Consider the following 62599-nt stretch of genomic DNA (forward strand, 5'->3'; position numbering starts at 1 on the left):
TTATTAGAATAGGGAATATACTAGTTTATAACCCGTAGGAGCCACGGTTACGAAACTAATTAAATTTTTATAGTAAAAACTTAAAATTATTAATTAATTATTTTAAATAAATTATTAATTAAGAGTTTTTTTAGTTATATAAATTTTAATCATTGATTTAAATAAATATGTGAAATTATATCATTTGTATTATTTTTATTTTAATTTTTATTCAAATGTTATTAATTTAATGTAATTAAAGTGGAAATTTTAAAATTTGAAATTTGAAATGAAGTTTGACAAGTGGCATCCATTAATTAGGAGAGATAATAAGGTGACACATGACAAAAGGAGAATAAAATATGAATTAATTAGGAGGCCTAATAATATGACACATATCAAAAGGAGAATAAAATTATTCTTTTATTAGAATAGGGATATATAATAATAATACTACTACTACTACTAATAATAATAATAATAATAATAATAATAATAATAATAATAATAATAATAATAATAAAAAAGTACCTATTTATAATTTGATGGTTAATAAAATTAAACATCCCATGAGCGCGCAAATGATTGAATCATGTGAAATCATTTTGTAAAACAATTCAAGAATAAGTTATATCACTGCCACATTAAATTTACAGAAAAAATATATTATTAAGATATTGAGCATCAAGATCTACGAAAACAGATCTGAAAATCATCATATAAACAAATTGTCTAGTTTAATCAATGTTAATGTAAACAACGATGATTGACTTTCAATCAATTTGACCTAAAAATCTAAAATATGTAATTATAAATTTAATATTTAAATATTTATTGTATAGATTTATAATTATATAAAAGGCTTACCAAACAAATAAAATAATAACACCAGGTCAAAAACAATTTAATCCTATCCCTATGACGGTCTTTTTCTATCATCGTCAAACTTGATACAATATCCCTTTTCTTCAAAACCCCACTTACGGATCCTATGTTCTTCATCGGTGATATTTGGTCTGTTATTCCTGTTTTTGTAATAAATTTTCATGTCTTAAATTCTAACTAGGTATCACATTGATTTTTGAAAAAAGATAACCGGAGAATATTGATGTAATAGTGCTAGAAATAGGGACTAAAATTGTGAAAATTGCAACCACAAAGACCGTCTAGGTAAAAAAATTGAAAGTTGAACTGAAACCTCAAAATTTACCAAAAACTACAGGGATCATTTCTTTATAACTTCATCTACATTTTATACTTGGTTACGTGGATCAATTAAATCGTTTCATGATTTATTTAATACATGAACTTTATTATTATGCGTTTGAATGATAAATTAAAGATGTGATAGTGACTTTTCAACTTCTTTCAAGATTTAACGGGCGGTTTCTTACTAATCTGGCCTAATTATGTTGAACGCGTATTAGTCACGTATTTTCAGCTAATTTTAATCTAGAAAACTAAATTCTAAATTCGAATAAGGATATATGCTATAATTGCTAAAAATGCCCCTTACAAAACTTGTAACATAGAGTGTTCAATTTGTTTTTGAAAGTATGTTTACCAAAATGAAATTTAACTAAAATATATTTTTTATTTTCATTTGCAAATTATCATATTGTAATTCAAATAATTGCTCTTAAGTTGTAAAGATTGACTATTAGTTGTAAATTGTAATGTAATTTAAACGTACCGTTATGTCTTTTTAGTACCCCCTTCGACAAAAAAACGAATATAACGAGAAAAGAAAAAGATCATACAGGTTACAAATCAACAGTTTGTAAATGACAAATATTAAATGAACATGCCCGATTGACGACGAAAGTAAAGCTTGAAACATGATGCCAATGCTTAAGACAAAAATATATACCAAACTCCCACAGAAGGCTAAGTAAACATCATCTAGATCTAACAACTTTTTATACTTGAAAAAAACATATTGAACCGAAAACGACCAATGATATTTAACAAATGTAGTGCTTCAATAATTAAAAGCAAAATACAAATGTTTTTGGTAGTCTAGTGGAGCTGTACGACCATCGAATATCGAGTTATTCTTTTTTATGATTATAAAGGTTTTTAATTACTTTCTATCGAGAAAATGAGAAGTGGTACTAAAGTTTTGTCTACCACGTATACATTATGAATGCACATAAATCGTAATGATTAATGAAAAAAAAAAGTATTTTGCTAAGGGATGGTTTGATTGATATGAAATGAAATCTATTTGATAGATCGTTTAGTTCATGAAATTTGTTATGTGTTTGGTTGACATGAAATGAAATGAAACACATTTTATATATGTTTGCAAATTTATGAAATGAATTTGGAAGTAACTTATGGAATATGATCGAAATATTCTTTTATTGATTATTGTAACTAATTAAATTTATCAAACCTATGTGGGCATAGTGGTGTTAGGTGTTAGCGTCGACATGAACATGAATGTGTATGTGTTCATGTGTGTATGGATGTTGGTGTGGACGTGGACATGGTGGTGTGGTGTGTGTGGGATTGTTGGTTGGTGTGAGGTGATATGGGTGAGTCCTAGTGGCGGGCCTATATGGAGAATTGAAGGTCTCGGATCATTGCTTAATTTTTGGCTCGTAGTTTAAATTTTTTTTTTTTTTAAATTTTTTCTATTAGGTGCACCCGCTTGAAGTATGAGGGACACCCCTACTAAAATAGTGTGCGTCCGTCACTGCCTGTGTAAGGGATGGAGTGTAGGAGATGTGATGATATGTTTTAATTCTAACAAATCATGACTAAAATAAAAAATATGAGATGCCATTTTTGTTTTTATAATAAAAAATAAAGATGGAATCTAAAATCTTTGGTTTTTAAATTTAATGAAATTTAAAGAATTTCAAATTCATTGATTTTGTCGACAATTTAATGAAACATCTCAATTTCTTTAGAATGCGTCGATATCATTTTTCTTATTAAACATTGGAATAATACAATTCGTCTAAATGACACTCGATAAAGAGATATATCCCTTGCTAGGGAAGTGCATGGATCGGTTTGGTTCAGTTATTGGTCAAAACCGAATCATAACCATTACAACTGGTTAATGTATTTTGATTACCATTGGATAGCGGTTAATATTGGTTTTGGTTAACGGTTTTAGTCAGTTAATTGTTAATATCGGTTAACCAAAATGGTCAAAGATGATATAAAAATAGAAATAAATTTTCTATAAAAAGTAAAATAAATATAAAGTCTATCGTTATAAAAAATGTATAATTGTGTATATATAATTGTATTGATAGAAGATTACTTATCATATCTAACTCCAAACAATTACCTTTTAAATTCTAAGTTCCTAACATAATTACATACCATATACTTAATATTATATTATATTAAAAATATTTATTAATATTATTGATTCGGTTCAGTTTATAATGGTTCGGTCATAGATGAAAGTCATAACTGAACCATATGTATTCCTTTAAGGTTGTCTTTCTAATATCATACAACTTTTATGTGGTATTAATATTAATCTGAATCATACAAATGGTTCATCTTATTTGAACACTCTTACATTTATTTTGAAGCAATTTTTATTTTTCTAACTTATGTTCATCATACACATTCATGGTGTTATACCAAGGACCTAATCAAATGGTGGTGGAGAATTAAAACATAACCTACATCTCTATGGGCAAAAGTAATAACAGGCATTCACAATTTAAAGAACAAACCTGCAGACTATCTTGCCAAAAAGAACATAAATAACGTTTGGAAGAACATATCTGGAGTGAAAAACAACATTGAAAGAATGAAAATTCGATTCAATGATATTTTTAAACAGATTGTAAAAAACGGGTAATAAAACTCAATTATGGTAAAACATATGGGTTGGAGCGGAGAAATTAAAAGTCACATATCCAAGGTTGTACGAGTTAGACAGAAAGAAGTCATGTAAAGTGGCTGAGAGGCTCAATTCAAATGGAACAATTGGCAATGGTCATCCAACCCAACTGACGTCGATCTCACCACTGACCTTAATAATCTATTGACGGTCACAACATCCACTTGCTTCCTTCCAAGTGACGATCACACTTCATGTATTATTGCTCCTGATGGCACATACAAAGTTGACATCATGAGAAAGAAAATTGAGGCGGATACTAAGGTGATCAACAACCCCACCATAATCAACTGGTGCAAACGGATTCCTATCAAAGTGACCACTTTTACCTGGAGATCCTTATTGAATCGAATTCCATCAGCTATCGCCCTCACAAACAGGGGTATAAACATTGACACATTTGATTGTAGTTCTTGTATTGATGGAATTGAGGATGCAAATCATATTTTGGTATCGTGTCCTTTTGCTAAAACTGTCACAAACTATGCTCTTCGGTGGTGCGGTATTACCAATCTGCAGGTTCAAAATATAGATGAGTTACTAAATTTTACTATGAATTGGAGTTCTAATCAAAAGAAAAATGACAGATTGACAGTAATCTGCTATGGATTACCATGGAGTTTATGAAGAGCTCACAACGACCGTTTATTCAAGGCCAGATTCACAAATCCAACTAAAGTGGTGGAGTCCATCAAGTCATTAGTATTAGTATTCATGTGGTTGAAATATAGGGCAAAGATGTTATATGTTCTTGGGAAAGTTTTTGTTCTTCCTCCTTTTCTCTTTAAAACAATCTATTTTGTAACTCCTACTTCCCTATTAGCTTCTTGCTTTTTGGGCTAGCTTTTTATATTATATTGACGGTTAAAAAAAAACTAATGCTTATTTATTTATATGAGCTTTTATTGTCCAAAACTCTCATTTGTGCCTTATACAACATCAAATTTCATCTTAGAAAATTCTAACATTATTTTCTTGTTTACATATTTTCCTTAACGAACATATCTAACATATAATTTTTATTTTTATTTTTTATTTTTGTCATTTATAATATTTTTTGAGTAAATTACTGAAATCGTCCCTATGGTTTGATTAAAATTACACATTTGGTCCATAACTTTTATTTTGCACTCAAATCATCCCTACGGTTTGATTTTGTTGCGTTTTTCGTCCCTATGGTTTGGTCAAAATTATACATTTGGTCCCTAACTTTATGTATGCAACGGACGAAAAATGCAACAAAATCAAACCATAGGGATGATCCGAGTGCAAAAGAAAAGTTAGGGACCAAACATGCAGTTTTGACCAAACCATAGAGACGATTTCAGTAATTTACTCATTTTGTTAGTTTGACAATTACATAAAAATGTTGTCATCTCAACGTCTCATTATTATCACATCCCCACCATTAATCAAGGGGTATTCATCACTTAACATCATCATATCACAAGGTTTTTTTTTGGATGGTTTTTTGTTTCAAGTACCTAATCTGACTGTGAATTCAATACCGATCCAGGCTCAACTTGGGAGGTTGAGATGAAATTTCTTCTTGTTGGAATCCGTTTTGTTGAAATGGGAGTTATTTTGGAAATGAGATTGATTGTTGGAAATGGTTTTTGTTGAAAGGGTTAAGTTTTGTTTAAAGAAGTGTTGGAAAATAGTTTTGATGTTGAGTTGGTAAACCTTGAAACATACTCATGAAGCTAGCATTCAATGAACTCTATCTTTGGAATTTTCGAAGTATTGTATTTATCTCGAACAGTTCATCTCGTTCGGAGTGTGTGGGCTTTTAGTTAGGACCTAGTTTGTTTGAGTATTAAAAATATACATAAGAAAAGAATTGTTATAGATTACAAAATGAAAGATTATAATGTGGAAGTATTATCTTGAATTTTAGTATTTTTTATAAGTGACATGTAAATTATTTTTAAAACAATTTTTTTATAGAAATAAATTAGATTGTTAAATGGTATTTTTTTTACTAAACTGAAATGTCATCGTACGGTTGCCCTTCCATGTCAACAATGCATCATGCTAGTGAGATTGTGCTCATAACGTGAAGAAGTATCCACACCATCACCAAGTTTATGGCATGGTGTATATACCCGATGGTATTATGATTATTTCAAACAGATTATTATAATATTTTGTTTGGGTTTATGATGAATTATTTTTTAACTAATACGTGATATGGATTTGTGATGTTAAATTTATTGTTAATCTTAAAATACTTATATTAGATCTAAACTTTTATATGCCAATATTTTTATACAAAAGTGTTTATTTTTATACAACGTATGGTCATAAAAATAATTTTTTTTTTTGAAGAAAATAAATAAAATTGAAAGTAATAAAGCTGTCGTGATGCGTAGGCTATCACTCGTTCTCTCTGCATGAGGACCGCCCCTAACTCTGTGATGGATGCATCACAGAACACCACAAAATCCTCAACTCCCTCCGGGAGTGTCAAGACTGTGCCTCACACTAACGCTGACGGAGGGTCTCAAACGCCCTCTGCTGCTCGGGGCCCCACCGGAAATCCACCTCTTTCCTCGTCAGACGAGTGAGGGGTACTGCAATCTTGGAGAAATCCCATATGAATCTCTAGTAGTATCCTGCCAATCCCAAAAAGCTCCTAATATATTAGGGAGATTTTGGGACCTCCCACTGCATCACCGCCTCGATTTTGGCCCGATCGACCAAAATCGCCTCCTGGTTGATGAGATGTCCGAGGAACTGGACCCCTCGCAACCAAAACTCACACTTCGAGAACTTTGCGTGCAACCATTATCATCTCATGACTCTCAACAGCTCTCGCAGATGCTCCTCATGCTGCTATCGGGATTTGGAATACACCAAGATATCATCTATAAATACTATGACCGAGCGGTCAAGCATCGGTCTGCAGACCCGATTCATCAGGTCCATAAATACTGCTGGCGCATTGGTGAGCCCAAACGGCATCACCACAAACTCGTAATGTCCATAACGAGTTCAGAACGCGGTTTTCTCCATGTCCTCCTCTCTGGCCCTAACCTGATGATACCCAGACCTCAAATCTATCTTGGAAAACCAAGATGCGCCTTGCAACTGATCAAAGAGATCGTCTATCCTCGGGAGCGGGGAACGATTCTTCACCGTTAGCTTGTTCAACTCCCGGTAATCAATGCACATTCGGTGTGAACCGTCCTTCTTTCGGACAAAAAGAATCGGCGCTCCCCATGGAGAGCTGCTAGGTCGAATGAACTGCTTGCCCAACAGTTCCTGTAACTGCGACGACATCTCTGGTGGCACCAATCGGTACAGCGCCTTAGCGATAGGGGCCGCACCTGGCACCAGGTCGATCCTGAACTCGACCTGCCTCTCCGGAGGTATCCCTGGCAACTCCTTTGGAAACACATCTGCAAACTCCCTGACCGCTGGTACATCGGAAACCAAAATTTGGTCCCTGACACGCGTATCTACCACGTACGCTAGATAACCCATACACCCATGTTGAATGTACTGTCGAGCCCTGACAGTTGAACAAAACCCTGATCCTGTTCTGGTGCCCTCACCATATACAATTAGTTCTCCCTCACTAGGGGTTCGAACTACCACTCGCTGGCCCTCACAATCAATCTTAGCACCGAACCGACTGAGCCAATCCATGCCCACAATCACGCACACCTCCCCCATGGGGATCAAAATCAAATCTATCAGAAAGGACACCCCAAAAATCTCCAAGTCACACCCCCGGTAAACTGAAGAAGCGGAAACCCCGTGTTCGTTGGCGATAGACACTCGCAACAGACACTCTAACTCGCCCATTGGCGCATTGAAATCCCTACTAAAAGACTGAGATACGAAGGGCCGACTCGCCCCCGAGTCAAATAAGACCAAAGTAGGTAAAGAGTTCACCAAAAACGTACCTAATTACAGGTACAACAGATAAGCATACAACAAACAAAGAAAACGAGATAAGGATAGAAACATACCAGCAACCACATCTAGTGCTGCTCTGGCCTCCTCCGCTGTAAGCTGGAAAGCACGACCCTGAGCCTTCGGAGGCTTTGTCCTGACTGGTCTCCCATCCGTGATCCTCAAAGTAGCCAGCGCTGCAGCCTGCACCGGTTTGGCGGCGAGTAACGGGCAATTGGCCTTCAAATGGCCAACCTGATCACAGTGATAACATAACTTCATACTCGGTATCGGAGTGGCCCGGCAACAATCCTTCGCATAGTGCCCCTCCTTGCCACACCTATGGCACCCACTACTGGCTCGGTAAATCCCGGAATGAACCCTGCCGCACATCCCACAAGGGCAGCTCTGCTGACTCCCATACCTCAAATAAGCGGTCTTAGACCGCTTTGCCGCCGGCTGCGACTGTGCCGGGGCCGACCGCTGCTCCCTCAGCTACTGCTCAATCTCTAACTCCCGCCGTCTGGCGGTCTCCTGCAACTCCAGAAGAGTATCACATCACTGGGTAGATACAAACTGTCGGATATCAGTCTTGAGCATACTCATATAATGGGTCATCTAAGACTGCTCGGAAGCAAACTCTGGGCAGAACATTGCTCGCTCAGTGAACATACGGGTGATCTCCGTCACCGACTCCTCATCCTGTCTCAAACTGAAAAAATCATGTGCCAAATGTTCCCGCTCAACCCGTGGAATGTAACGGGCGCGAAACATATCCCTGAACTGCTCCCAAGTAACAACAACTCTCTGATCATCAGTGTATTCCCCAGTCGCAAGTTTCAACCAGTCCTTGGCCCCGGGCCTAAGCAGGTTCAGAGCACACCTGACCTTCTGGTCAGCAGGACACGAGCAGGTGAAGAAACACCCCTCCACATCTGAAATCCATCTCATAGCCTTGATAGGATCCTACGTCCCATCAAAAGTAGGGGGCTTCGTGTTATCGAAGTCCCTGTACTAAAAACCCCTACCAACTCCTCCTCCTGCCACATATACAGCTGATGCAGCTGCTGCGGCGGCTGTCTCTACAAGGGATACATAGCGCACATCGAAATACTCCATCATGGCGGTCTTAATCGACCTGAACATTTCTGGCAATTCGGCCCAGAACAACGCAGCAACCTCATCGTGTAGGATCTCTCGGATCCTGTCATCCATCTCATTTGGCCTCATTTGGCCAATAGTCTCGGGCGCTGTCAGCTCCCCCTGTCCTCCCTCTCCGGATCCTGACCCTGATCCCGAACCGGATCCAGTCACAAAGCGCCTAGTCGTCACCATTCTGAAACAGAACACAAGGTGTCATATAACTTTTACGAATACTGGGGACCAACCCCCGACAAAACACTAGGGGTTGTGACGTGTACGGGTCCTGTGCTTTCAGTAGTACGGGCCCATGCTACCTTCCACACCTACCCCTATTTGTCCCCAGTATCATCACAATACCCTAACGATACACATAATCATATCAAGCACTCATGCCCCACTCCTAAAGGAAGGCTAAATGCCTTGAAGTCGGCGGACTCATCCCAAACAACCTATTCACCCACGAAACTTCCACCAACCCTGCAACACTAGTGTATGCTAGCCATACATAACGCTGGACCCTATAGACTTTCGAATATTCAATCCTACCCTAAGCTCCCAATCAAACAAGAACAGAACATAAGGCTAAATCAAACATTCTCAAGCTATAAGATCTTAATTATGTATAACCGTGATGCCTACACTAGATAACTATAGTAATGATGTCAATTTCATATAAGGGAAACCCTAGGCTAGCAGACATCATGTATCAAACAATTCTACCATGCAATTCCTGAAGATCCCTAGCCTAGTACTAGCATGCTATTCTAACATATCACATAATCAAATAACTGTATGGTATTTTGGGGTCTACTTACTGGCTCCGACTGATCGTACATCTTGTATCCTCCTTTACTTATTTTGAAAACCATTTAAACATTTTGAAATCTTTCCTTGATTTGAGACTGGATTCGCACGAATGTTCCTCTAATTCACTCAAACCAAGGCTCTGATACAAACTTGTAACATCCAAAATTTCAAACCAATTTAAAGTTTTTAAAACATGTCAAGTTCATTAAAACATTACAACTTTGTTTTCAAAATATTAATTATCAGATTTTTTCCCAGAAACATAAACATAACAGGAGGAGCTATACGATCACGTCTTTGCCTTGCCACGATCCCCTGATGTACCGGAAACAATAAACTGAAACTGTAAGCCCGAAAGCTTAGTAAGTTGCCACCAAAATACCGATACACATACAGTCCACATAACCATGTCACGATAACATATCATCACAACTGAACATAACAACACATAACAAGTCCACAACCCTACAGACTGTAATACCCACGAGCCCACAGTACGAGTCTCCCTTAGCCCGTAACTGGAATGCTCTTAGGGTTTGTTGGCTACCTCACAAAGTAGTACAACATTAACCCATCCCATATAACAAACACATAAATCATAAGAATCAAGCATGCAATAATCACATAACATCACATGTAGTCCTACAGACCTACCTAACAGGCATAACCACTAGCATGCGACACTAAATCATACTCAACATCTATCACAGTTCAAGGTAACATATTAAATGGGTCGGCCTTGGTGACTTAGACCCCTTAGTATAGTGAGGATAACTCACCTCGTAGATGTCAGCTCGGTAGATAAATCACAACTCTCCGATCACTCGCCAAAGACTCCACCACCTATTTCCATAGTACGAACATGCTCATAAGTCTTCATCCTCATAGAGTACTCCATAACCCAAGTAGTTAACCCCAGTCAAAGTCAAAGTCCTCAGTCAAGGTCAACAGTCAATGTTGACCTTAACTCGTCGAGTACCCTCAGCTACTCGCCGAGTTCCTTGAAGTCCTTACTCACTCGCCGAGTCACCGTGGTGACTCGTCGAGTTCTTACGATTCTCGATTGAGACCCTAAGGCCACCCATCGAGTTTCCTTCTAGCAACACGTCAATACACACACATTCCTAACTTGGGGAAAACTCATCCGACTCGCCGAGTTGTTCATACAACTTGTCAAGTCTATGGCAATCTTCATCGGACTCGCCGAGTTGTTCATCCAACTCGTCGAGTTCACGACTATCTTCATATGACTCGTCGAGTCGACCTTGTGACTCGCCGATTTCCTTTAGTCCTTAAGCCATACAGACTCATTTAAGCCATGCAATGGCTCCAAATTCCAGATCCAAGCTTCCAGGGCATGCCTTTCACGTAAAGTTGCAAACATTATGTGCATGCATGCCTAAAAAAGTTCTTTATGATTCTAGATCTTGGGAAGGGTCCAGATCTGAAGTTACAACTTCAGATCTTGTCACAACCCCGAACCAGACGGTGGAAACGTCCGGGGGCTTGTGCGTGACTTCATCTTGAAATATCATTACAGTGAATATAATTGAAACATAACATCATCATCATCACACATGTAATATTACAACATTCATTGTTTACATCGAGTATTGTATTAGAATATTACATGTCAAAATAGTACGAGTATGATGAGTCAAAATATAACGCAATATCCATTAGTTTGTTTCGTTCATCCTGCCTCAACGGTATCCTGAGAATACAAGTTATTTTGAAAACGGTCAACATAAAAATGTTGGTGAGTTCATAAGCATGTTTGTGAAAATGATTTGTATAACTTTGAAAACCACCAGAAAATCCGATATTTTCTGAAAACTGTTTAGTGTGTTTGCATAAGATCTTGTATTAATGCATGTATGTTATTGTTATTGACTAAAAAGGGTAAATAGAATGTAGAGAGAATGTAAGAGCATGTAAAGAGAATATTCCCAGACAACCCGATGTTGTCTGTACAAGAGAAAGTTGCTGTACCAACCCCCGAGGTTGAGTACTAGTAAGAGAATGTTTCCGAGTAATCCAGGTGAATGGTGAATGGTCTTCCGTAAACTTCATAATGTTAATTCCTCTAACGAGCCATCATAACCATACTAAATAATGACAATTTCGCCTGTCTTGGCGTCGTTGGACGCCGACGGAAAATAGAATAAGGTTTTTGTCACCCTAGACTGGCCTAGTCTAACTGTAGCGAACAACTCAGATATGGGGTGTCATCCCCGTATAGATCTATACACAAATCCCCGCTCTCCCTCCAAGAGACTCTAGTTATAACTACAGGCTACGATCGTACACTTAATAGGTGCCAACCGATAAAAACTCGCTAGATCCTTAATCGAATTTACGTGAAGAAAAATGTATAAACTCATTCTAGGACCAATGATCCATGTAAGTGAACCACTAAGGCATCACTAAACATGTAAATCATTTCAAGACCTAAAGGGAATGAGATTATATCACATGGGTCCAAAATATATGTGGAAGGGCAACTAAGGCCCATTTCACATGTAAGGTATTTATAGGCCCAAATAGCATGCAGATAGTATCCATAGCATAAAAAGAATAACACATTTAAAACTCATTCCTAGGCCCAATAAACTTGTAAGTGGACCACTAAGGCCCACTATACGTGTCTATTATTTCCAGGCTCAAAGGAATGTAAATATCTATCCTAAGCCCAATACACATGTAAAAGGACACTAAGGCCCACTAAACATGTATATTATTTCCAGGCCCAAAGGATATGAATACCCATCTCGAGCCCAATATACATGTAAAAGGACACTAAGGCCCACTAAACATGTATATTATTTCCAGGCCCAATAAGGATATGAATACCCATCTCGAGCCCAATATACATGTAAAAGGACACTAAGGCCCACTAAACATGTGTATTATTTCCAGGCCCAATAAGGATATGAATGTCGTTTTTAACCTGTTTGTTATTGTTTAGTTTATTTTAGCATGATTATTTACATAATTGATATCTAAAGCCCACTTTTTGTAAAAATGATGTTCTTGGCCCAATAAGCCAAAAATTTAGGATTAAGGCCTAATTTTGTAAGAATAACACTTTGGTCTCCATTTTGTTCAAAACTTATTTTGATAACTATTTTGTAGTAAAAACAACATTTTAAAACCCCTTTTTGTCAAAAATAACATTCTTAGCTTGATTTTTGTGAAAACGCACATTTTCTGGTTTTTGAACTTTTCCGACCTAGTTGTTTGAAAATTTGTAGAAAAATTATCGTAAGTCGAAATTTGGATCCGTAACCTCTCAAAGTTTATAAATTTTTTCTACTTTGTTCCGAAATTTTCTCATAATTTTTAATGGCTTCTAACAAGTGTGAAATTGCTCATCTTCACAAGTTGGTCCGAAATTATTTCAAATATGATAGACAGTTTTGTAAAATTCGCCAAAAATTGTAGAAAAATCGTATGCAAACGTGCGAGTAGTCATTTTAAAGGTATAAACCTGAACTTTATCCATGTAAAACATTTTTGAAAAATAATTCCATTTGTATGGTCAAAATAGTCCGAGATTGGACCAAAACTTTTCTGTTAAGAGCTGTTTTGTGGGTTTAGTTTATAAATCTTTGAACACAACACTTGTTTTTGCTATATAAAGTATACAAATCCCAGATTTACATGTTCACATGTAATACTTGTGATAAAACATACTTTTCTCAAGATTCATATGAAGATCCTAGTGATAAACTTCAAGTTTCTTACCATATTTTTAGATTAGTGAAGAAATCAACACATAATCACCAAATAATTCATGGAAAACACACATAGTCATGCATATACACATAGATCTACACAAAGCAACTTGTATTCTCCCCCAAAAATCATATAAAAACATAAAACAAGGGGTATGAACTCACTTTGGGGTGTTGGATTCGGTTTTTGGTGAAGAGATGAGTAGATCTCGGCCCTAGCAAACTCCTTGAGGATGTTTTCGAACTTAAAGGGTTCTAGAGATCATGATCCATGAAAGTAAGGTGTAAGAGGAGATTTTTGAAGAGATCAAGAAGTGAAATCATAGATCTAAGTGAGAACTTACCAAGGTTGATGATCTTGAAGAAGAATCTCTTGAAATATACTCTAATTCTCGAAAATTTAGAGGAAAAATGTAGGAGTGTTCTTGTAAGTGTTTGAGAGATTATTTGAGAGAGTTTGTAAGTGAAGTGTGTGTGTGTATGTGTCTTTGGCCGAGAATGAGAGAAGAGAGGGAGAGAGACTAGCTTTGAAGTATGTTGGGTTATACAAGTCTACATAGAAGTATGAGAAACAATTTCCTTGTTGTATGTGGGATAATATGGAGGTGGCACCTCCAAAGTCAACCCCTAATTCATTTTGTTTTCTTTTTTTTTTTGTTAAATGGTGTTGGGTCGAAATTTTGGGCCAAGGAGATAGGAATTGGAATAGCTTGAGCCCATTAAACTTTAGTTAGGATTTTTGGAGCCTAATCATATCATCTTTCGGCCCATTGGGCCTTTAAGGTATCTTACGACCCAATAGTGTAAAAGAATGGGTCCTAAAGTCCATTAAGGTTAATTGGAGTTGTTATGGCCCAATAAGGCCCATTAGAAATAAGATGGATCATTTTAGGCCCAAATGGCCCAAAATGTTATAGATTGATGAGTTGATGATTTATTGGTCCCTTAGGCCCAATAAAAGAATCCTAGTCCATAATGAATTTGAGCCGGAATTTCTAGGGCTTCCAACCCTTAGTTGAACTTATGAGATGTATTTGAATGAGAATAGAGTATAATATTCCTTTAGAGTAAAAGTTATTACACTAGGTGAATGATTGCATGAGAGTAGAATTTCCTAGCAAAAATGCTAGTTGTGACATCATCCCCCCGTTAGAGGGAATTTCGTCCCCAAATTCTTTCGAAAGGTAGGTTCGTGAATGAGAGAGTAGGTACTTCATCTGATCTTCGCGTTTCCCTTGTGAATTTCGGTCCACGCTTAGCATTCCATCGAACCTTCACAATGAAAATGTGGCTTTGTTTTGTACGCTTTACTTCCTTATCCAATACATTGATTGGTTCTTCAACGAACAGGAGATTCTTGTTTATTTCGATCCCTCATAAAAGAATGATAAGAGTTTTGCCTTATAGGCACTTTTTCATATTCGAGACGCTGAACACAGGGTGTACGTTTCTGAGTTCTACAGGTAGCTGCAGCCTATAGGTCTTTGGACCAATCCGAGCAAGAATCTCAAACAATCCGACATGTCGTGGGTCTAGTTTTCTCGTTTCCTAAAGCGAATCATTCCTCTCCAAGGAGATTCTTTTAATAACACGCGATCCCCGACTTGACATTCTAACGGCTTACGCCGCTTGTCAGAATAGTTCTTCTGTCGGTCTCGCGATGCTTGAAGTCAAGCTTTGATTTGGATTATCTTCTCTGTTGTTTCGCAAATGGTTTCTGGTCTCATGAGAGTACTGGCGAGTGATTTGCATTTATGACTATAAAGAGTTTCAAAAGGAGCAATCTTAATGCTCGTGCGATAGTTGTTATTGTATGAGAATTTAGTCAAGGGCAACCGGGTATCCCATGACTTACTGAATTCAAACACTCAGGCTCGGAGCATGACTTCAAGTGGTTGAATGGCCCATTCGCTTTGGCTATTGGTTTGAAGGTGGTAAGCAATGCCTATTTCTAGCTATGTTCCCATAGTCTTCTGAAATGACTGTCAAAGTCTTGAAGTGATCCCGTTATCTCGATCCGAGGTAATAGATACTGATATTTCATGGAGTCTCACGGTCTCCTCGATATAGATTCAAGCTAACTTTTTCGTCTTGTTTGATTTCTGTACTAGCAGGAAATGGGCAGATTGGGGTTAACCTATCGATGTTCACCCAGATAACGCCCAACTCAACTCTTATAACAATAAGCTTCGTCTTTCGACTTCGAGAGTTTTATCCATCCATGCAGTGCTTCCTCCGCGATATTCTCCGGCTTCGATGCTTTCAAGGCTGGTCGTAGATGATGATAGTGTTTCGTTCTTGATTTGTGGGCAGACGAGTATGTCATTGATGAAAATAATGAAAAGGCTAACTAGGAATGGTTGGGAAACTCGGTTCGTAGGGTCCATGAATAACGTGGGAGCATTCGTTAGACCGAAGGGTATCACAATGAATTTGAAATGGTCGTGACGAGTTCGGAAGGCAGTTTTTAGAATGTCATATTCTCGGACTCGGAGCTGATGGTAATCGGATATTATAACCATTTTGAAGAAGCGACTAGCTCCTTGGAGCTAGCCAAATAGGTCGTCAGTCCGTGGAAGTAGGTATCGATTTTTAATAGGGAGATTATTCAATTTCCTAAAATCGATGTACCTTCGGAAGGATCCGTCTTCTTGAAGAACAAGATTGGAGCTCTTCAGGAAGAGAAGCTTGGTCTGATGAATCCTTTGCGCAACAATTCTACTCAGTTGACTGGATAACTTGTGAATTTTCGGCGGGAGTCAACCTATAGGGTGAATTGGCAATTGATGTGGTTCCCGGTATGAGGTCGATTCGAAATTCGACCTGTCTCTCTGGGATATTCCCGAAAGTTCTTCGGGAAACACATCTGGAAAATCACATGCTACTGGAATACCTTGTTTGCCTACCTCTTCTTTGGTCTTGTCCACAACATGAGTGAGGAAAACGTAATTCTTCTGGTGCAGGCACTTCTGTGCCTTGATGCACGAGATAGGAAGAGGATTGGAGCCAGGTTTATCACCATGGATTATTAGAGTTTCGTGATTAGGAAGGTGAAGGCAAATGACCCTCTCGCGACACATGGTATCAGCACGGTGGGGGCTTAACCCAACCATGTCGATTATCACATCAAAACTCCTAATATTTATTGGCATTAAATTTATTTGAAATGAATGGTTGTTTAGTGTTAAGGTGCACCGTACATGAATATCTTTGGTTAATACGGTTTTTCCCATTAGCCATCTCCACCGTAAAGGCTTCGTTTAGCTTTTGGGGTTGTTGTTTTAGTAAGCGTTTGAATTTGTTACTAACGAAGTTTCACTCAGCTTCACTATTGAATAAGAAGTAAGCGAAAGAGTTGTTAAGTGGGAACATACCAGTGACAACTGTCGGGCCTTGGTCTGCTTCACCTTGACCCAAGGTCAGGACCATTTCTGATCCTTCTGCACCTTGATTGTTATCCACGGGGCAATTGCGCCTGATGTGACCGGTTCCTCCACACCCATAGCAGGTGTGACTGGTCTCATCATTGGTGTTGTTGTTAGGGTTGTTGCGATTGTTGTCGTTTTTATTTGGCTGACGATTCTGGCATGGATAAGTTCTACAGAATTTGGCGATGTGATTCTTTCGGTTGCATTTGTTACAAAGCATCTCCCGGCAGGCTCCATTATGATGGAATTTGCACTGGTTGCATTTTGGAAGGTTTCCAGCATATGGTCTCCTGGTTGCTGGTGTAATAGGGGTCATGGTCGCATCAACAGCAACAACATGTTGCTCCCTTGAGAACCCTTGAGTGTGTTGTCCCTTTCTCTTATTTCCAGACCTCAGCTTCCTGCTCTTAAGCTTAGGGTTTGGAGTTCCTTGATAGGTTGTCACTTGTTGGTTTCCATGTTCGTTCCTTTGGATGGAGTTGTCAATGCTATTCCCGCCTCCATTGGGGTTGTTTGCATTAATTTGCGCCATTGCAGCAGTTACTGCTGCTGTTACAGCAACTTGGAATGTAGCAGGGTCCATCTGCAGGAGCGGTGTCTTGCGGGTACGCTTGTTATTCTTGCGGGATGGCATTTTCCTGATGCACGTTGATAATCCAGATCGTAAGTAATGATTGTCATTCCTGGTTGTACTCTATAAACTTTGCATCTTGTTGTATAATTCTTACTGCTTCCATCTACATCCCTATGATGTATTTGTGGTAGTAGGTAATCATAGATTTGGCACGATTGTTACATCTATCCTTAGAATATATGGGTTGTTTTGGTTTCGATGTTCTTAAGTATCTAGTGGTTTCGAGGGTTCGCTTGTGCATATAATTGAGTCTATGTAGTAATATGAAATAAATATAACACATAATTGTTCCAGGGGTAAGTATCATCTTAGTACACGAAGGAGAGTCATGTCGGATAATAGGGGGAACTAGAAAAGGTTGATCCTAATTGTGGCGGGAAGTGTCGGGTGGTGGTGCTGATGAAGTTGATGCACCTCGGAGACGAGCTACTTGTTGTTCAGTATCTCGTAGTCGTACTTCTCACACTAACTATCTTGCTCGGGAGTCTCCGTTCACTTCTTATGTTTGCCTCTCATCTCTCTCAATAGCAAACCACATTGGTTCCGTTCAATTTGAGGTGTCCTGAGCTTGGTTATCAATACCTTGGACGCGCCGGACCATGACTGGGAGGGCCTGGTCAGCTGGTCCTCTATGGCTAATGGTCGGAGAGACCTCGGTTCCTACCGTAGTGTGGTCGTATCCCCTACTGGTGACTCTATCTCCAAGTATCGTGTGCCCATGGGGGCATGGGGCCACCGGGGCCCACACGATATGTCGGTACTCTGGCTTTACATAGAGGATTGATGACATTACATTCTACATCGGAGTCATCATTATTATTGCCCTTGGGCACTTCCTCTTCGAGGTCCGCTATTGACTCGGCGGGTTCATCTGTAAGTTCTACTTCGTGTTCCTCCTCTGGTTCTTCCTCTGAGTCGAGCCACCCTGCTATTCCCTGACTATGGAGATAGGGGTTCCTTGGCTAATGATACCCGTCAATAGTGTATTGTACGAAGGGATATAAATACTAGAAACAAATAGCATACCAATTACTCCTATAGTAATTTAATTTTGTTTAGGTTTGGTTCTATAAGCTCTTTGGATAATTAAATGGTAAGTTTTTGATTCATTGCCCATCACAATCACTCCCAAACACATGTTGTTCGTATTTTGAATGAATGTAGTTGATCAGGCTACATTCACCCCCAATACGACTACATAACTGCCCGAGTTTAATAGCGATGTTCAAATCCTCCAAAGACTCTTACTGTTGTTGTGTTATTATTCTAAAATGCACACAAAGGTATGTATTTTAATTATTATGTTCAGAGTTGTTTAGTCCCATTGTATTTATAGTTGCATATCCTGTATGATTAGATATGCTAGTTCACTATAAACAATGCTCTGATACCAATCTGTCACACCCCCGAACCAGACGGCGGAAACGTCCGGGGGCTTGTGCGTGACTTCATCTTGAAATATCATTACAGTGAATATAATTGAAACATAACATCATCATCATCACACATGTAATATTACAACATTCATTGTTTACATCGAGTATTGTATTAGAATATTACATGTCAAAATAGTACGAGTATGATGAGTCAAAATATAACGCAATATCCATTAGTTCGTTTCGTTCATCCTGCCTCAACGGTATCCTGAGAATACAAGTTATTTTGAAAACGGTCACCATAAAAATGTTGGTGAGTTCATAAGCATGTTTGTGAAAATGATTTGTATAACTTTGAAAACCACCAGAAAATCCGATATTTTCTGAAAACTGTTTAGTGTGTTTGCGTAAGATCTTGTATTAATGCATGTATGTTATTGTTATTGACTAAAAAGGGTAAATAGAATGTAGAGAGAATGTAAGAGCATGTAAAGAGAATATTCCCAGACAACCCGATGTTGTCTGTACAAGAGAAAGTTGTTGTACCAACCCCCGAGGTTGAGTACTAGTAAGAGAATGTTTCCGAGTAATCCAGGTGAATGGTGAATGGTCTTCCGTAAACTTCATAATGTTAATTCCTCTAACGAGCCATCATAACCATACTAAATAATGACAATTTCGCCTGTCTTGGCGTCGTTGGACGCCGACGGAAAATAGAATAAGGTTTTTGTCACCCTAGACTGGCCTAGTCTAACTGTAGCGAACAACTCAGATATGGGGTGTCATCCCCGTATAGATCTATACACAAATCCCCGCTCTCCCTCCAAGAGACTCTAGTTATAACTACAGGCTACGATCGTACACTTAATAGGTGCCAACCGATAAAAACTCGCTAGATCCTTAATCGAATTTACGTGAAGAAAAATGTATAAACTCATTCTAGGACCAATGATCCATGTAAGTGAACCACTAAGGCATCACTAAACATGTAAATCATTTCAAGACCTAAAGGGAATGAGATTATATCACATGGGTCCAAAATATATGTGGAAGGGCAACTAAGGCCCATTTCACATGTAAGGTATTTATAGGCCCAAATAGCATGCAGATAGTATCCATAGCATAAAAAGAATAACACATTTAAAACTCATTCCTAGGCCCAATAAACTTGTAAGTGGACCACTAAGGCCCACTATACGTGTCTATTATTTCCAGGCTCAAAGGAATGTAAATATCTATCCTAAGCCCAATACACATGTAAAAGGACACTAAGGCCCACTAAACATGTATATTATTTCCAGGCCCAAAGGATATGAATACCCATCTCGAGCCCAATATACATGTAAAAGGACACTAAGGCCCACTAAACATGTATATTATTTCCAGGCCCAATAAGGATATGAATACCCATCTTGAGCCCAATATACATGTAAAAGGACACTAAGGCCCACTAAACATGTGTATTATTTCCAGGCCCAATAAGGATATGAATGTCGTTTTTAACCCGTTTGTTATTGTTTAGTTTATTTTAGCATGATTATTTACATAATTGATATCTAAAGCCCACTTTTTGTAAAAATGATGTTCTTGGCCCAATAAGCCAAAAATTTAGGATTAAGGCCCAATTTTGTAAGAATAACACTTTGGTCTCCATTTTGTTCAAAACTTATTTTGATAACTATTTTGTAGTAAAAACAACATTTTAAAACCCCTTTTTGTCAAAAATAACATTCTTAGCTTGATTTTTGTGAAAACGCACATTTTCTGGTTTTTGAACTTTTCCGACCTAGTTGTTTGAAAATTTGTAGAAAAATTATCGTAAGTCGAAATTTGGATCCGTAACCTCTCAAAGTTTATAAATTTTTTCTACTTTGTTCCGAAATTTTCTCATAATTTTTAATGGCTTCTAACAAGTGTGAAATTGCTCATCTTCACAAGTTGGTCCGAAATTATTTCAAATATGATAGACAGTTTTGTAAAATTCGCCAAAAATTGTAGAAAAATCGTATGCAAACGTGCGAGTAGTCATTTTAAAGGTATAAACCTGAACTTTATCCATGTAAAACATTTTTGAAAAATAATTCCATTTGTATGGTCAAAACAGTCTGAGATTGGACCAAAACTTTTCTGTTAAGAGCTGTTTTGTGGGTTTAGTTTATAAATCTTTGAACACAACACTTGTTTTTGCTATATAAAGTATACAAATCCCAGATTTACATGTTCACATATAATACTTGTGATAAAACATACTTTTCTCAAGATTCATATGAAGATCCTAGTGATAAACTTCAAGTTTCTTACCATATTTTTAGATTAGTGAAGAAATCAACACATAATCACCAAATAATTCATGGAAAACACACATAGTCATGCATATACACATAGATCTACACAAAGCAACTTGTATTCTCCCCCAAAAATCATATAAAAACATAAAACAAGGGGTATGAACTCACTTTGGGGTGTTGGATTCGGTTTTTGGTGAAGAGATGAGTAGATCTCGGCCCTAGCAAACTCCTTGAGGATGTTTTCGAACTTAAAGGGTTCTAGAGATCATGATCCATGAAAGTAAGGTGTAAGAGGAGATTTTTGAAGAGATCAAGAAGTGAAATCATAGATCTAAGTGAGAACTTACCAAGGTTGATGATCTTGAAGAAGAATCTCTTGAAATATACTCTAATTCTCGAAAATTTAGAGGAAAAATGTAGGAGTGTTCTTGTAAGTGTTTGAGAGATTATTTGAGAGAGTTTGTAAGTGAAGTGTGTGTGTGTATGTGTCTTTGGCCGAGAATGAGAGAAGAGAGGGAGAGAGACTAGCTTTGAAGTATGTTGGGTTATACAAGTCTACATAGAAGTATGAGAAACAATTTCCTTGTTGTATGTGGGATAATATGGAGGTGGCACCTCCAAAGTCAACCCCTAATTCATTTTGTTTTCTTTTTTTTTTGTTAAATGGTGTTGGGTCGAAATTTTGGGCCAAGGAGATAGGAATTGGAATAGCTTGAGCCCATTAAACTTTAGTTAGGATTTTTGGAGCCTAATCATATCATCTTTCGGCCCATTGGGCCTTTAAGGTATCTTACGGCCCAATAGTGTAAAAGAATGGGTCCTAAAGTCCATTAAGGTTAATTGGAGTTGTTATGGCCCAATAAGGCCCATTAGAAATAAGATGGATCATTTTAGGCCCAAATGGCCCAAAATGTTATAGATTGATGAGTTGATGATTTATTGGTCCCTTAGGCCCAATAAAAGAATCCTAGTCCATAATGAATTTGAGCCGGAATTTCTAGGGCTTCCAACCCTTAGTTGAACTTATGAGATGTATTTGAATGAGAATAGAGTATGATATTCCTTTAGAGTAAAAGTTATTACACTAGGTGAATGATTGCATGAGAGTAGAATTTCCTAGCAAAAATGCTCGTTGTGACAGATCTTGCTCATGTCTTGCAATATCACCTTATTCAAACCATAAAAACCCTAGATCTCCACCATATGAGGTCTAGAAGGAAAAGAAATAAAGATGTCGACTTGATACCTTCAATGGATGCTAATTGAGGTAGATCTCGAATTTCCACTCTTTCCTTGCTCCTATCCGTTCTCCAAGTTCTTCCTCCCACAAAGCCTTCCTTCCAAGCTTACAATGCACAAGAATGACACAACACACGGGTTAGGGTTTCTATGAGCTCTCAAGGACTGCAAGGAGGCCAAATGAGGCTTATGCCTCCTTAAATAGAGTGTAGAACCCCGAGATTTAGGGTTTCATCTGCCAGCTCCTACTCGTCGAGTCCCTTTATGGACTTAGCGAGTAGGTCACTAATTTTGCGATCCCACTTCGACGCTACTCGACGAGTAGGGCAACCTTTACTCGTCGAGTCTGGCTTAAAACTATAGAAATTCTTAATTAATTTAATACCTGGGAATTTGGGCGTTACACACAAACAGGGGTATAAACATTGACACATGTTTAAAATGGAGAACTAATAAATCGACAAGTGGTAAAATATTAATTAAAAGGTTTAATATGGTGACACGTGGCAAAGGACTACTCTTTTATTAATATAGGAAAATTAGATTGTTAAATGGTCTTTTTTTTACTAAACTGAAATGATATGGTACGGTTGCCCTTCCATGTCAACAATGCAACATGCCAATGAGATTGTGCTCATAACGTGAAGAAGTATCCACACTAGCACCAAGTCTATGGCATGTGTATATACCCGATGGTATTATGATTATTTCAAAAGATTATTATGATATTTTGTTTGGGTTTATGATGAATTATTGTTTAACTAATACGTGATATGGATTTTTGGTGTTAGATTTATTGTTAATCTTAAAATACTTATATTAGATCTAAACTTTTATATGCCAATATTTTTATACAAAAGTGTTTATTTCTATACAACGTATGGTCATAAAAATATTTTTTTTTGAAGAAAATAAATAAAATTGAAAGTAATAAAGCGAGCTCTAGGTAAAGATAAATAAATTTAAAGAATATATTCCTACATTTTATTCATATTCATCATTTTACTCATATAAAAATTGACATGTATCACATTAAATGAAATTGGTAATATTTTAATATATTTGTCATCATTTAATACAAATAAGAGAATAGATAGATATAAACTATATAAGAATTACAAAGAGGATAAGAGAGAGGAATTCCACTTCAACCCAAGTATTCTTTACCCCCACATTTAAGCCAAAGGAAACCTAGGGATTAATGTTATCAACTCTCTTGAGGGTGTGATGAAAACCCTTTGAAACAAATTTTCTTTCTTTGCCACCATAACAGATAATAACTAGATTATGATCTACGTTAAACACGGAAGAACGTATAAAAAATCATATAAAGTTATAGAAAGTCGACACAATAAAAAATGATAAAGTAACCTAAAAAAATTAATATCATTAAACAAAATAAAACATGAGTTGACGATTAAAATATATTTATACTTGGCACAATTACTATCTCAAAATCTGAATGAAATGAAAATATTTCTTGAGAAACGATGTGCCGGAACAACATACTTAATCGTATTTCCTTTAAAAAAAATTAAGGAGATTGTTTCGATAATCTCAGCATTCATGTGAATCGGCATTGTAATTACTAACATCGATTTTAACTCATTGATTATGTATGAAAACCCAAATACCCCACAAACGATCTCTACCTATAGAAAAATATCCTAATTTTCTATCAAACTTGGTAAGTCTCGATGCATTCGAGTTGAGATCATTAATAATAGAAGGTGCATATATCACTAATTAATCTTCTAAATGTACATTGAATTGCAATATGTCATTGTTAGACAATAAGATGTAAACCACATATGATGAATGAGTGATCTTGTGCATCATTACTTTTATTGCTTGAAGTGTACTCCATTATTGATTTGATAAATTGAAGTGATTTGATAAGTCGAATTGACAATTAGTAAGCAAAACATCATGTAATAGCTGTCTTTCAATGTGTGTCAAGTAAAAAAATTGATATTGTATACACAAAAAGAATAAAATCACTAACCTTGTGTATTTCTCGGTATCTTGATTCCGATATTAGAGAGCTTTGATGTTCACAATGAATAACAGTAATCATTAACGAAGTCATATACAACAACAACAGTTTAAAGACAATTTTGGAAATTATTACCCATATATTATAGATGTCAACAAAATCGTTTCTATACTTAATTTCAAATGATGCATAAATAGATTATATATTATTTACTATTAAATCAACCTAAAAGTATAATACGATCATACCAAAATATTTTAAAATCATATCAAAATTAATCCGATTCTCATAACATAATATTTAAAAAAATCATAATCATCTCCAATATATAAAAATGATATTTTCGTAATTAGTATCAAATCCAAAGATAATTAACTTCGATTTTGTTAAAATTAATTAAAATTAAAATTTAATATACATCTAAAAAATTATACAAAAAATATTCAACATCATACCAAAATTAATAAAGATTTTATAACATTTTCATTAAAATAAAAAAATGATATCATACCATATTTAAATAGAATCTTAACATATCTTTCAAATTATAATTAAATAATATCGATAAAATAAAAGTTATATCATTTAAAAATTCTTTTTTCTAAATGTTAATAAAATTTTAAAATAACCAATAGATTAAACGTAATTTCATCTTTAGTTGTAACTAATTGTAATAACTAAGTTTACACCAAAATTCTAATTTGACACTATGTTTATTTTTATCTCAAATTTGACACGATTTTCAATAAATAATTAGAAAACAGGAGGTGTGATTTTATATTAAATTCAAATAATTGTCAAAAATAGATGAAGTAGATGCATATTTAATGAGATTTGATTAAATGATGGTTTTGAACATTATAAGGGTCAACGATTTTAAATGATTTAAATATATTATTTCCTTAATTAACATTTTAATCATAAATGTCAAAATCCAAAAAAATAATTATTTCCTTAATCAACACTTGAAAGGATTTAAAAAAATCCTACTAACATTAATGACATCATCAAATTGATCTAAGGGTGGAAAACTATAAGGAAAAGCCAATCAACAGGCCTGATTTTTGAAGATGATGTAATTAGGTTTCTCTTTTAATATATATAGAGATAGAGATTATAGATAACATAATTATTGATATGCTTATTTAATGAGTTTTTTTAAAAAAGAACAAACTAATCAGGTTTAAATTTTGAAGCCAAAAACTATAAATAATGGAATTAAATTATGAACAATATTAATTATGGTTAATGATGACATAGATCGTCGAAAGATGTCTTGAAGGAGATGCTTGCTTCAGTTTGTAGAGATTTGTGTGAAGCCAAAACAGAGGTGTGATAATTAGAGATGCAAAGAAGAGGCAATACACAAATTCTAAAAATACATGAGAAAAAGGAACCACGTTATGGTGCTAAATTCTGTTATGAACACACAAAACATCAATTGAAGTACGACCATTGACATGAGGAAGAAGAGGATTAGAGAATTCTGGTTTAAGAGAAAAAATATAAGAGAAAGATGGGGGCGGTTATTCATGTTTTTTGCCAGATTTATGGAGAAACCGATGTTTCATATATAAATAAAATGATATGCTTTAATTGATAACATAATTGCGGATTTTAAAGATTATATAATTAAATTTAATTATGCCCGAATTGTGAAATATATTTTCGAAAGTATGAATAGATTCTATAATTAAATATGAATAGATTCTATAATTTAATGTAATTGGTAAATTTAAAGATTCTATAATTAAATGTTTGAATTTTATGTTGAGAAGATGATGTCATCAATTTGATCTAATGGTGAAAATCATATGATTGAAATACAATCAAGGGTCTTGATTGCTTTATTGGTAAATTAAGGGTTCTCTTTTAATAATATTTAAAGATAAGATGGTGGTAGTTGTTCATCTAAAAATAACTTTTTAACTTATTGATTTTCTGAAAAGTCAATAAATTAAAAAATATTTGGAGATAGAAAAAAGTCTTAGAATAACTTTTGTTTAGTTTTTGGAATGAAGATTTTAATAAGTCATAATTTCTTACTTTTTGAAAACAACTTATGACGTTTACAAAATAAATAAAAAATAAAATGAAACTAAATATCTTTTAATTTATTGACTTATCCAATAAGTCATTTATTTGAAATAAAATCATCCAGAAGGATATTTAATTTGTCATAATGCTTATTAATAAATGTTTCAAAGAAAATAACTAACATCATTTAACGTTACCTATAAAAATACAAAAAACGTATTTTAAAATAAAAACTAATAAATTTTGTGGGACACTAAAATCGAAAAAACGATATAAAGAGGGTTTAACATCCCGCCGGAGATGTCCCCGAATTCACGCGGCACGACTAATTGGACGTGTTTGGGTTAAAATTTACCAAATAACCGGCTGCTTCTCCCTCTCTCCCCTCATATCCCTCTCTATAAACCAATTAACTTTACTTTCCGATCATCTTCCTGTTTCACATTATCGACGCCGGTGCTTAAATAGACGTAGATTTTTATTTACCAATCGAGAATTCGAAGATTGCTAGTTTTCTTATTTGAAATTCCAATAGATTGAGTGTGCAATTGGTTTTCCTTTTGATTTGTTGCTACTTGCATGCAGGTATTTATTACCTTATTATTCCTTTTGTAGGTTCTTTACTTTTTGTGATATTCGATGATGCCTTTGTTTCGTGTTATATATGTAAAACTCGATGCATTTTGTTGTTTGATGGGATATTTGCGTTTTCTTGGCTCAGGTTTGAGATTAATGGCGAAGGATCTGAAGGTTCGATCGAAAAGGTAATGCAACTTCTTAATCGAATTAAAGTTCTAGGGTTTCGTTTATTGTTTGCTATTTATCTCGTTTATGTTTTAAATGTTTGTTTGATTTTAAGATCTTCAAATTCGATTTGGATGCAAGATGAAGATCTGTGTATATTATACATATAATTGCTGTAGATTCTTCTTTTGGAATATTTTCTCCGTCGAACATATGTTGGTTTTTGAAATCATTAGCCATTGGTTTTTTCAAATTTGACTTTTTCTGCATACAAACAGTAATGTCTGAAAAGCATATATTCTTAACATTTTTTAATTGTTCAGATACTTTTATTTACTTGTGCTAAAGGATCACGGCATCTTCCTTCGTCATTTGATTCGTTCAAATTACTTGGATCAGTTAGAATCTTCTATATTCATTCTTCGATCTCTCACAAGTGCTTTAAATAAACTTGAATCTATAAATAGCCTGTGAAAACCTAAAAACAGGGCCTTACAAAAATGAAATATTGTTGCAGTGAAGGAACAGTAACCTGTGATTCTGAAGCTGAGAGCTTAAAGGACTACTGGATACCTGATTACATACTGTTACATGAATCAAAAGTTGAAAAACCATCATATGTTCCTGCTTCACCCGTGATAGTATTTATCAATTCAAGAAGTGGTGGCCAGCTTGGTGGAGAGCTTCTACTCAGCTACCAAACACTTCTAAACAAAAACCAGGTATTTGATTTGAATAAAGATGCTCCTGATAAGGTGCTACACCAACTATTCCTCAATCTAGAGAAGCATAAACGCAATGAAGATTCATTCGCCTCTGAAATCCAGAAAAGATTGAGAGTTATCGTAAGCCTGTTAAAGTGTTAATATTGTCATCATATGTTCTTTTATTGTTTGTATCATTTATGGAAGATGTTGTGTGTATACTCTATCAGGTGGCAGGAGGAGATGGAACTGCTGGTTGGATCCTTGGAGTGATCTCTGATCTCCACTTATCACAGCCACCTCCAGTAGCCACAGTGCCTCTAGGAACTGGAAACAATCTCCCATTTGCATTTGGTTGGGTAAGATTTTTATATTCTATTGTAGCATTTGTAAGAAATTATGGTGTACATGACATAACATTCTTTATGCTGATTTTTTTTAGGGGAAGAAAAACCCTGGAACTGATCTTGAATCTGTGAAGATGTTCCTGAATCTAGTAAAAGATGCAAAAGAGATGAAAGTGGATAGGTAAGTTAGTTGTTATATCCATTTTGTTACTTCATACTTCAAATTTTACAAGTAAATTAACATTTGTTGTGGTCCAGCTGGCATGTTCTGATGAAGATGAGAGTTCCAAGAAAAGATGGTTCTTGTGATCCAATAGCACCTTTGGAACTACCACACTCTTTGCATGCTGTCCATCGTGTCCCTCAATCAAATCCATTGGATGAGGTACCAACTTCATTTTTTATTTTTTTTTAAAATCATCCAAGTTTTGAGTATACAGAATATGATATATGTTGTTTCTATAGGAAGAGTATCACACATTTCGTGGAGGATTTTGGAACTATTTTAGTATGGGTAAGCATTTTAAACTCCTCTGTTGTCTTCACCTTTTATATTTTTTTCTTTTTTAATTGTGATGAAGTGTTTATTATTGCAGGAATGGATGCTCAAGTTTCATACGCGTTTCATGCAGAAAGAAAGCTACACCCAGAAAAATTCAAAAATCAATCTGCTAACCATAATGCCTATGCAAAACTGACATGTTCACAAGGGTGGTTTTGGGCTTCACTTTCTCATCCATCTTCATGGTAAGTTTTGTTGCATACTATTCTACTATTTTGTTGAATATTTTTGTTAAAGTATCCACAATCTTTTTCTGGGTGTTAGGAACATAGCACAACTGGCAAAAGTTTCAATCATGAAAAAGCCAGGCCAATGGGAAGTCCTATCAATACCTCCAACGTAAGTTTATTGGTCCACAAACAGTCAACTCAGTTTTTGAAAGTCAACACAATAATAATAAATTGATTGTGTATGCAGCATAAGGTCGATAATCTGCCTAAACTTGCCTAGTTTTTCGGGTGGACTCAATCCATGGGGCATACCAAGCAGAAGGAGACTTCGTGTGGTTAGAGCCTAGCCTTTTTTTTTTTTTTCTTTTTTTTTTTTACATATCCAAGTGTTAGTTACTTACTAACGAAGATTCTTTGATGATATTTTTAGAAAGAATGGACTCCTCCGTATGTCGATGATGGATTTCTTGAAGTTGTTGGATTCCGAAACGCTTGGCATGGAGCTGTTTTATACGCCCCAAGTGGACATGGGACCCGTCTCGCCCAGGTACAAACAACATAACCATATTTCAATTTATAGAAGGAAAAAAAAACTAGAATATTAAAAGCATGAAAATTATTGATTATTAATATGTAATGTAGGCGAGAGGGATTCGTTTTGAGTTCCACAAGGGTGCAGCGGATCATACGTTTATGAGGATGGATGGGGAGCCATGGAAGCAGCCTCTGCCAACAAAAGATGAGAACGAGAGCGTTGTGATTGAGATATCGCGTTTTGGTCAAGTCAGCATGCTGGCTACAGGGGAGAATCCCTCTAAAAGTGTGAATGACCCGTTGACCCCACGGACTCCTAGTAAAGATAGTGAGTATGACAGTGATGAAGAAGACTTGGAGGAGATTCCGGAAGATAGAAAAAAGTTGGGGGCGGCTGCTAGTTTCAAACTACCCCAAGACTTCAACTTATCGCAAGTCAGTTAGGTTATTCATTATTTGTTTTGGTTGGTATATAGGGTTTGTTTGTTTGTTTGTTCTTTTCAAGGGTACAAATGAAATGGTCTGTAGTATACAAATTGATTTCAGAAATTAGTTCAGGAAGGAGAGAGCCTTACTAGTGCTGTAAATGATTAGTTAAACTTTGTATTTACCAAGTAATGAAAGAGGCTAACTATTTTGGATGTTTGTATTTACTTCATTTATACTCAACTTTTGCAAAACTAATATGATTAAATTGATGTTCACTGGTTATAGGACGTGAAATTCATTCAAAGTCTATTTTTTTTTAATAAATACAAACTTTTAGCTTGTTTTTTTTTGTAACACTGAATTATTAATGTTATGTTTGACGGAGTTGGCCGATAAATGGGATTTAGCTATAGAAAAAGGATTTAGTCAACGCTTCAAAATAAAAATGTGGTATTTTAATATGGAAAATAGAACATAATAAGGTTATTGTGGTGTATTGAGGGCTGGGATGGGGTTGGGTTGGACTTTCGAGTTTGTTTTAGGTTGGGAATTGTATGTGGATGTGGGATGGACAAAGGAGGAGTTGCAGCTAGGGTAGATAGGGGGGCTACACTTGGGTTGGTGCTACCAATGGATTTGTGGTGAGGGGCTGGTATCGAGATGTAGGAGGGAATAGTTTGGTAGGTTTTGTTGGGTGAAAAATTAAGTCTCGTCAAATATAATGTGATAAGAAAGGATTATTTTGTTGGTGGAATGGCTGTAGCATTTGAAACCACGATGGTTATTCAGGTATCCAAGGAAAAGATGGGGTTGGGCGGGGTTGGAGTTATAGTGGTTGATTGAAAAAGACATAACACAAACAACATAAAACTTTTAAGTGTTAATAGGACATAAGTTTTTGGTAGAGGATTTGGGTAGGAGAACCAACCATCTATGGGGAGGGCACTAGAGTTGGTTTCGCTTTTTGTTCGGCTGCTAGGGCTAAACAGTATCTTCAACATGGATGCTCGAGTTACCATGTATATGTGGTTGACAATCGAGTGGAGGAGAAAAAGTTAATTTCCAGTGTTCCTTTGGTGAGGGAATTTCCTGATGTTTTTCCAGATGATCTATCAGGCATGGCTCCTGAGAGGCAAGTGGAGTTTAGGATCTACCTGATCCATGGTGCTGCCCCGATTGCCAAGGCGTCAAATCGCCTTACGCCGCCTAAGATGCAAGAGTTGTCCTCATAACTCCATGAGTTTTTGGGTAAGGGGTTTGTTCGACCTAACAGCTCGCTATGGGGAGCATCGATCCTTTTTGTCAAAAAGAAGGATGGTTCGCACCGATGTGCATTGATTACCGGGAGTTGAACAAGTTGACGGTGAAGAACCGTTACCCGCTACCGAGGATTGATGACCTTTTTAACTAGTTGTAGGGAGCGTCTTGGTTCTCCAAGATCGATTTGAGGTTAGGCTACCATCACATGAGGGTTAGGAAGGATGGCATTCAAAAGATCGATTTTCGTACTCGTTATGGTCATTATAAGCTTGTGGTGATGCCTTTAGGCTCACCAAAGCACCGACGACGTTCATGGATCTCATAAACCGGGTGTGCAAACCGATGTTGGATCGATGAATGATTGTTTTTATTGATGATATATTGGTCTATTCTAAGACCAAGGAGTAGCATAAGGAGCGCCTTTGTGAGATTATTGGGGTTCTATGGATGGAGAGGTTGTACGCCATGTTCTCCAAGTGCGAGTTTTGGTTGCGCGAGGTCCAGTTTATGAGGTATCTCGTTGACCCCAACGATATTTTGGTTGATCTGGCCAAGATTGAGGCGGTGATTTAGTGGAAAGTTCTGAGATCTCCATCTGAGATACAGAGTTTTCTTGGGTTGACTGAGCATTACAGGAGATTTCTCCAAGATTGTAGTTACTCTTACCAGGTTGACTAGGAAGGATGTCACTTTTTTTCGAGGTCTGAGCAACAAGTGGCTTTTGAGACCCTATGGCAGAGATTATGTGAGGTGCCGATTCTAGCACTCCCTGAAGGAGTTGATGACTTTTTGGTATATCATGGCGCATCTATTTTAGGCATAGGGGTCGTTTTGATGCAGGGGGTTCATGTGATAACTTACGTTCCGAGGCAGCTGAAGCCTCATAAGGAGAATTATCCTACTTACGATCTAAAGTTGGGGACAATGGTTTTTGCCCTCAAGATTTGGCGCCATTATCTATATGAGGTTTGCTATACTATCTACACGGATCACAAGAGTTTGAGGTGCTTTCTGGATCAGCCAAATCTGAATATTAGGTAGCGCAGGTGGCTTGAAGTGGTTAAGGATTACGACTGATAAATCTTATATCAAATGTCAATGTGGTGGTCGATACTCTGAGTCACAAGACGACTGGTACTCCCATTAGAGCCCTGTGTTTAGGGATGACCATCATTTCACCACTTCTAGATATGATTAGAAATTGAGGGATTCAAGAGGGAGAACTGGAAGAAGGAGAAGATTAGGGGTCAGATTGATAGATTTGTCATCGACAGTCGGGGGCTATTGACCTAGTGTGGGCGGGTATGGGCACTAGTTTCTGGGGGAATCCGCCAAACATTTTTAGAGGAGGCGCATAAGTCTAGGTTCTCGATTCATCCTGGAGCCACAAAAAATGTATCGAGACTTGAGAATTGGTTATTGGTGGCCCTGCATGAAGAGGGGGATAACATGGTTTGTCGAGATGTGTAGCACCTGGTTCCTGGTATGTAAATCTTATTGAGAATTTTCCTTCTTTTTAGCCTTGGACTCGGCGAGTCATAGGTCCGACTCGCCGAGTAAGGACGGGACCCGGGACATGTTTAAGTTGGCGACTCGGCGAGTCCATATTCCGGACTCGGCGAGTCACCGCTGTTGGATGAAACCCTAATTTTCAAGGGTTGCACCCTATTTAAACGACGTTTTGTGCCTCATATCAGCCCCCATTGTGTCCAGAACACTCCCTCTCGAAGCTCTAACCCCTCTTTTAGTAATTTGGGTGATTTTGGTGCATTTCTTTGAAGTTTTGGAGAGAAGAAGAAGGTAGATCAAGAGGAGAGGAAGAAGATCCAGAATCTTTGTGCCATTTCAGAACTTCTAGAGGTATTGGACTCGAAACCCTCTCTGTCCCTTCATTATTATCCTGTTGAGAGCTTGTGTTAGCCATTTCAAGGCTTCTTCTAGTCTTGACCTTTGTGTAATGAGCTTATAGTGTTGAGGGACTTCGGATCTAGGCATGTTTGGGCTCTAAGGGCTCGGATATGTAGCCTTTATGGACCCTCATTGCTTGAAGACCTTGGATCTACCATTTTAAGTACATTTTAAACCCTAAAATCCGTATTGGTGAATATCTACACGTAAAGTTGGAAACTTTACGTGTGATTCGTGTTCTAGGAGTCCAGATGTGTGAATGGCATGGACTGGAATCGAGCAAATCTGTGTATTTAGTGGGTGCATGGCAACGAATCGACGAGTCGTTCATGTGACTCGCCGAGTCTGTTCGCGAGTCTCCGAGTTTGTCCCCTTTTCGTAGTGTCGAGTGAGCAGTGAGTCACGGGGTGTGACTCAGTGAGTCGGAAGCTGAACTCATCTATGGAGGAACTCGGCGAGTCAATGACCTGACTCAGCGAGTTCAAGGCAATCTCCTTAGATCAAGAACAGACTCGGCGAGTTGTTCATACAACTCGGCGAGTCTTAGCATAAGTGTTCATCGGATGAAGATGAACTCGACGAGTTGTTCATACAACTCGGCGAGTAGGAGGAAGGACTTGAATATCTGTTTAGAAGGAGAACTCGTCGAGTCGTCGCCTAACTCGACGAGTAGAAATGGGATTCAGGACAGTCGTTTGGGGAGGGACTCGGCGAGTTGGAAAGTCAACTCGGCGAGTCGGGTCAACTGAAAGTTGACTCTGACTTGACTTAGGGCATGATCAGGGGTAAAATGGTCATTTTACCCAAAGGACAGTTAGCAGTGTTTGATTGAGTATGTTGTGGGAATTGCATCCGGAGGATTTCCGGAGCAGCAACGGTAGCAGTAGACAGTCAGTTCCCGATCAGATCAGCAGCTACTTCGAGGTGAGTTACCTTCCAGTAGCGGTGGGTCTACGGCCACAATGCCGGCCCACCAGTAGGAGTCGTATGTTAGATGATTGTCTTTGTGATATCATCTAGGTTGCTACTACCTGATATGTTATATGCTAGCATGATATGTTATATGAGATAGAAGTAAAGATCGGTTGATAGGACCGAAGGGTAGTTCAGACACCCTAGAAATGTCTGACAGTACGTGATGATATGTTTGCATGCTGGCTTGTTATGTTATATGCGATAGAGGTAGTAGGAGGGGACTAGTCCCCGAGGATCGGTTGTTAGGACCGATGGGTAGTCAACACCCCATAATGGCTTGACACGGGTAGTCGGCACCCCAGAATGGCCGCACGGGTAGTCGGCACCCCAGAATGGCCGTACCGGGTAGTCAGGCACCCCAAAATAGCCTGGCAGTATGTATGTTATGTGTTTGTATGGTATGTGGTACAATGGGGGAACTCACTAAGCTTCGTTCTTACGGTTTTCAGTTTTGGTTTCAGGTACCTCCTCAGCTAGGGGAAAAGAGCCGGCGTGGTAGCAGCATGTCACACACACACTCTCTGGTTTCCGCATTTACGAGATTCTTTGGGATTTATACTCTGATATTTTGATTGGTTGTATGATTTGGCTTTTAGACATGGTTTACGTTGTGTTATGGTTTGATCAAACAATGTTTTTAATTATTAATGTTTTCTAAAGTAATATTTTTAAAACGAAATTTTTTGGACGTGAAAATTGGGTCATTATAAGTTGGTAGCAAAGCCCTGGTTTGAGGGATTCGGACACACCTTCGGGGCTGTCTGAACTCAAATCAAGGGATTAAAAGATTTTCTAAAAGGAAATGTTTTCTAAAAACTGAGAAAAGAGTTTCGAGAAAGAACGAAGTGTGTGATGTGCGCGACCGGCCGATCTCAAGTAAGTATTCCCCAAAGTACCCATACGAGTTTATGTTATGTTTATCAGCTTTTGTAGAACAAAATGCTAGAATAGCACTAAGGATCTAGGAGTGATGCCTTATGTGCCTGCTTTGTGTGTTTCAGTTGTATGAGAATTGCATGCTAGTTATTGAGTAGACAGCAAGTAGGATAGTCTGATTAGGTTATGCCTGATAGTATGAGCTTAGCACTTTATGCTAGTATAGTTCCTGTAAGCAGATAGAGTTGATTGAGATTGTTACCCTTGTCTGAATGCTGCTTGCTTTGTGCTATGTGGGGCTCTGAATAATGGGAGTTAGCCATTAGGCGAATACGTCACGTCCCATGTGATCAGGGTTGAATAATCTTAGAGTACCGGGTTTGATCCTACTGCGCAGCTCTTGTTTGAGTCCAACCGTTGTAGGGATGAGTCGGGTACTCGAAGGATTATTTGAGCCTCGTCACGTGTGATGGTATTCGAGTGATGGCTAATTGGCATTACAAGGAGGTCTGCAGCAGCTGAGGACTGGATCGAGTAGAGTCGGAGATTTCCCTAGGGCGAGCCTAGGATGAGTATAGCAGTGATCAGCAGTAGTGAAAGGGATCTGGTGGAGTCGAGGCATTCCTTGAAGAAGGTACAGATATATGTGGAAGGTAGTATGGGCCCGTACTACTGAAAGCAGAGGATCCGTACCCGAACCAAGGAAGGCCAAGATAAGACCAGGGAACTTGTAAGTAGTTGTGATCCCTCAGGAAGTATCAGTATCTCTAATGTTTGTTGTGATGTATTGCAGAATGGTGGTACTTCGATCGAGGCTGGTAGATGGCGGTTCAGGAGAGGGGTCAGGTTCGGGATCAGGTTCCGAGCCGGTAGATGAGGGACTACGCGAGTTCATCGCGTCAGAGATCACCAGAGGCATCCTTGAGTCGACCCTCATCCTCTTTGGGTCGATCAAGGAAGGGATCATGGAGTTGATGGAGGATCGCCTTCGGGCATTCAAGAGTGATATGGCATCTAGCCAGTCGGGATCTCGCACACTGTCCTTCAAGGACTTCAGGGGCAGTGGTGCGCCAGATTTCCTCGGGGTGAAAGACCCCATTGCTGTCAGGCGATGGATTGCAGACATTGAGTCTGCACAGTTGACTAGCTTCTGCCCCGAGGGGTCGAAGGTGAGGTATGCAGCAGGGTGTTTACGGGACCGAGCCCGGGACTGGTGGGAGTCAGTGGGTGACTCGTTGGGAGCTGCAGCTATCGAGGCTATGACCTGGCCGGACTTTGTGACCAGGTTCAGGGCAGAGTTTGCGCCGGCTGTCAAGCTTCAGCAGCTGGCCAAGGAGTTTCTAGACATGAAACAGACGACGAAGACTGTGGCGGAGATCACCGCCAAGTTCCGGGAGAGGGCTTTGTTGGTGCCCCAGTATGCTGGTGACGAGGATATGAGGAGGACCCGTTATCATGATATGCTATGAGCTGACATCCGGGAGCATGTTAGCTTTTCGGCTTGCCCTACCCTGGACTCTATGATTGCCAGGGCGAGGGAGAGAGAGATAGATTTGGAGCACATCCGGAAACGGAAATCAGAGGAGGGACAGACAGGAGGGGCTTCGGGGAAGAAGCCCAAGGGATCAGATGGTAGGCCGAAAGGCCAGTCAGGACCGAGCTGCTGCAAGAAATGCGGCAGGCCGCACAAGGGGGCGTGCAGGATGGGATCATCAGGCTGCTACAAGTGTGGCAAGTCTGGGCACATCAGCAGGGATTGCACTGCTCCGGCAGCAGTTATTCAGACATCAGAGTTGCTGTGTTTCCACTGCAACCAGAGGGGCCACAAGAAGGTCAATTGCCCACAGTTGACAGTTTCTGCGCCGGTGAAGGCGCCAGCTCCAGCGACCCTGCGGATCACAGATGGCCGGCATGGCAAGGCAGAGGCTCCAGTGGTGAGGAGCCGAGCATTTCAGCTGACTACCGAGGAGGCACGCGCCACACCTGATGTGGTGACGAGTATGATTCTTTCCCTCTATCTTATTCTTATGATGTTATGTTATTGATATGTGCTATGTATGTATATATATGCATTAGGATCGTTCCATGTGAACGACCTTCCAGTTCAAGTGTTGTTCGACTCGGGTGCGTCCCGATCATTTGTTTCTCTTGCGCTTAGCAAGAAGTTTCATGAGTCATCGGGCAAGTTAGATTGCCCTTTGGAGGTGGAGATTGCTGATGATCGATCGGTGCGAGCATCGATGGTATTTCGAGATTGCGTGCTGCGTTTGTTTGAGGAGCGCTACTTGGTAGACTTGGTTCCCATTCTGTTGCGGGGGAACAAGGTGATTATAGGCATGGATTGGTTGAGCCCTAATGGGGCGGTGATAGATTGCGCGCAGCAGCTAGTGCGGGTCAGGACCCCAAGCGGGGGAGAGTTAGTGATTCATGGCGAGAGGCCGCAGTGTGGACCCACTGTATGTTCAGCAGCGAGGGCTAGGCGCTATCTTCAGCAGGGATGCGCAGGATATGTCGCGTATGTGATGGATACCCGGGAGGCGGGTAAGGCGACAGTGAGCGAGGTTCCGCTGGTTCGAGATTTTGCAGATGTTTTCCCAGAGGAGCTACCTGGGATACCTCCGGAGCGACAGGTGGAGTTCAGGATTGACCTTGTTCCTGGTGCGGCTCCGATAGCCAAGGCACCGTATCGGTTGGCTCCTCCCGAGATGCAGGAGTTGTCTACGCAGCTGCAGGAGCTGCTAGATAAGAGAATTATTCGTCCGAGCAGTTCACCCTGGGGAGCCCCGATTCTGTTTGTGAAAAAGAAGGACGGGTCGCATCGGATGTGTATAGATTACCGGGAGCTGAATAAGGTAACGGTGAAGAACCGTTACCCGCTTCCGAGGATTGATGACCTCTTTGATCAGCTTCAGGGAGCATCTTGGTTCTCCAAGATTGATTTGCGTTCGGGCTATCATCAGATGAGGGTCAGGGAGGAGGATGCGCAGAAGACCGCGTTTCGGACGCGCTATGGCCACTATGAGTTTGTGGTGATGCCGTTTGGGCTCACCAATGCTCCTGCCGCGTTCATGGACCTCATGAACCGCGTATGCAGACCGATGCTAGATCGGTCTGTGATAGTCTTTATCGATGACATCTTGGTTTATTCCAAGACTCAGGAGGAGCATGAGGAGCATCTGAGAGAGGTGTTGGAGACCCTGAGAAGGGAGAGCTTGTATGCCAAGTTCTCCAAGTGTGAGTTTTGGTTGCACGAGGTGAAATTTCTCGGACACCTTGTAACCCAGAACGGGATTTTGGTCGATCCGGCCAAGGTCGAGGCCATGATGAGATGGGAGGTTCCGAAGTCTCCATCTGAGATTGGGAGTTTCCTGGGATTAGCAGGCTACTATCGGAGATTTATTCAGGATTTCTCCAAGATAGCCGTACCCTTGACGCGGATAACGAAGAAAGTCGTGGTCTTTCGGTGGGGTCCCGAGCAGCAGGCTGCGTTTGAGACGCTGAGGCAGAGACTGTGCGAGGCGCCGATCTTAGCCCTGCCAGAGGGCGTAGAGGATTTTGTGGTATACTGCGACGCGTCCATTTCAGGGTTGGGCGCGGTACTGATGCAGAGGGGGCATGTCATTGCCTACGCTTCGAGGCAGCTCAAGCCTCACGAGGCGAACTACCCGACGCATGATTTGGAGTTGGGGGCGGTGGTTTTCGCCCTCAAGATTTGGCGGCATTATGTAACACTGAAAATTTCAAAGTAATTTTTCATTTAAAAATAATCGTTTAATTCTTAAAAACACTTTGCTTAAAATCTCATTCATAATCGAATTACAAAACATAACTCTATTTTCACTTGCATAATGAACCAGGATACTCAAAACATGACTCTTTCTTTGGTGTGTACAATCAAGCCGGTGCCGTCCCGTGATCCTGAGAGAAACCTGAAACACATAACACAAAACACTGTAAGCACGAAGCTTAGTGAGTTCCCTAAAATACCGCACATAACACATATTAGCCACTCGAGGCTATAACTCTGTGGGTCCGTGGACCCTACTCTGTGAACCTTCCGGTTCTAACTCTGTGAACCCTCCGGTTCTAACTCTGGGAACCTTCCGGTTCTAACTCGGTAAACATGCACAGCATAAATCACATAGAAATAATGCAGTACAACACATAACATACATAGCATACAAATACTCTGTCACATAACTCTGGTTACCTACTCAAGGTAAAGTATAGTGAGAAGACTCACCTCGCGTATCTCGATAACTCGCAAATCCCGGAAGTCACTCGCGCTCGATCCTCCAAGCTATAATCCTCCTATAACACAATATACCTCTAATTAACACTTTCTCAACTAGGGTTGACTACCCCCATCAAGTCAACACTGGTCAACTCTGGTCAACGGTCAACTTTGACCGGACTCGGCGAGTGCACTAGAGCGACTCGGAGAGTCTATACGTGTTCACCAACTCTCTAGGATTCTCTTTTGACTCGTCGAGTACTCCCCTGACTCGACGAGTTCCACCTGGTATGAATCGCGGGGCCACCACGACTCAACTCGCCGAGTCTCAAGAACAACTCGGCGAGTTCCAGCTCGACTCGGTCCACCTGTCAACCCTCTCTAACTCTCCCTGACTCACTGAGTCGATCCTTAACTCGGCAAGACCACTCGCTTAGTGGTTAAGGACAAACTTCATGCTACTCGCCGAGTCTGTTCTTCGGACTCGGCGAGTCCATGCCATGCACCAACTTAATCTCACTTCTGAGGTCAGATCCGCTCCTACAACTCATAGATATGGCCCTCCCAAACACATTCATCACGTAAAGTTCATGTCTTGGCGCTCATAACACACCCCATGACTCATAAATGGTGTTTTGACCTCAAGCACAAGGACCCCAATCCAAAACCCCCATGGATTCATAAAAAGCTTGGACAAAGGGACAATCTGGACCTCCAAGGGTCCAGATCCAGAACCTAACTCGTTTATGGAACCAATTGGGCACTAGATCTAGCCACAAAAGGGCTCAACAAACCCTAAATCAACATGAACATCAACATAACAGAGAATGGCTCGAAAATAGTACCTCAAACGCGATGTTCTGGACCTCAAATCTTTAGGAAGTTGATCCCCTTATTTCCTCTTGTCTAAAACTTCTTTCCCTTGCTAAATAACACCTCCAATGGTTGATAATGGCTCCTTCTCTCACTCCACACGCTCAAATGCGCTAGGGTTTCGCTCTGGGGGCTGGTGAGCATAAATGACGGCCATAAGGCCCTTTAAATAGATCCCAAACCTGAGAAATTAGGGTTTCATCAAACAGCAAGGACTCGCCGAGTCCAGGCACGAACCCGCGTCCAGATCTGCGATCATACTCGGCGAGTCTAGGCTCCAACTCGCCAAGTCCCCTCACAAATCATCAAAATAAATAAATGAATAATACCTGGGAATCCGGGCTGTTACAATTCTCCCCCACTAGAACTAGACTTCGCCCTCGAAGTCTCGCTCCGCAAATAACTCCGGATGCTGTCACTGAACCAAAACCAGTGGTACCTCCTTGTTTCTCAGAACCTTGATTTTCCGATCTCTGATGGCCACTTGTCTCTCAGCATAATTCAGGCTCACATCCACTTGAATATCCTCCAATGGAGCCACTGCCGACTCATCGGCTATACACTTCCTCAGCTGTGACACATGAAAAGTGTTGTGAATCTGCCCCAACTCTGCTGGCAATTATAACGATAGGCTACCCGGCCTACCCTCGCGATCACTCGAAATGGACCAATATATCGGGTCCCAACTTGCTCCTCTTCCTGAATCGAATCACTCCTTTCCAAGGAGAGACCTTCAGGAGCACAAAGTCTCCGACCTGAAACTCAAACTCGGACCGGCGCCTGTTCGCATAACTCTTCTGACGACTCTGAGCGGTCAATAACCTCCGCTTGACCTGCTGAATCTGCGCAGTCGTCTGCAGCCCAAATCTCCGTACTACCCTTAACACGCTGCCCGACCTCTCCCCAGCAAATGGGGGTACGACACCTCCTCCCATATAACAGCTCAAAGGGTGCCATACATATGCTCGAATGATGGCTGTCGATGAGGGAAAACTCAACCAAGGGTAAATACATGTCACAACTCCCTACGAAATCTAATGCACATGCCCGAAGCATGCCTTCGAGCGTCCGAATCGCTCGCTCACTCAGAAGTGTCCACAGACATCACCATGGTAATCTCTAGCTCATTTCTCATATTCATCTTTGATACCGAGCACCACGTCAGCTTTTGGCCCCACAGCTGAACCCCCAAAGGTCACACATAACATGATCCAAAATATCTCACTAACTTCCTCCCCGTGACCACTATCATGGCCCAGTGACACGCAAGTCACGAAATTCCTTTTTTCTCATAAAAATAAAATCCAATTGAAGATCGACTCAGCTCTTAACCTCTGGCGTCTGCTGCGCGTATTCTTCCGCGCCTCGCTGACCCTCCCGACAGAGACGGAGACCCCAGTCTCGCCCCGGTTTAACCACTAGGCTCCAAAAACTCAACACTAGGGCTCCTCAAGCCTAAAACTCTTCTGCATCATGCACTTATCGGAGGACATTCCAACATCACACTCTCTTGCCGTCTAGTGGGTACTATGGCTTCCCGCAACATTACGACAGCCTCTGACTAGTGAGTACTACGGCTCCCCGTAGTATCACAATGCCAACAAACTAGTGAGTACTACGGCTCCCCGTAGTACCACGACTCCCTGCCTCTGACTTGTGAGTACTACGGCTCCCCGTAGCATCACAACACCCTCTGACTGGCGAATACTACGGCTTCCCGTAGCATCACGACTCTCTCTCTCTTTCTCTCGCTCTCACTTGTGAGTACTACGGCTCCCCGTAGCATCACAACACCCTCTGACTGGCTTCAGACTGCCCAGAGTCGGCAGAAAAGTTATGCCGACAAGCGTCGATCCGACTTGGAATTTCAAGTCGGGGATATGGTTCTGCTGAAGGTGTCGCCTTGGAAGGGTGTCATTCGATTCAGGAAGCGACGAAAGTTAGGTCCGAGGTTCATTGGACCATTCCGAGTCATGGCCCGGGTGGGCAAGGTGGCGTATAGACTGGATCTGCCAGTCGAGCTCAGCCAAATCCACAGCACTTTCCATGTTTCCCAGCTGCACAAGTGCCTAGTGGACGATTCAGCAGTAGTGCCTTTGGAGGATATTCAGGTTGATGACAGCCTGAATTACATTGAGCGCCCAGTCGCAATCCTTGACAGGAAGTCGAAGGATTTGAGGAACAAGAGGGTGGAGCTAGTGAAGGTGCAATGGCAGCACCGCAAGGGTTCAGAATGGACTTGGGAGCCAGTGGACGAGATGTTGGAGCATTATCCCGAGCTGTTTCAAGATCGAGTAGCAGACTTCGAGGACGAAGTCTAAAATAAGTGGGGGAGATTTGTAGCACCTGGTTCCTGGTATGTAAATCTTATTGAGAATTTTCCTTCTTTTTAGCCTTGGACTCGGCGAGTCATAGGTCCGACTCGCCGAGTAAGGACGGGACCCGGGACATGTTTAAGTTGGCGACTCGGCGAGTCCATATTCCGGACTCGGCGAGTCACCGCTGTTGGATGAAACCCTAATTTTCAAGGGTTGCACCCTATTTAAACGACGTTTTGTGCCTCATATCAGCCCCCATTGTGTCCAGAACACTCCCTCTCGAAGCTCTAACCCCTCTTTTAGTAATTTGGGTGATTTTGGTGCATTTCTTTGAAGTTTTGGAGAGAAGAAGAAGGTAGATCAAGAGGAGAGGAAGAAGATCCAGAATCTTTGTGCCATTTCAGAACTTCTAGAGGTATTGGACTCGAAACCCTCTCTGTCCCTTCATTATTATCCTGTTGAGAGCTTGTGTTAGCCATTTCAAGGCTTCTTCTAGTCTTGACCTTTGTGTAATGAGCTTATAGTGTTGAGGGACTTCGGATCTAGGCATGTTTGGGCTCTAAGGGCTCGGATATGTAGCCTTTATGGACCCTCATTGCTTGAAGACCTTGGATCTACCATTTTAAGTACATTTTAAACCCTAAAATCCGTATTGGTGAATATCTACACGTAAAGTTGGAAACTTTACGTGTGATTCGTGTTCGAGGAGTCCAGATGTGTGAATGGCATGGACTGGAATCGAGCAAATCTGTGTATTTAGTGGGTGCATGGCAACGACTCGGCGAGTCTGTTCGCGAGTCTCCGAGTTTGTCCCCTTTTCGTAGTGTCGAGTGAGCAGTGAGTCACGGGGTGTGACTCAGTGAGTCGGAAGCTGAACTCATCTATGGAGGAACTCGGCGAGTCAATGCCCTGACTCGGCGAGTTCAAGGCAATCTCCTTAGATCAAGAACAGACTCGGCGAGTTGTTCATACAACTCGGCGAGTCTTAGCATAAGTGTTCATCGGATGAAGATGAACTCGACGAGTTGTTCATACAACTCGGCGAGTAGGATGAAGGACTTGAATATCAGTTTAGAAGGAGAACTCCTCGAGTCGTCGCCTAACTCGACGAGTAGAAACGGGATTCAGGACAATCGTTTGGGGAGGGACTCGGTGAGTTGGAAAGTCAACTCGGCGAGTCGGGTCAACTGAAAGTTGACTCTGACTTGACTTAGGGCATGATCAGGGGTAAAATGGTCATTTTACCCAAAGGACAGTTAGCAGTGTTTGATTGAGTATGTTGTGGGAATTGCAGCCGGAGGATTTCCGTAGCAGCAGCGGCAGCAATAGACAGTCAGTTCCCGATCAGATCAGCAGCTACTTCAAGGTGAGTTACCTTCCAGTAGCGGTGGGTCTACGGCCACAATGCCGGCCCACCAGTAGGAGTCGTATGTTAGATGATTGTCTTTGTGATATCATCTATGTTGCTACTACCTGATATGTTATATGCTAGCATTATATGTTATATGCTAGCATTATATGTTATATGAGATAGAAGTAGAGATCGGTTGATAGGACCGAAGGGTAGTTCAGACACCCCAGAAATGTCTGACAGTACGTGATGATATGTTTGCATGCTGGCTTGTTATGTTATATGCGATAGAGGTAGTAGGAGGGGACTAGTCCCCGAGGATCGGTTGTTAGGACCGATGGGTATTCAGCACCCCAGAATGGCTTGACACGGGTAGTCAGCACCCCAGAATGGCTTGACACGGGTAGGACGGCACCCCAGAATGGCCGCATGGGTAGTCGGCACCCCAGAATGGCCGTACCGGGTAGTCAGGCACCCCAAAATAACCTGGCAGTATGTATGTTATGTGTTTGTATGGTATGTGGTACAGTGGGGGGAACTCACCAAGCTTCGTGCTTACGGTTTTCAGTTTTGGTTTAAGGTACCTCCTCAGCTAGGGGAAAAGAGCCGGCGCGGTAGCAGCATGTCACACACACACTCTCTGGTTTCCGTATTTACGAGATTCTCTGGGATTTATACTCTGATATTTTGATTGGTTGTATGATTTGGCTTTTAGACATGGTTTACATTGTGTTATGGTTTGATCAAAAAATGTTTTTAATTATTAATGTTTTCTAAAGTAATGTTTATAAAACGAAATTTTTGGACGTGAAAATTGGGTCGTTACAAGATGTGTCTAACCTGTCGGAAGGTCAAGGATGAACATCAAAGACCACACAGTAAGTTACAACCTTTGGAGGTCCTTATGTGGAAATGTGAGTAGATTACCATGGACTTTATCACCAAGTTACCGAGGATGGTCAAGAAACTTGATGCTATTTGGGTTATTATGGATCATTTTACCAAGAGTGCCTATTTCCTTGATATTCAGGAGAGCTCGTCGGCCGAGAAATTGGCTGACATCTATATTTGAGAGGTTGTGGCTCAGCACGGGGTTCCTACTTCTATAGTCTCATATCGAGACGTTCGGTTTACTTCTAGGTTTTGGAAGAGGTTCCACGAGGAGTTGGGAACCAGACTTATTTCAATATGACATACCATATGCAGACAGATGGCCAGAATGAAAGGACTATTCAGACTCTTGAGGATATGTTGAGAGCTTGCATCATTGATTTTGGTGGGAGCTAGGACTCCTACCTTCCTTTGGCAGAGAGTCATGGGGAGCACGGAGGTGGTGCTCAAGACGACTGATCTTATTCAACAAGTTAGACAGAGATTGTTGATGGCACAAAATCGGTAGAAGAGCTATGCAGACCAACGCCGTTCAGAGTTGGAGTTTCAGGTCAGGGATTTGGTACTTCTGAAATTATCCCCTTGGAAGGGTATCATTCGTTTCAGGAAGTAAGGAAAGCTAGGCCCCAGGTTTATCGGTTCATTCCGAGTTATGGCTAAAATGGGCAAAGTGGCCTACCGGTTGGATCTACCAGAGGAGCTTGGTCAGATCCATAGCGTTTTCCATGTTTTTAATTGAGGAAATGTATGAACTACAAGTCCACTATTGTCCCTTTGGATCATATTCAGGTTGATGATCGTCTGAATTATATTGAGCAACCAGTGGCGATTCTTGATAGGAAGATGAAGGCCTTGCGCAACAAGGTGGTGCTCTTATTCAATATGTAGTGGAAGCACCAAAAGGGCTTAGAGTGGACTTGGGAGCCCAAGGTGGAGATGCGTGAGCACTACCCAGATCTATTTTTAGCCGAGGATTTCGAGGGCGGAATCTAATTCAAGTGGGGGAGAATTGTAACATCTTTCCTGGTAAATGATTCATTTATGTTTTACAAAATAAAGAAGTAAAATTTGGGTTTTTATGATGAACACGACGTGGTGGAGGATATACCACGACGTGGTCATGGCCTTATGAAACACACATCATCCTTGCGGACCACGACGTGGCAAATGTGTGGCCACGATGTGGTGGCCGCAAGAGTGAAAACCCTAATTTTACGAGTTTTGTGCCTTATTTAAGGAATGTGATGGGTAGGGTTTTCACATCCTCAGCCTCCATCACCTCCCATCAGCCTTGAAGAAACCTTAATCTCCATTTTTGACCTTGTGAGCTTTTTGTCTTAAAGAATAAGAAGGTGTTCTTGGTGCATTGGTTCTACAAGAAAACCTCCCCCTCATCATCTTGAGTTGTTTTAGGACTCTTGTAAGTCCTCAAGTCCTTGCCTTTATATGTCAAGCATTCTAGATCTAGGCTTTCATCCACTTTCTTCCATGTTTGGGGTGGTTTGAGTTCATGGACTCCATAAAGTTGGCAACTTTATGGGTCCTTGAGGTTCCTTTGTGGTTTATAGTCCTAGATCTAGAGAGTTGTTGAGTTTTGGATTCAAGCATGATATCTTGATCTCATTTTACTCCATTTGGACCTAACTTGTGCTCAAGACATGCATGTCTAAAAATCAATGATTTTTATGTTGTTTTGGAGAGGAGAAAGCCTTCTAAAAAGTTTGAGTTTATAGTTGGAAGGATTAAAAGCTTAATGCATTAAGTTGTCTAGAGCAGTTTCCACGATGTGGCGGATTGATCACCAGGACGTAGCGATGAACAACCTTTGCGACGGGTTTGGCTGAATGCTACCATGGTGTGGCCAAAGGGTGTCCACGACGTGGGGGTCAGCTAGGTTCTGACTTTGACCATTGACTTTTGGTCAACCTCTTTTTGAGTGTAGATTGAGAAGGAAAATGTATATTGTTGGTTAGGTGATTCTTAGGATTGGTCTTCACTATTTGAGAGCTTTTGTGTTGAGCTACTATCTGCGAGGTGAGTTTTCTTACTATATTACATATGTCATAGTAGGATGCATGCTAGATTAGTTGAGTCTTATTTTTTTAATGTTGTTATGTGTGTTTATTGAGTTGTTGATAACTCCAGAACTACTGATATTCCAAAGAGTTGTTGATAACCCATATGGCTGCTTAGAGCCCATAGGACTGTAGATACTCACAGGCTTGTTGATAACCCATAGTTGTTTATTATGCGGTGTTGTATGTAATATTTTGGGGAACTCACTAAGCTTCGCGCTTACAATTGTGGATTTAAATGTGTTTTGGGTACTTCTGATGATCGTGAGAATACGAATGCTTGATTGTATATTCATCAACAGTTTTTGTGATTTCACATTTTATGACACTCTGATTTTTTGGGATGATTGTATTTTGATACTTTTAGTTTTTGACTTGGCTTTTCCTGGAAACAATGATTTTACTTAATTTTAAAAAAAAATGATTGTGAAAATTGGGACGTCACACTAACTATATTAGATGTGAGACAGATTACTCAATGTGTATTTACTTCATTCATGCTCAACTATTGCAAACCTAATATGGTGAAATTGATGTTCACAGGGTTATATAGGATTTGAAATTCATTCAAACTGTATTATCTTTAAGGAATATTTCATTCATATTCTTACAAAGTTTATATATTAACGTCTTATAAATTTTTAAAATTGCACACATCTAGTATGTATGTATATATATATATATATATATATATATATATATATATATATATACACATACACACACACTAGATGTGTGCCCGCACAAAGCAGTGACGATATATAGATCTTTTGGCGAATACTTTTCTTACATGAAAATAATTATTAGATTTTATTATTAGTTATATGTAATAAAAAAACCACTTTTAAATAAAATATTTGTGTTTAGAACTTATATTTATATTGATTGCAACAATCAATTATAAAAGTTTTGTATAATCATTTGCATTATCATTTTCAGTTGAATTGGTTATTAAGTTAGCACTTGAGGTCTTTTCAAGTTCTGTATGATCACTTGAATCAATTACGAGGCGCACTGGACTTGAGATGATCATTGAATCAACACCAAAAATGTTTGATGGTGTTTTACCAGTGATGGATACTGTTATTTCTGAAGTAGCATCCTGCAAAAATTAGATGACATCAGGATCACATACTAAGAGAACAGACAAGTGATGTACAAAAAGTAACATTTTTCTTACTTTTGAGAGATTAAATTTTGATTACTTATTCCCAAAAAACACAGTCTTGATCCACTTTCCAGGAGACTTCCCCATTCTTGACTAATATAAATGTTACAGCTCTAAATTCTCTACATTATCCCAAAAACAAACTCTCAATGAAGCTACGGGAAATGAAACATAAAACACAACCAAAACTGTGAAATGTGAATAACATCATTCCTACATACATTGACTTGAAATTTGAATTTAATCATCCCAAAGGGGCCACTGTTTGAATCCAATTTCATTAGTGTTAGAAATAACACAATATCATCACGTCAACAAGATGAAATTTAAATACTTGCTTCTCCAATACATATCACACTACCGAAAAAAGAAAAAAGGAATCTACGCATTTCCAGTCACAATTGGTCAATTAGATCTAGTAAATAGAGCAACTAAACAAGTCTGAGCTATGAAAAGAAAACAGGCTTAAAAAGCTACTCAATTTCCATTCAATGCTAGGTAACATGTAGAACAAGTTCACCAATTTAACCAATCGCAAAGAACATATACGACATAACAACCAATTAACTACAAATTCAAGAAATGTCAACCAATTCCAAGATCTGAATCAAAACTATACGTTAATCAACAAAAGAGCTACACTACGAGCTAGGGTTTGAAAAGAAGGTCGTTCAGATCTGGAAATGCACCTAAAAAGCAATCGAGTTGAAACTCTAGGTTGCCACTCCTGCAAAGCAACTAAACAATTGTTATCGCTCATGAACCAACGATTCATCAAAGAGATTGAGGAGTTGAAGGCTATAAACGTTACCTTGCGATGAATTTGCATCAAAAAATCTTCAACACCTAAACATGAGATGAAATCGAGATCTCAATCCGAGATGCTTTCGAAATTCCGATGGAGTCATGTCGGAGAATCCAGTGACGCCATGTATAAGCCGACAAATCAAGCTTTTGATGACGATTTGTGTGGCGGAGGTTAGTTTTGAAGAGAGTGAACTTGTAATCGTCTTCTTCCTACGACACATATGATTTACCGAAGTGATGCTCCTCCATGTTCAACGATTGGAGTCATGACGGATGAAGACATCGTCTCCGACGACCAAAGACAACGACGATGAAGAAGAAGATGAGCGAATGGGCCATCTTTAGAGGCGATGTGACGGTAGGAGGTTGGATGATATATATATATATATATATATATATATATATATATATATATATATATATATATATAGAGAGAGAGAGAGAGAGAGAGAGAGAGAGAGACGCACAGGTAATTCATCTCTAAACTGCCCCTGAATCATTTAGTTATCATGCCCCCGTGTTGTTTTTTTTACCATGTATTTACAAAAATGCCACAAATGATCCTAACCTTTTATTATTTTGATCTAACGGCCCTGGTTTGGTTCTCGAGTTCTCAGGAAACTTTGAGTTCTCGAATGATCCTTCCTCTCTCTCTCTCTCTCTCTCTCTATATATATATATATATATATATATATATATATATATATATATATATATATATATATATGAGAGAGAGAGAAAGAGAGATCTAGGTTCAAGTATTCTAACTAATTATTGTACATCTATCATATGCTATGAGAATGATAAATAAAATATGTTGTTTGGTAATATAAATACGTTCAATCTTACATAACTATTGTCATTAACACACATCCTCATTAATTAAATCGTCTATAAGGTTATTATACACTTATTATTATTATTCTCATTTCTGTCAGAATGTTGTTAGAAGATTTTATTGGGTCGTATTCTGTCACAATGAAAATGAGTGAAAAACGATGTGTGAGAACCAAAAAAAAAAAATTAACGAGAATGCATGAAAATGACGATATTCTTGTAAGTAGGGGTGCAAATGAGTCAAACTACTCGAGATCGAATCGTTAAAAGCTCGACTCGAGATCGATTTTAAACGAGTCCCAGCCGAGCTCGAGCTTAATATTAGGCTTGTTTATTAAACGAGCTCGAGCTCGAGCCTCTGTTACTTGGCTCGATTAGGCTCACGAGCCTAAACAAGCCTACATATAATAAAAAAATTATTCTTATTTTTATATATTAAAATAAATAATAATTTAATAAATACCATTTTAGGAAATTAGAGTATATCGTATACGAGCCGAGCCCAAACCGAGCCCGAGCCCATACAATTCTTAACGAGCCGATCTCGAGATTTGTACCATAAGGCTCGAACGAGATGAGTTCGAGCTCGAGCCTATAAATAGTTAAACGAGTCGAGCCCGAGCCTGGTCAGGCTCGAGCTCGGCTCGGCTCGTTTGCAGCCCTACTTGTAAGGTTGAGCGTTTTCGCATTGCTAAACAACTTATTCTCTTAGTAATTCTCATAGCATACGATAGATGTACAATATATATATATATATATATATATATATATATATATATATATATATGGGACAATTCACTTTAGATTAAAAAAAAAGTAAAGATCTTGAGATTCAACCTCAGCCACATATTTCTAATTTGCCGCTCTAATGTTACAACATACCGGTAGCAACGATGTATGCCTAATCATAAAGGATTATATGGCAGAGAGGTATAATCATATATGATTATACATGTTTATACATATATGTCTAATCATAAATGATTATACATATATCTTTGTTCACAGATTGAGTAATCATAAATAATTATGACAGTTGATGACAGAAGAGGTAGTGGTGATATAAGTAACAGAGGTGACAATGGTGGGGTCGACTAGTATCAGAGGCGGTGGTAATGGTGGTGGTGGTGGCGGTGACGGTTATGGTGGTGGGGATGGTGACGAGGAGAAAGGAATGGGCGACATTGTATAAGACGACGCGGTACGGGTCCAACGAGAAGCAACGGGGGGTGAGGTGGCACCCCTCAACGCCGTTATGACACGGGGAACACCGCCCCCCTGCTCGTTGCATCTCGTCGAGGTGATTCTCGTTGGGGTGGCGACGGGAAGAAACGAAGAAAATGACCGTTTGAGTTGCAACGGTTTGAAAAAAAAAGTTAATTATTAAAAAAAAAACATTTTATCCTATAAATACTCTCATTTTATTAAAATTTTCACACACTTTCTCTTATCCTCTCTACATACTTTCAATTATCTTCAAAAAAAAATATGGATCCTTTCGACTCGTCCGATGATTCAGATGACGATATTTTCTTTAGGATGATGTATCATTATTACACTACCGACTTGCTACAACCAGATCCAGCCCCGCTACTAACAAGACGTGCGATGTTAAACAGAAATCGCGAGGAAGGACACGAACATCTATATCGCGATTACTTTGCGGATAATTGTGTATACGGGGCGAAGGACTTCAAAAGAAGATTTCGTTTGAGTAAGGATATGTTCTTACGAATCGCCAACGCCTTGGAAAGCCGGTATCATTTGTTTACTATATTTTTATACCAAATAAATAAAAATGTACTACATGTTTCTTTAATTTTACAACATATGCAATATATTTTTAAACTGTAGTTAATTTATGTTTAGGTACGAATTTTTTCAATTAAGATATGATGCTAGAGGTAGACGGGGGTTTACAACGTTGCAGAAATGTGCTGCGGCCATTCGTTTGATGGCTATGGGGGAGTCACCCGACACCATGGACGACTATATGAGAATGTCCGAAAGAACCGCAAGAGAGAGTTTGTATACATTGTCAAGGGGTGTTGTTGAAACTTTTGGAGACGTGTATTTGCGGAAACCTTCGTTGCATGATTTGCAAGAATTGTATGCGGCGCATGAAGAACGTCATGGGTTTCCCGGAATGATTGGAAGCATTGATTGCACACACTGGAAATGGAAAAATTGTCCGGTAGCATGGAAAGGGTAATACGCAAGTGGTCATCACGGATCACCTTCATTGGTGTTAGAGGTTGTCGCTTCTCAAGATTTATGGATTTGGCATGCATTTTTTGGGGTTGTGAGTTCCAACAACGACGTCAACGTTCTTGATCAGTCGCCAATATTCGACGATCTTTTTATCCTCAGTATTCCACATTCGTGAAGGCATTCCGCCACCCGGTTGAAGAACGAGACAAATTTTTTAAGAGATGACAAGAAGGAGCATGTAAGGATGTGGAACGTGCTTTTGGAGTGCTGAAGGCGAAGTGGCATATAGTCGAACATGCAGCACGACCATTGGATTTAGAAACTTTACGATATATCATGTATGCATGTATCATAATGCATAACATGGTAGTAGAAGATAAAGGGAGAAATATTACACACTATATCCCAACAGAGCCCAGACACGTTCAGTTTCAACCAGGAACAACAGATTATTTGCATCGCGTTGTTGACATTCAGGACGCAAATAAACACAGACAACTTCGAGAGGATTTGACGGATTATATCTTCTATGGTAACAATAACGATAACGAATAGCGTTGTCTTTTTTTTTTTTTGAATTTGGATGTTATTTTTTTTTATTTTTTTTTTTTGGATATTATGTGTAATTTAGCCTTTATGTTAATTTTAATCTTTAAAAATTTTAATTTGTTTTATAATTTTTAAACATTATGTTTTATTTATTATTTATATTTAAAAAATATTTGTATCAATTTAAAAAAATCGAAATAAATAAAAAATAAATTATAAAATGGAAAAAAAAAGTATAAAAAAAAAACGAAGGGTAAATTACACCAATCGTCCCTCGTGCATATGCCGAAAAGCACGTTCAGTCCCTATTTTCAAAAATTAACTCGGACCGTCCCTCGTTTGGCTTAAACTTGCACGGTTAATCCCCCGTTAGTTTAAATTTGCACGATTCATCCTTTGCGTCACATAAAATGACTATATTGCCCTTGTTTTTTTATTTTGTATTAATAAGAAAAACAAAAAATAAACTATGATCGTATATTTTTACATTTATTAATAATTTCTAAACATTTACCTATCACCCCCATCCTATTTACCAAGAAATACCCAAACTCTCCGATCCCTCTGTTCACCGTCCCTCGCCTCCCTTTGAAACTAAAATCCGGCCACCGGAGATACAACGACCACCAGAAACCCGCTTGATCGCCGCCATGGACTACCACCTCATTTTCCTTCCTATGTTCATGTCGGAAATAACATCACCACCGACGATTATTGATTTAACACATCCACCATCGACCTTCTTCCTCCTCCTTCTCTTGATTTTTCCAAAACAAAAATCTCCACCACATTCCGCCCAATCTTCTCCAGATACTCAGATTTATGCTCTCTCGTATACCCAATTCCACTGCTAGAAATCACCACTTTCTCCACCATCTTCTCCTCCATCTCCGCCATCCAGTACACCACAAACCTCTGTAACTAATTATATACACCAAAATTCCATTAACCCTTAATTTCTTCATTCTATTACACACACAAACAAACACACACTTCACCTAAAACACCTCTGTAAGCTCTGTCCTTATCAAGTATGATTTGGTGAAAAACACCAGATCTGGTATAGTGAAATCGTGTGTCAATAGAGATACGTGCAATATGAATTACCACTTGAGTTACCTCCGTAGCCATGGATGAGAATGAGGTTTAGTTTGTTCCAGTGGTGGCGGTTTTCCGCTCATATGTGGTTGCCCTCTCCCTTTTCTTCTTCTCCGATAAGCTTCTTTTGTCCCCATTTTAGATCATCTCGCCTTTCTTCTCTGGCGATATGGGTCCCAAATCGAAACAAAATATCAGTATATAAGTCGTTCCTCTCTAACCCTTGTGACCTAAACGGGTAAAACCTAGTAGAAAGTTGCAGATTAACCCTCTCATCTTCATCGTTTCTGGTTTCAAGTTGTAGATTTGTTAAGTTGCAGGATTTCTGGTTTCAAACAATTGAATTTTTTTCTGGTTTCTTCTTCTTCAAGGGACGAAGATCGGTGTCGGTGGTGATGGTAGATGGTGGAGATGAGATGGAATGAAGAAGAATATAGGGGAAGAGACGGGTTATGAAAGTGTTTAGGTTTAGGGTCTATTTCTTTTTTTAAAAGGCAATAAATAATTATTTTTATAATAAATAACAAATAAATTGAAAATAAATCAAAAAATAAATAAATAAGGGTAAAATGGTCTTTTTATAGGCGGAGGGACTAACCGTGCAAGAAAAAACACACTCAGGGATGGTCCGCGTTAATTTTTAAAAATAGGGACTGAACGTGCTTTTTGGCATATGCACGAGGGACGATTGGAGTAATTTACCCAAAAACGAAATAGTAAAAAATAAATAAATAAATAAAAATATTTATTTTCAAAAAGTTGGTGTTTCATCTTGTTGCCCATTTCTCCACTTGGTGTCATAACACCATTAGCTTAGGTGGCATGTGAGGTGACACAACTTGGTGTTGCACCTTGTTGCCCACACTCAATGCTCTAATCATTTATGATTATACCAGGGTTGTCGTGCCGGTACGCCGAAAGGTTAGAGCAGTAGATGTAAAATATGTGGCTGATGTTTACTCTCAAAATCTCTATTTTATTTTTAATCTTAACGAATGTACCTATATATATATATATATATATATATATATATATATATATATATATATATATATATATATATATATATATATATATATATATATATATATATATATATATATATATATATATATGTCGGATATATTTACTATAGAATATATTAAATCAATTGGTTTTACTTTTTTTAAACAAAGAAATAAAAGAATTTGAAAGAAAAGATATTTTATTATATTAAATCATTAATAAATAACAAGCTTAGATTTTACGAAGATATACAGTAGAGTTTTGCAAATAAGTTTTTTATTTTTTACTATTTTTTTATTAATACTTGTGCCTAAAACCTTCTTACATTAACACGCGGAAAGCGAGCCTTTAATCCGCTTCCCTTGTGCTGGTACAACTTAAAACCAGCGGCTTCCATTGATTTACCCGCATCCTGTTTCTGGCATTTCGTCGAACAGAAGAACAGCTCCCATATTTATACCGCATACCTCCAACCCCCAAATCAACAAGCTACCAAATCACCTTCAAAATCCAATCTGATTTTCTATTAAAAAAACTTACAATACCAGAAGAATCTTAGAAGAATCGAAGATGAGCAGTGGGGCTGCGATAAAAGCTTGGTTGGTGGTGGCAAGCATCGGTACAGTTGAGGCGCTTAAAGATCAAGGTGTAGCAAGATGGAATGGCCCTCTCAAGGCACTTCACCATCATGCGAAAACGAAGATTGTTTCTTCTTATAATAAATCGATTTCTGATGGGTCTATCAGATCCCTCTTTGTTGGTGCGGAGTCGTCTTCTTCATTGTCGGCGGCAGAAGCGGCTGGTAAATACAGTTCGAAGAAAACAAAAGCAGAACGAATGAAGAAGGTTATGGATATGAACTGTTTTGGCCCCAATACTGTTAGATTTTAGAAAAAAAATATAGAAGATAAAAATCAGTACTACCATAATGGAGTATTTGTAGCGATTCCTCTGTGTTTGTAATACATTCATTATACATGCAATATTTTGAATCTCAATCTTTGTTGAATGGCGATATATTTTGAATCTCAACGAGTCTTTTATTTGGTAAGTGATTGCCAATTCAGATAACCCTATTTACCAATTTCTAAAAATTGCCCAAAAAGTAGGAATTTTGTACCATGGTGTGGTATTTGTAAAAAGTATTTACAGATAGTAGTTTTAAACTTAATTACTTGAACGTAGTAAATTTCTTTTTCTGGTGAGTTGATCATTTCCTTTTTAAAATTACAATTAACCTTTATGTTTTACCACCGTTATCAAGGTTGTTTCCGGCTACCAACATGTTTAGGAAAGCCAAAATTAAATCTAAAACACTAACATTAAACAAAGATCAGCAAATATGTCTTGAAAATTAAAATGATAAACCAAAATCTAAATCGGCAAATATGTCTTGAAAATTAAAATGATAAACCAAAATCTAATTGTGAAGTAAAGATGATTGTGATGGTTAATCGGATTTATGAGTGCAATGGTATGTTGGAAAAAAAAAACATTTTTATTTTAAGTATTTGATTTAGATTAGGAAGTTGTATGAGTGCAAAGGTATGTTGGAAAAAAAACCTTTTTATTTTAAGTATTTGATTTTTATTTTAAGTATTTGATTTAGATTAGGAAGTTGTGTGTTTGTTTAACAAGTATTACGTATTGGTTTAGATTACTGTTTTGAGTTTTCATTAGTATAAATAAGGACATGTATTCGTTAGTTTAGATAGAGATTTATAGCAATAAAGTATTTTGTTTGGTCTTGGGCATCAAGGCATTACGAGTTTAATACATTACAAGTACAAGTGGTATCAGAGTTACGGTCATAGCCTGTAAGATGTGGTCATCCGGTAATTCCCAGTCTAACAAAGTTGATACTAAATCCTTGTATCGAAAGTCTTTTTGATGGCACAGGTTAGGTGAGCATGTCCCGAGAGTATCGACGGTATGAAAAATGATTGGATCTGATGAACAATCGTTGATGGGAGGCCAAGAGCAAAACTTTAGTTTGAAGGGAGGATTGTCGGGGTGCAAATCTAATCTCACATTGGTAAAAAGAAAAATTAGATGCGTGCATATAAGGTAGTGGCTAATCATTTCTATCATCAACTGGTTTGAGAAAATGGAACCTCATTGTTCTTCTATGTTGAGCATGGTTGCACTACTAGTGATCCTAACAAGACACTTGGTATTAGAGCGTGAAGGTTGAAGAGGGTCGGTTTCAAGAAAAGTGTAGAAATTTGTAGTGGGGCAGACGCAGCGGGAACTGAGTTCGGTTTAAGAGGGTGTGGATTGTTTTTGAACGCGAGTTGAAGCATCTCAACAACAGCCCCGATTTATCTTGATCAGGCTTGTTCTAAGGTAGAGAGAGACTAACCGAAGGCGCATAATAAACAGACGGGAAGACGTCAAAGCGGGTGACTTAGATTCGGTTCGTTTTGCGGGTGTCAGAAGACGGTAAAGGTGGTCGTGACCTTGTCTTGTTGTTCAGTGGAAAAGTGCTCTCGGAACAAGTTTGATTAGGTCGAGGTTGTCAAAAAAGAGAAAAAAGACTTTGATTGGTTGAAACCAAAAGGAAGAAAAGTCAACGGGATTGCATAGCTCTTAATCGGATTGTTTGTAATAAGGGGATACCGACGTAGGTGCGTGAAAAGTGGGCGGGAAGGATCTGTCAAAGCAGGTGGCATTGGATTCAGTTTGTTTGGCAGATTGAAAAAAAAACAGTGGAGCGGGTGGCTTTGTTTTCTTAGTCGATGGAGATGCCTCTTTGAAGAACAGTAATCGAAACAAAGGAAGAGATTGGAGAAATTATGGTGGTGGAAGTTCAAATCGGATGGCTTTGGATCTAGCCGGAGAGAGGTCGTGAATCCAGAAAAAATCTAGATGGTAATGAACGTATCCAACGAGATGTCGTGGTACATGTTACATGTATTGTGGGATTCGTCAATACCTTTCTGTGGATATAAAGATCGTCGAAAACAGCGTTGAAACAAAGTAGTTATCGTTGTTTGAAGTTGAGGTGGTTTTGGGTGAAAATCGTGGCCACAACGTGGGGACCAGTCAGGCCCAAGGCCATGATTATTTTAGGGTTTTCAACATTTTTAAGCTTAATGTTCCGCATTTTTAGTGAAGGTTTGTTTCTCTTATATCGGGTTTGGAGTGTTCAGTGTTATCTTGGTTGTAGTCAGGGGAATTGTGTGGAAGGTTTATGGCCAGGATTCAATGGTTTTAGCATTTGTGCTTGGATTGGCATTTGGGGGTGCCGAGGGAAGTAGTATGTTGTTGAGGTTTTGGTTCGAGCATCTATCCTTTGGACTTCAATATTTAAGCGTGATATCATTTTAAGCATTTGGGGTTATTAGTGTTGCTGGGATTCGGAAAGTGTTCAGTTGGTCTGCAGGTGCGGTCTTTTGGGATGGTTAGTGATGCAGCACTAACATTAGTAACTGTCGCTTGTCAGCAGATCGATCATTAGAGGGTAAGAAGGATTAGGAATTCTTCAATTCTCATGTGTTGTGAGAACTTAGCCGAATTAAAGTAAGGGAGAATCATTCAGGTATTCAGGATCAGAAGTAGTTGTGAAACTAGGATGATTTTGTATCCCCGTCGGGGATGAAGGCGGCCCTGGTGGCTGTCTGGATTGAGGATTGTGTGAGTTGGGAGTTCGGGGAACTTCCCAGCATTGGGTATGCATTTTCCTGGTGTAACACCCGGAATCAGAAAGACCAAGAAAAGAAAGGAAAAGCTCTAAGTCATGAGTCAACTCGTCGAGTCCAGGGAGGAACTCTACGAGTTGGAGCGAGATCCGAGGCATAGAGTAAGTGACCGACTCAGCGAGTCAACTAGTGGACTCGGTGAGTCTGGTCTGGACGAGAAAAAAACCCTAATCCCGGGGGTTGTGCCCTGTGTAAAGAACATTACATCCCTTCCCCAGCCTCTTTACTTCCCTCTTGAGATCCAGAAACCCTAAATCGTGAGTGAGAGCCCTTGGAAGCAAATTGGGATGTAGCACCTGGTTCCTCGTACGTATTCCTTGTAATTAATAATTCTTAAACTAATGCATTTTGCCTTGGACTCAGCGAGTTGAAGGACCAACTCGCCGAGTAGGAGCAGGATGAGACGCGGGGTCTGAGCCTCGGACTCGGTGAGTCGGTTCCCGGACTCGGCGAGTAGGCCCTGTTTGGGAAAAAACCCTAACCTGTGTGTTTACACCCTATTTAAGCACTCTAACTCGGCCTCCCTTGTCCCTAACACTTCCAGAAGAGCTGTAGAGCAAAACCCTAGCCCCTTTTTATCCTTGTGAGTGATTTTGGCCTTGTGAAGAAAGTTTGAAGCTCAAGAGAAGAAGAAGGAGGTGGAAGAGTGCAAGGAGGAGAAGTAGATCCGACATCTACCCTGCAAGAGGCTTCCATTCAGGTAGAAAATTCCCTACCTTGATTACTAGTTCATTAGATTCCCTTTCTGTCCCTAATTGGTGGTTTTCAAGCCCTAAAACACCAAACTCCATGTGTTTGTGCTTTATGATCCGGAAGGACTTCAGATCTAGACCTTATGGACGTATTAGAAGTATAAAGTTTTGGTGGTTGAAGTGATTGAGGTCCCCATTGATTGTATGACCTCATAAAGAGATTGGATTGGCCTTTTGGAGCTTATAGGGCCATGCAGCACATAAATTTTGCAACTTTACGTGATAAGCATGCCCTAGGAACATAGATCTATGGTTTGGAAGTGTTACATGCCTCAGATTTGGTCTGTATGGGAAATGGTTCGAAGGTACTCGGCGAGTTCTATGAAGATGGCCTTAGACTCGGCGAGTTGGATGAACAACACGGCGAGTCCTATGAAGATTTCCTGGAACTCGACGAGTTGTTCTTCAAACTCGGCGAGTCATATGAATTGTTACTGAGTAAGAGGGGTTTAGGTGTTGAAGGTCCAACCCTTCGTATCTACACGCGGAATTAGCAATTTAATGTGTAGCAATAGTCCCAGAAACCCAAATCCTCATAAAGGATGCTCTGGTGAGGATTTGGAAGCGAGTAGGAGATCTGCTCGTATGGACTCGGCGAGTTGTTCTTGGACTCAGCGAGTCGGATCGCGAGCCGGTTCTATCGTCCTAAGTAGTGAGTTAAGGGTGACTCTGTGGGTGGGAAGAGGGACTTGTAGAGTAAGACCGAGTTAGTGGGAGAAGGACTCGGCGAGTCGATGCCATGACTCGGCGAGTCCAGTCAACTGGAAGTTGACTTTGACCAAGGAGTTGACCTTGGACCAGGGGTGGGTAAGCCATCTGACCTAAGGGTGTTTATGAGTGGCTAATCTATGTTTATGATTTATAGTCGGAGGATTACCGATTCAGCAGTCAGGCGCTTAGCAAGCAGACTTTCAGCAGCTACTTTTCGAGGTGAGTTACCTTCCAGTAGCAGTGGGTCTAAGGCCACAATGTCGGTCCACTAGTAGGAGTTGTATGATTAGATGATTCTCTCTGTGATATTCATCTAGGGTTGCTACTACATGTGTTATGTATATGCGCTAGTATGATATGATGCTATGTGCTAGTGACAGTAGGGGAGATAGTCCCCAGGTTACCGGTCAATAAGACCGAAGGGGCAGTCATGCCCAGCCATACGCATAATAGTTATTAGACTTATCCAAGTGGGAGACTGTTGGATTAGTGTCTAAGTCCATAACTATCTTGGTATGTACTTGACCCGATGGTGCATGGTCCTTTTGGGTTGCCTTCACCAAAGCAACTTGAAAGGATGAAATATGGAGAGAAAGGATTAAATATGATTTATTAATATATTATGAGAATAATATATTAAAGGATAAATCATATTGTTTAATTAATATTAGTCAATAATTAATTGGTAATTAGTTTTGTGACTAAAAGAGATTAATTAAACTCAAGGGACTGGAATTGTAATTATAAGATAATTGCAATTTGGGCCATGGATTGCCTTATATCATAAGGTGGACGAATTCTATGGGGGAAGCCCATATGAAATCGTCCAAGGCCTTATGGAAAGGACTCCATGGGTTGCTTAGGGCTTAAGCAACCAAATTAGGGTTTCCATGTTAGATAACCCTAATTGCCGCACTATATATATAGATCCCTTAAGGACCAAAAACGAGGCTAAGACTTCTCCTAAGGTTTCACACGTTTTAGGGCAGCCTCCATCCTCTTGCTTATGGTGTTTGTGAACCATTAGAGGAGTGACACTTGTGACTCTAAGCTTTCTAAAGTCAATACAAGGAGATTTGGGATTGTTATTGCTACATAACAATCAAGGTAACATCTTAAACCTATTCTCATGTTAATATGATTACTTGAATGCTAGAATTAGGGTTTATAGTCTTGGATAACTTGCATGTACAATAGAGAAACCTAAATCCGAGCATTAGGGTTTGTATGAGCACATAGGATGTTCTTAGGACCAAAACCCATCAGTGGTATCAAAGCCTAGACTGGTTTCTATTGTATTGATGCTTGACATGTTCAAAAAATTCGATTTTTGATGTTCTGGAGGCTGGACTCGCCGAGTCCATAGCTGAACTCGCCGAGTCCATGCAGACTCAACGAGTCCAAGCTTGACTCGACGAGTCAACTCGTCAAATGGAGTATATCTCGGGATTTCTTGCTGTTTTTGCTTTGGGATAGTTACCTTATCATATTAGATCAATATAAATCCGACTTTATGATATTTTTGACTATATTCTTGATCTAATTGAAGATATTTATCAATTAATAAGATAATCGTTTCCTTATGTGATAATTGATTAATTATTTTGACTAAATTGATAAATTGTTTTGCAAGAAATCATTAAATAAATCAAATATGGATAATTATGTGATTAATTGTTAATTTAGATTATTTGTTATTTGATCCTTGTTGTTATGAAATGTTTCATATTTTCCCCTTTAGGTTTTATAGTTTAAATTTGAACCCAAAAGTTTTGTTGTTTTGAAATTTAAATAGTTAAAACCCTAATGTTTTGAAATGTTTCAAAACTTGCCCTCAAGTTTTGGAATTTAAATTTTGATTAATTGTTTAATTTGATGTATATTTAAATTCTAAACCCTAATGTTTGAAATGTTTCAAAACTTGCCCTCAAGTTTTGGAATTTAAAAGTTGATTAAAAGTTTAATTAGGAATGTTAAATTCTAAAACTCTAGTATTGTTTTGAAAAAGTTCAAATCACACCCTTATGGTTTTATTAATTAATTAAGGTGTATAATTAAAAGAGGTTTAATAAATCCATAAAAGTTTAGGTTTACAATTTAATTGAATTAAAAGTATAATTGTTAAATTAGATCACCTAGTATTTTGAAAGTATAAAATACACCCTATACTATATATAACATTAAAAGTCTAACATTATATATATGTATGAGTAAAAGTCAGTCTTACCGTTAGTAGGCCTCATTCACGAAGCTGATCTATAAGGGGTGTTTAAGGAAATTGCCTATAAAATGGCGATGGAATGGATATCCACTCTTACCCACCGCACTCTTGACTAGTGGAGGGTCGTTAGCCGAACGGGTAGGATAGGACGAGACCTTCCATTATAAGTATAATGAATTATTAAAGTAACTAAATGTTTTCATAAAATTCCCAATCTTAGTTACTTAGGCAAAAGTGAATTGATGCAATTCCATGAAATTACACTTTGTGCCCTAGCGAAGACGTTAGTGGAGCCTGTGTGGTTTACCGGCACACTAAATGGTTCTAAGCAAAGGTAGCAAAGGGTGACTCAATGTTTGTCATAGTTCGGTGGAGCGTGTGTGGTTTACCGGCACATCGAATAGGTGACTGTAACATGTGAGGGCACCATGTAAGTTTGCATGGTTATTCACACCCGCTTTGTGATCCTCGGCATCCCAGTCACAAACAAGAGGGGCATATCGAGATTTAAACATGCCATTGAATGTTCAATGAATCTCAAAGGATCTAGGAGTTTTCATAGATTTAAAACTTAAATTCTTTTTCGTTTTTCGTGGTGGAAATTAGTGAATCGTCATTCACTTACCTTCAAATATTCTGCAATTAGGGTTACGGCATCCCTCTCCCGAGTTGTAGAATATGTGTTGGGTCCTAGCCTTAGCATCTCATTTGGGTGATTTACTAAGGACTCAATCAATCAACTAACTTGAATTCGCTTTCTCTCGTTTTGTAGATGTCAAAGTTCGACAACTATGGTCTTCCCAAATCCCGTGGAACAAGCATTCCACATGAAGATGGTATTCCACGA

General features: G+C 39.1%; 3 protein-coding genes across 3 annotated transcripts; all 3 read left to right on the top strand.

Annotated features, from left to right (window-relative positions):
- The first annotated feature begins 26735 nt into the window (after window positions 1–26735).
- Window positions 26736–30143, top strand: LOC111878102 (diacylglycerol kinase 5). The gene is made up of 12 exons (XM_023874618.2): window positions 26736–27026; window positions 27163–27205; window positions 27703–28030; window positions 28120–28248; window positions 28332–28417; window positions 28495–28621; window positions 28702–28750; window positions 28833–28983; window positions 29063–29137; window positions 29216–29303; window positions 29399–29515; window positions 29611–30143. The coding sequence occupies exons 2-12, from the start codon at window positions 27174–27176 to the stop codon at window positions 29944–29946; spliced, it is 1518 nt and encodes a 505-aa protein (XP_023730386.1). The 5' UTR covers window positions 26736–27026; window positions 27163–27173; the 3' UTR covers window positions 29947–30143.
- Window positions 30144–50992: 20849 nt separating this feature from the next.
- LOC128134094 (uncharacterized) lies at window positions 50993–51716 on the top strand. Its single transcript, XM_052771506.1, has 2 exons — window positions 50993–51261; window positions 51374–51716. The coding sequence occupies exons 1-2, from the start codon at window positions 50993–50995 to the stop codon at window positions 51714–51716; spliced, it is 612 nt and encodes a 203-aa protein (XP_052627466.1).
- A 3221-nt stretch (window positions 51717–54937) lies between these two features.
- On the top strand, window positions 54938–55258 carry LOC111878083 (uncharacterized). Its single transcript, XM_023874601.1, has one exon. It carries the CDS (start codon window positions 54938–54940, stop codon window positions 55256–55258), a length of 321 nt encoding a protein of 106 aa, XP_023730369.1.
- The last annotated feature ends 7341 nt before the right edge of the window (window positions 55259–62599 follow it).

Source organism: Lactuca sativa, chromosome 5 (assembly GCF_002870075.4).
Source record: "Lactuca sativa cultivar Salinas chromosome 5, Lsat_Salinas_v11, whole genome shotgun sequence".
NCBI classification, from domain to species: domain Eukaryota; kingdom Viridiplantae; phylum Streptophyta; class Magnoliopsida; order Asterales; family Asteraceae; genus Lactuca; species Lactuca sativa.

Bases quoted from the DNA above. Each gene is read 5' to 3' on its own strand.
- LOC111878102 (XM_023874618.2), top strand. From the start codon at position 27,174: ATGGCGAAGGATCTGAAGGTTCGATCGAAAAG. The intron at 28,418-28,494 runs GTAAGTTAGTTG...GTTGTGGTCCAG, and splicing joins AAAGAGATGAAAGTGGATAG to CTGGCATGTTCTGATGAAGA. The intron at 29,138-29,215 runs GTAAGTTTATTG...TTGTGTATGCAG, and splicing joins GTCCTATCAATACCTCCAAC to CATAAGGTCGATAATCTGCC.
- LOC128134094 (XM_052771506.1), top strand. From the start codon at position 50,993: ATGGATCCTTTCGACTCGTCCGATGATTCAGATGACGATATTTTCTTT. The intron at 51,262-51,373 runs GTATCATTTGTT...ATTTATGTTTAG, and splicing joins GCCAACGCCTTGGAAAGCCG to GTACGAATTTTTTCAATTAA.
- LOC111878083 (XM_023874601.1), top strand. From the start codon at position 54,938: ATGAGCAGTGGGGCTGCGATAAAAGCTTGGTTGGTGGTGGCAAGCATC.